We start from the raw sequence: 70,278 nt of genomic DNA, 5'->3' as shown, positions 1-70,278 counted from the left end.
AAGGCACAGGCAGTTTGGGGTGATCAGGCTGATAGGGGAGGACAAGGTAGGGGCAATCAGGCTGGCAGGAGATCAAGGTAGGGGCGAGCAGGCAGGCAGGCAGTGGGGTTAGGGACAATCACGCAGGCAGGCAGGTGAGTGGTTAGGAGCCAGCGGTTCCGGATTGTGAGAGGGATGTCCGACTGCTGGAAGTTGGACATCCCCTGAGGGGTCCCAGATTGAAGAGGGTGCAGATTGGGCTGAGGGGCACCACCCCCCCACCCCCACCCCCAGTGCACGAATTTCGTGCACCGGGCCTCTAGTATGCTAATAATATGCTAAGGCCACTCAACCGCTTGCTGTGACATGCACTGACCACCAGGGGGCAGACAGTTGACCAGTAGACCAGTCACTATGACATGCACTGACCTTCAGAGGGCAGACACTCCAACCAGTAGGTTAGCTTGCTGCTGGGGTCTGGCCGATCAGGACTGAGCGAGACAGGCCGGACATGCCCTGGAGCCCTCCCGTGGTCCCTCCCTAGCTGGCCAACCTCCCGTGTCCCTCCCCGGCCCCAATCGTGCATCAGTGGTGTCCCTTGGTCTGGCCTGTACCCTCTCGCAATCTGGGACCCCTCAGGGGATGTCAGAGAGCCAGTTTTAGCCCAATCCCGCTCAACACAGGAGCTGCCCCGTGGTGGTCAGTGCACTCCCACAAGGGGAGCGCCGCTCAGCCAGAAGTCAGGCTCATGGCTGGCAAGCGCAGCGGCAGTGGCGGGAGCCTCTCTTGCCTCCACAGCAGTACAATAGATGTCCAACTACCGGGCCTAAGCCATCAGTCGGACATCCCCCGAGGGCTCCCAGACTGTGAGGGGGTGCAGGCTGGGCAACATCAAAAACCAAAAGTACATCCCAGATGTTCATGAGGTTTTGTTTGTTTGAATGGGCTGAGGGACCCCCTCCCTGAGTGCACAAATTTTGTGCACTGGGCCTCTAGTATATTAATAATGCATATATTACCAAGCATTACACTCAGAGAAGTAAAACGCCCTTTACTGGTGATTCTGATCAGTGAAAACACCCCTCTTCTGTCTTTTTTTTTTTTTTAATATATTTTATTGATTTTTTACAGAGAGGAAGGGAGAGGGATAGAGAGTTAGAAACATCAATGAGAGAGAAACATTGATCAGCTGCATCCTGCATACCCCCTACTGGAGATGTACCCACAACCAAGGTACATGCCCTTCACTGGAATCAAACCTGGGACCCTTCAGTCCGCAGGCTGATACTCTATCCACTGAGCCAAACTGGTTAGGGCCCCCTTCTGTCTTAATTAGCGAACCTCCTAGGGAAGGGCTTTCTGAAAGGGAAACATTGGTTTTACGTGATTTGTATGGTGATGTTGTTTGTAGCAATGATCTTAGGTGTTTTTAGAACGACAATGCGATGCCACCAGTTACCTCCAGAGCTGCTCCTGCTGAGGCAAACTGGTGTCTAACAACATGTTTCAACTCAAAATAGAGTCTGTTTACTCACAGATGCAGAGAACAAACTGATGGTCACCAGATGGGAGGGGGTGGGGCTGGGTGAAAAGGTGAAGGATTAAGAAACACAAATTGGAAGTTACACAATAGTCATGGGACGTAAAGTACAGCGTAGAAAATACAGTCAATAATGCTGTGATGATTACGTATGGGGCCAGGTGGTGCTGGACTTAGGGGGTCACCTCACCTGATCTTTTGAGATCCCAAATGCAAACAGGGTGAGGCAGAGTCTTCCGAGAATGCTCTCCTGCCCTTTCCCCATCCTCCAGCCACGCTGCTCAGAAAGCTGCTGGTTTCTGTGGCACCCAGACTCCCCTGAGGCCATGTTCTCTGGAGTGGTCTGATGGGCAAAGATAAAGGGCCAGCGTTATAACAAAATCCTAACGTAGCAATTGCCTATGAGAATCAGCAGAGGAAGAGCATTTAAGATAAGCCAACAGGTACCCTCCCCACAAATGAATGGCGTGTCCTTAGAGAGCACCCTACACCTGGACAGCCCTGGAGAGGGGCCCCCCCGGCCACGCCCCCTCTGGCCTCCTGGCCCTGCCAACTCCGAGAATGCAGCCCCAGGCCAGAGGCCACCACTCAGAACCAGAACCAGAACCCTCCTCCACAGGAAGAGGCGCGAGGCCAGCAGTTCCATCCGTGGGACCAGCGTCATGTAACAGGACCGCTGTGTGGACATTTTGTCCTCCATGTGTGCTATTGAATCAATTCCAATTTTTTTTAATCCCCAAACCTGGACCGCGTCTGAAATAAAAGTGACAACTGGGTTTACAGCCCCAGGTGATCATTAAATTGACCTGAGGGGGGAATGGGGAGGACGACTGCTCATGGAGAACAAGGACACAATGGCCGACCTCAGTACCTGTCCTCCATCTCCCTCCTCCCCCACAAGCAGGACCTGCGTGGCGGTGAAGGCAGACGTGTGCCGTGAGCCCGCACCACTCCTGACCCAGCCAGCACCCTGCATATCTGAGACCACCTCCCTTACCCCGTGAACACGACGTGTTGCCTGCCCTTAGCCTCGGAAACGGATGTAACACAGAGTAAACCGCAGAGTGGACTGGCCCCGTGTCCACGTTGGCCAACGTCCCCCTGCTCTTCTCTCTCCTGAGGCCCCAGAGCTGCCCGTGACCCACGTTCCCATTTTGCACAAGAAGAAATGCACGTTCAACAGGAATAAGTGATTTCCCTTTGGTGTAAAATGTGCACTCAGGGGCTTTCCAGGAATTCTCTGGTCCTGTTCACTGAATTTTAGAATACCAGAATATTCGTTGCTCAGGCCCAGTCCATGCGGCTCAGTGGTTGAGCATCGTCCCATAAACCAGGAGGTTGCTGGTTCAATTCCTGGTCAGGGCACGTGCCCAGGATGTGGGCTTAATCCCCAGCAGGGGGTGAGCAGGAGGCAGCTGATGGGTGTCTCTCACATCATGTTTCTATTTCTCTGTCCCTCTCCCCTACTCTCTCTCTAAAATAAATAAAAATTACTTTAAAATAGGTATTTGTTGCTCAGATGGTTGCTAGGAACTGGTGGCTGGTACTGGTGGCCATTTTTATTGCGGACCAGTAGAGGAAAATGAGGTAAAAAGAGCTATTCATGGATTTCAGTGGGTTTCAGAAAACCCATGTTACGTTACAGGAAGCAGGTGATTGGACTGTTGGAATTTGTTCCTCGGTGTCTTTTTCCAGGTGCCACGCCCAGCTGCACCTGTGGGCGCACTGTTCTCTGAGGGAGGGCACTCGGGCAGCCTCTGGCCACTCCTCAGGTCCTCCTGAACTTGGGATAAGGAGCTATTGATGTTTATTCCGAAAGGAAACGGGAAGGAGCTAGAAACCAGCTCCCACAGGGAGGAACTCCATGTCTATCTCTCTCCGCTGAATGTGTCTTCCTCTTGTTCGGGCTGATTCCTCTCAAGCAGGGATTTCTGCTGTTTGCTCATCCCATGCGTCATCCAGTGGTACCCGGTGGGGAAACCCACCCAGAAAAGTAACCCCGGGGTCCTCACCGCCGATGGCACAGTGCAGGGCTCAGTCCACAGAAACCTGCTGGGAGCTGGGGCAGGGTGGGGGGCGGGGGGGTTACGTGGGGAAGTAGCCAAAGGGCAAATGGGCAGTTCACAGGGAAGCAAAGGGCTGGGGGTCTTCAAAGGGCTGGCATTCTGGTTTCTGCAGCAAAGTGGTTCATCTCTCCATGCTATAGGCAGCTCCAAAGCGGGAGGGCGGCTGCACTCCCAGGTGAGCTCCCGGTCCTGAGTGCGGCTCCGGCCAGGCTAGACTGTGCCTTCTTTAATCAGAATAAAGCCACCACGGTTAACAGAGCAGGACTAACATTCCTACAGTTCTAGCTGGTTCCCCAGCATTCGATTTCTGCCCCGTCAACACTTTCTGTTCACCCAGTTCTTCAGTCAAACCAACAGCAGCAGCTAGTGCTTCCCACCAACACCGCTGGCCTGTCGCTAGGGTTGGCTGGCTGCTCCCAGAAGAGACCGAATTTACAAACTTCCGTGGGAATTCCCGAGGCTCAGGGGGGCACAGGAGCCCACCCAACAACCCACACCAGTGTGTCCTTCAGACAAGAGGAGGCGGTGGGAGTGCTGGCAAGTGGGATTTCTGTCTCAATGGAGATGGCCGCTGTCAGCCCCCTGGCCCGCCCCGCAGGATGGACTTGACTCGTTTGCAGCTTTCCGCTGGGAGTTCCTGAGCCGTCTGTCCGCTGTTCGCGCCTGGGAGACCATTCCAGGGCGTCCTAATGAATCCCCCTGCTCCGGGGCAGCAGAGGCTGTGGTGGGGCTGGATGTGCCTCCGGCGGCTGGGACACGGACCCGTGGCCTGCTCTGCTCCCTGTGTCCGCGGCCGGGCGGCCATGGACACATTGCTCTGAAAACGCGTTCTCGGTGTCCGTGTCTGAGGCTCTACCATCAGCTGCCGACGAGAGCGGCTCCTTGCCCTTGGGCTCCGGGGCACGTGCCCACGACCATTATTACGTCTGGTCTGTGGGGAGAGTAAGGCACAGGGACAAGCCCAGGAGTCACTGCTGCGCTTTGCTTTCTTCGTGTTGAAACACGGGCTACCCATTCCAACATGCACTCCACAGGTATTTCTCAAGATCGCTCTGTGCCAAGACCATGTGTGGGGGCCCCTTGGGATTCAGTGGCCCAAATGGAGGAATGTCAGCTCTCCAGAAGCTTCCGTTCTTGGGAGGGACAGATGAACTGACTCGTAAAACAAATGAAAACAAACGATGGCGTCACACATAGGGCCCTCTGAGTCCAGGGGTCTGGAGCTAACGGAGAAATTCAAACTGCACCTGCGGTCTGGGAAGAGGAGCCAGCCGGGGAGACATCAGTCACATACACGGCCTTGCAGGCGAAGGCACAGCCGGGGGAGACGGGAACAGGGTGTGCTCAGGACAGCCTCCCCCGCTGCGGAGCCCCCTCTGACTCCCCGCTGAGGACCCCCCCCTCTGACTCCCCGCTGAGGAGCCCCCTCTGACTCCCCGCTGAGGACCCCCCTCTGACTCCCCGCTGAGGAGCCCCCCCCTCTGACTCCCCGCTGAGGACCCCCCTTCTGACTCCCCGCTGAGGACCCCCCTCTGACTCCCCGCTGAGGAGCCCCCCCTTCTGACTCCCCGCTGAGGACCCCCCTTCTGACTCCCCGCTGAGGACCCCCCTCTGACTCCCCGCTGAGGAGCCCCCCCTTCTGACTCCCCGCTGAGGACCCCCCTCTGACTCCCCGCTGAGGACCCCCCTCTGACTCCCCGCTGAGGAGCCCCCTCTGACTCCCCGCTGAGGAGCCCCCTCTGACTCCCCGCTGAGGACCCCCCTCTGACTCCCCGCTGAGGACCCCCTCTGACTCCCCGCTGAGGACCCCCCCTCTGACTCCCCACTGAGGAGCCCCCCCCTCTGACTCCCCGCTGAGGACCCCCCTCTGACTCCCCGCTGAGGACCCCCCTCTGACTCCCCGCTGAGGACCCCCCTCTGACTCCCCGCTGAGGAGCCCCCCCTTCTGACTCCCCGCTGAGGAGCCCCCCCTTCTGACTCCCCGCTGAGGACCCCCCCTTCTGACTCCCCGCTGAGGACCCCCCTCTGACTCCCCGCTGAGGACCCCCCACTGACTCCCCGCTGAGGAGCCCCTCTGACTCCCCGCTGAGGACCCCCCTCTGACTCCCCGCTGAGGACCCCCCTCTGACTCCCCGCTGAGGAGCCCCCTCTGACTCCCCTCTGAGGACCCCCCTCTGACTCCCCGCTGAGGAGCCCCCTCTGACTCCCCGCTGAGGACCCCCCTCTGACTCCCCGCTGAGGACCCCCCTCTGACTCCCCGCTGAGGAGCCCCCCCCCTCTGACTCCCCGCTGAGGAGCCCCCTCTGACTCCCCACTGAGGAGCCCCCCTCTCTGACTCCCCGCTGAGGACCCCCCACTGACTCCCCGCTGAGGACCCCCCTCTGACTCCCCGCTGAGGACCCCCCTCTGACTCCCCGCTGAGGAGCCCCACTGACTCCCCGCTGAGGACCCCCCCTCTGACTCCCCACTGAGGAGCCCCCCCCTCTGACTCCCCGCTGAGGAGCCCCCTCTGACTCCCCGCTGAGGAGCCCCCTCTGACTCCCCGCTGAGGAGCCCCCTCTGACTCCCCGCTGAGGACCCCCCCCTCTGACTCCCCACTGAGGAGCCCCCCCCTCTGACTCCCCGCTGAGGAGCCCCCTCTGACTCCCCGCTGAGGAGCCCCCCCCTCTGACTCCCCGCTGAGGAGCCCCCTCTGACTCCCCGCTGAGGAGCCCCCTCTGACTCCCCGCTGAGGACCCCCCTCTGACTCCCCGCTGGGGAGCCCCCTCTGACTCCCCGCTGAGGAGCCCCCCCTCTGACTCCCCGCTGAGGACCCTCCTCTGACTCCCCGCTGAGGACCCCCCCTCTGACTCCCCACTGAGGAGCCCCCTCTGACTCCCCGCTGAGGAGACCCCTCTGACTCCCCGCTGAGGAGCCCCCCTCTGACTCCCCGCTGAGGACCCCCCTCTGACTCCCCGCTGAGGAGCCCCCTCTGACTCCCCGCTGAGGACCCCCCTCTGACTCCCCGCTGAGGACCCCCCTCTGACACCCAGCTGAGGAGCCCCCTCTGACTCCCCGCTGAGGAGCCCCCCCTCTGACTCCCCACTGAGGAGCCCCCCCCTCTGACTCCCCGCTGAGGAGCCCCCTCTGACTCCCCGCTGAGGAGCCCCCTCTGACTCCCCGCTGAGGACCCCCCTCTGACTCCCCGCTGAGGACCCCCCTCTGACTCCCCGCTGAGGACCCCCCCTCTGACTCCCCGCTGAGGACCCCCCCTCTGACTCCCCGCTGAGGACCCCCCTCTGACTCCCCGCTGAGGAGCCCCCTCTGACTCCCCGCTGGGGAGCCCCCTCTGACTCCCCGCTGAGGACCCCCCCTCTGACTCCCCGCTGAGGAGCCCCCCCCTCTGACTCCCCGCTGAGGACCCCCCTCTGACTCCCCGCTGAGGACCCCCCCTTCTGACTCCCCGCTGAGGACCCCCCCCTTCTGACTCCCCGCTGAGGACCCCCCTCTGACTCCCCGCTGAGGACCCCCCACTGACTCCCCGCTGAGGAGCCCCTCTGACTCCCCGCTGAGGACCCCCCTCTGACTCCCCGCTGAGGACCCCCCTCTGACTCCCCGCTGAGGAGCCCCCTCTGACTCCCCGCTGAGGAGCCCCCTCTGACTCCCCGCTGAGGACCCCCCTCTGACTCCCCGCTGAGGACCCCCCTCTGACTCCCCGCTGAGGACCCCCCTCTGACTCCCCGCTGAGGAGCCCCCTCTGACTCCCCGCTGAGGAGCCCCCTCTGACTCCCCACTGAGGAGCCCCCTCTGACTCCCCGCTGAAGACCCCCCTCTGACTCCCCGCTGAGGACCCCCCTCTGACTCCCCGCTGAGGAGCCCCCTCTGACTCCCCGCTGAAGATCCCCCTCTGACTCCCCGCTGAGGACCCCCCTCTGACTCCCCGCTGAGGAGCCCCCTCTGACTCCCCGCTGAGACCCCCCTCTGACTCCCCGCTGAGGACCCCCCTCTGACTCCCCGCTGAGGAGCCCCCCTCTGACTCCCCGCTGAGGAGCCCCCCCCTCTGACTCCCCGCTGAGGACCCCCCTCTGACTCCCCGCTGAGGACCCCCCTCTGACTCCCCGCTGAGGACCCCCCTCTGACTCCCCGCTGAGGAGCCCCCTCTGACTCCCCGCTGAGGACCCCCCCTCTGACTCCCCACTGAGGAGCCCCCCCCTCTGACTCCCCGCTGAGGACCCCCCTCTGACTCCCCGCTGAGGAGCCCCCCCTTCTGACTCCCCGCTGAGGAGCCCCCCCTCTGACTCCCCGCTGAGGACCCCCCCTCTGACTCCCCGCTGAGGAGCCCCCCCTTCTGACTCCCCGCTGAGGACCCCCCTCTGACTCCCCGCTGAGGAGCCCCCTCTGACTCCCCGCTGAGGACCCCCCTCTGACTCCCCGCTGAGGACCCCCCTCTGACTCCCCGCTGAGGACCCCCCTCTGACTCCCCGCTGAGGACCCCCCTCTGACTCCCCGCTGAGGACCCCCCTCTGACTCCCCGCTGAGGAGCCCCCTCTGACTCCCCGCTGAGGAGCCCCCCCCTCTGACTCCCCGCTGAGGAGCCCCCCCCTCTGACTCCCCGCTGAGGAGCCCCCCTCTGACTCCCCGCTGAGGACCCCCCTCTGACTCCCCGCTGAGGAGCCCCCTCTGACTCCCCGCTGAGGACCCTCCTCTGACTCCCCGCTGAGGACCCTCCTCTGACTCCCCGCTGAGGAGCCCCCCCTCTGACTCCCCGCTGAGGAGCCCCCCCTCTGACTCCCCGCTGAGGACCCCCTCTGACTCCCCCCTGGGGAGCCCCCTCTGACTCCCCGCTGAGGACCCTCCTCTGACTCCCCGCTGAGGAGCCCCCTCTGACTCCCCGCTGAGGACCCCCCTCTGACTCCCCGCTGAGGAGCCCCCTCTGACTCCCCGCTGAGGAGCCCCCTCTGACTCCCCGCTGAGGAGCCCCCTCTGACTCCCCGCTGAGGAGCCCCCCCTCTGACTCCCCGCTGAGGAGCCCCCCCCTCTGACTCCCCGCTGGGGACCCCCCTCTGACTCCCCGCTGAGGACCCCCCTCTGACTCCCCGCTGAGGACCCCCCTCTGACTCCCCGCTGGGGAGCCCCCACTGACTCCCCGCTGAGGAGCCCCCTCTGACTCCCCGCTGAGGAGCCCCCCCTCTGACTCCCCGCTGAGGAGCCCCCTCTGACTCCCCGCTGGGGAGCCCCCTCTGACTCCCCGCTGGGGAGCCCCCTCTGACTCCCCGCTGAGGAGCCCCCTCTGACTCCCCGCTGAGGAGCCCCCCCTCTGACTCCCCGCTGAGGAGCCCCCTCTGACTCCCCGCTGAGGAGCCCCCCCCTCTGACTCCCCGCTGAGGAGCCCCCTCTGACTCCCCGCTGAGGAGCCCCCTCTGACTCCCCGCGGAGGACCCCCCTCTGACTCCCCGCTGAGGAGCCCCCTCTGACTCCCCGCTGAGGAGCCCCCCCCTCTGACTCCCCGCTGAGGACCCCCCTCTGACTCCCCGCTGAGGACCCCCCTCTGAATCCCCGCTGAGGAGCCCCCTCTGACTCCCCGCTGAGGACCCCCCTCTGACTCCCCGCTGAGGACCCCCCTCTGACTCCCCGCTGAGGACCCCCCTCTGACTCCCCGCTGAGGAGCCCCCTCTGACTCCCCGCTGAGGAGCCCCCCTCTGACTCCCCGCTGAGGACCCCCCTCTGACACCCAGCTGAGGAGCCCCCTCTGACTCCCCGCTGAGGACCCCCCCTCTGACTCCCCACTGAGGAGCCCCCCCCTCTGACTCCCCGCTGAGGAGCCCCCCTCTGACTCCCCGCTGAGGAGCCCCCTCTGACTCCCCGCTGAGGACCCCCCTCTGACTCCCCGCTGAGGACCCCCCTCTGACTCCCCGCTGAGGAGCCCCCCCTCTGACTCCCCGCTGAGGACCCCCCCTCTGACTCCCCGCTGAGGACCCCCCTCTGACTCCCCGCTGAGGAGCCCCCTCTGACTCCCCGCTGGGGAGCCCCCTCGGACTCCCCGCTGAGGACCCCCTCTGACTCCCCGCTGAGGACCCCCCCCTCTGACTCCCCGCTGAGGACCCCCCTCTGACTCCCCGCTGAGGACCCCCCACTGACTCCCCGCTGAGGAGCCCCCTCTGACTCCCCGCTGAGGACCCCCCTCTGACTCCCCGCTGAGGACCCCCCTCTGACTCCCCGCTGAGGAGCCCCCTCTGACTCCCCGCTGAGGAGCCCCCTCTGACTCCCCGCTGAGGACCCCCCTCTGACTCCCCGCTGAGGACCCCCCTCTGACTCCCCGCTGAGGACCCCCCTCTGACTCCCCGCTGAGGAGCCCCCTCTGACTCCCCGCTGAGGAGCCCCCCTCTGACTCCCCGCTGAGGAGCCCCCTCTCACTCCCCGCTGAGGAGCCCCCCTCTGACTCCCCGCTGAGGACCCCCCTCTGACTCCCCGCTGAGGAGCCCCCTCTGACTCCCCGCTGAAGATCCCCCTCTGACTCCCCGCTGAGGACCCCCCTCTGACTCCCCGCTGAGGACCCCCCCTCTGACTCCCCACTGAGGAGCCCCCCCCTCTGACTCCCCGCTGAGGACCCCCCTCTGACTCCCCGCTGAGGACCCCCCTCTGACTCCCCGCTGAGGACCCCCCTCTGACTCCCCGCTGAGGAGCCCCCTCTGACTCCCCGCTGAGGACCCCCCCTCTGACTCCCCACTGAGGAGCCCCCCCCTCTGACTCCCCGCTGAGGACCCCCCTCTGACTCCCCGCTGAGGAGCCCCCCCTCTGACTCCCCGCTGAGGACCCCCCTCTGACTCCCCGCTGAGGACCCCCCTCTGACTCCCCGCTGGGGACCCCCCTCTGACTCCCCGCTGAGGACCCCCCTCTGACTCCCCGCTGGGGACCCCCCTCTGACTCCCCGCTGAGGACACCCCTCTGACTCCCCGCTGAGGAGCCCCCTCTGACTCCCCGCTGAGGAGCCCCCCCCGCTGACTCCCCGCTGAGGAGCCCCCCCCTCTGACTCCCCGCTGAGGAGCCCCCTCTGACTCCCCGCTGAGGACCCCCCTCTGACTCCCCGCTGAGGAGCCCCCTCTGACTCCCCGCTGAGGAGCCCCCTCTGACTCCCCGCTGAGGAGCCCCCCCCTCTGACTCCCCGCTGAGGAGCCCCCTCTGACTCCCCACTGAGGACCCCCCTCTGACTCCCCGCTGAGGAGCCCCCTCTGACTCCCCGCTGAGGACCCCCCTCTGACTCCCCGCTGAGGACCCCCCTCTGACTCCCCGCTGAGGAGCCCCCCCCTCTGACTCCCCGCTGAGGAGCCCCCCCCTCTGACTTCCCGCTGAGGACCCCCCTCTGACTCCCCGCTGAGGAGCCCCCTCTGACTCCCCGCTGAGGAGCCCCCTCTGACTCCCCGCTGAGGACCCCCCTCTGACTCCCCGCTGAGGAGCCCCCTCTGACTCCCCGCTGAGGACCCCCCTCTGACTCCCCGCTGAGGACCCCCCTCTGACTCCCCGCTGAGGAGCCCCCCCCTCTGACTCCCCGCTGAGGAGCCCCCCCCTCTGACTCCCCGCTGAGGAGCCCCCCCCTCTGACTCCCCGCTGAGGACCCCCCTCTGACTCCCCGCTGAGGAGCCCCCCCCTCTGACTCCCCGCTGAGGAGCCCCCCCCTCTGACTCCCCGCTGAGGAGCCCCCTCTGACTCCCCGCTGAGGAGCGCCCCCCTCTGACTCCCCGCTGAGGAGCGCCCCCCTCTGACTCCCCGCTGAGGACCCCCCTCTGACTCCCCGCTGAGGACCCCCCTCTGACTCCCCGCTGAGGAGCCCCCCCCTCTGACTCCCCGCTGAGGAGCCCCCTCTGACTCCCCGCTGAGGACCCCCCTCTGACTCCCCGCTGGGGAGCCCCCTCTGACTCCCCGCTGAGGACCCCCCTCTGACTCCCCGCTGAGGACCCCCCTCTGACTCCCCGCTGCTTCTCCCTGGAATCGGGGATTGGCCGCTGGCGGCCTCTGCCTCCCAGGTCACTTCCTGCCCTCTTCTGGAAATGCCGCCTAAAAGAGTGGGAGCAGGGCCTCCCAGTAGAGCTCTACTCCCAGAGAAATGGCCTAGACGGCGTCTCTTAACCGGCTGGAGGGGCGGTGTTCAGCTTCCCGTTCTGAGCTGGACACCTCCGGCGTGGCCTGCACATCTCCCTGATTCCCTCTCGGTGCGAGGGAGGCAGCCTGGGCGCCGCGACCACGGCGAGGCTGCCACACACTCGGATTCCGCGGGGACTCCCTGACGGAGAGACAGAGGAGCCGGGGCCAGGGCCGGCCACGAGAAGCAAGCTCCCACCGCTGGGCACCATACAGGTGACGAGGCCGGAGTGGGGACCCCCACCGAGCCCCGTGACCAGCACATGCCGTACACACGTGTGGACACTGGAACTCCCGCTGCCCAAACGCTCCCCTCGCTGATGCCGGATTCTCCGTGAGGCCGTCGAGCCACGCGCCCCGGCGCTGCCGGTCCGAGAGCACTGCTTTGTCGAGAAAGGTGGGGACTGGGAAGTTCACAAAATGTCTGAAAAGAAGAAAAGAAAACGTCTTTAGGATGTGCAAAGGAAGTTATCCGTTAGAAACAGCACTTTCACCTAAAAATGTCATCTCAGGCCCTAGCCGGCTTGGCTCAGTGGGTAGAGCGTCGGCCTGTGGACCAAGGGGTCCCGGGTTTGATTCCGGTCAAGGGCGCGTACCTGGGCTGCAGGCTCCTCTCCAGCCAGCGCCCTGGTCGGGGCTCCTGCAGGAGGCAACCCATGGATGTTTCTCTCACATCAATGCTTCTCTCTGTCTTTCCCTCTCTCTTCCACTCTCCCTAAAATCAATGGAAAACTATCCTCTGGTGAGGATGAACAATAAATAAATAAATACATAAATGTCATCTCACACGTTTGTGGTCTAGAAAAGAATGAAGCGTGGGGAGCCGTCTTTGCTCAGGTCAGGAGTTACCTGAGAGCCAGGATTTCCATGTCCAAAAAGGAAGCTGAGAAGCCCGAGGATCAACAGGGGCATTGAATGATGATCGTCAAAGGATACTTTTATTTATTTATTTTTAAATGTTCTTATTGATTTCAGAGAGGAAGGAAAGAGGGAGAGAGAGATAGAAACATCAATGATGAGAGAGAAACATCAATCGGCTGCCTCCTGCACGCCTCCTACTGGGGATCGAGCCTGAAACCCAGGCATGTGCCCTGACCGGGAATTGAACCTTGACTTCCTGGTTCATAGGTCAATGCTCAACCGCGGAGCCACACTGGAAGGGCAGACTTTTGTTTTATTGTGTAGAATGAGTCATTCAACTAAACTCTGGCAATTTTTAGAATGAATCTGCCGTTTTGAATGCTGCTGGATCCGGGACAGCACCGGGTGGGTCTGTGAGTAAACGGAGCATCCAGACATCTTAGGGGACAGAGGAAAAACTTTAAAAAATCAGCAGTGGCACAGGAATACTCCAGGACCTGTCAAATATGAGCCGGCAGACATTTGTAAATGGCCTCGCCACACCCTTCGCTTCCCCGTGAGCCTCTGGGTGAAGGGCAGAGAGCGGGGGCCGGCCCACCATCTCCCGCTAACGCGTCCCCAGCTGTGCTCCTCCATGCCGCCTGGCCTGCATCGAGGGCCTCGCCTGCCTGCGCCCTCCAGCCGTACCCTGGGCCCGCCCTGTCCGGCCTCCACATCTCCTCCTCAGGGAGAGGCGGCGGCGTCCTGATGTCCCCACTTTTATAATGGCCGTGGGAGCCACGACATACTGAACAACCAAGCTTCTTTCGGACAGCAGAGCCTTCCTGGTGAAGCTAGCCAATTCTGTTAGCTCTGGGCGACCCCTGCCTCTCCTAGTCAGAAGTGTTTGATAGTATTTTTAAACATTTGCAATAGAGAAATAACGTGACATGTACTCTATTCACCAGGCATATGTCACATACAGAAACCATGCCAATCATACACATTCGAATACGCCTAGATGTATGTAGACTATATCTTTCTATGTCCTTAGGAGGACAGCAAATATTGAATCAAGAGACCACAGGTTTCTAGTTTTTTAAAAAAGGAACACAGTGAGCAGAAACTCTTGGAAATAAAAAATATTATAATAAAAATATACAACAAAAGGTCTTAAAAGTAATTATCTAATTTTTGAAGCTCCCAAGGGGAGAAAGAAGGCAGGTGAGAGGAACTTGCAGGAGGCGGAAATCGAGGCTATTTCACAAACTGGACTGGGGTAGAGACTGGAGAGCCCACTGAGCACCCAGCGGAGTGAAGAGCAACAGCCCATGGTGGCGGGGAAATCTCAGGGCGCGGCAGCGCAGAGCAGACCCGAGAGTTCCCGAGAGAAAAGTCGGTCATGGGTAGGATCAGGCAGAAGATCAACTCTGTGCCCCTGAGGCAACACCAGAACCTGGGGCGAAGGGGCAACTCACCAAACTCTGTGTGGAAAGGAATCTCAGTTGTGCATTCCATACCCCCTTGCCAGCGACTCCCCGAGAGAAATGTTCGAGAAATGCCTTTCTAGACACCCATGGTGTGTGAAACTTGGCCAAGGTCTGTGAACCTCTAGTGTGGAGTTTCCCCAGGAATCTCTAGAGAATGTTCTCCACCAAAATGAGAGGAAAAGCAAAGAGCAAGGAAGACCTGAGATCCAGGAGGACATGCGGAGACTTAACAGAGAAGTCAAAACGCCAGGCCCCAGCTTTATGGTCGGCCAGGAAAGCCACAGGCCTGGATGGGGAGAGAATACTGGGAAATGCAAAGAAAGGCAGGTGATAGGGTGGGATTTTTTGGGGGGGTGAGGGGAATGGTTTGTTTGTATTTTAATCATCACCCGAGGATTTTTTTCCATCACTTTTTAGAGAGAGTGGAAGGGAGAGGGAGAGACAGAAAGAAACACCAATATGAGAGAGAGACATCGATTGGTTGCCTCCTGCATGGGCCCCGATCGGGGCCAAGAGCCTGCAACTGAGGTACGTGCCCTTGACATTCAGTCCGAAGACCAACGCTCTATCCACTGCGCCAAACTGGCTAGGGTGGTGATTGGTATTTTGATGTGTTTGTTAACAGTCCATTAAGGAACCACTGGGAAACTTAAAAAGAATAAGTGTCTAGAATAAGGTGTACTGGTATAGAAAATTAAGCAAATAAAAAATAAACAATAGTTCAGGGGGAGTCAGAAAGTTACCCAAAAATCTATAATAATAAAAGTGTAATATGCTAATTAGACTGGACATCCTTCCAGACGACCTGCCGGACGAAGCCAGGGCTGCGAGGGAAGCCCGGATCCCGGGTGCCAAAGGGAAGCCGGTGCCAGCAGCCGGGGAAGGAAGGCCTACTCTTGCACGAATTTCATGCATTGGGCCTCCAGTAGAAATATAATCACAATGTATTCCGTGAATCATATTACAGGATCACAATAATGTAATCAGTGAAAATTGATTTAACCGAGTGTCACAGGACGGGAGTCACAAAGAGACCACCCTCGTCTGTGGCACAGGCAGTGGGAGGTATTGCTCGGCCTCAGGCCTTAGGCTCTGGGACCACGGAGAGCTCCTTGGAGAAATGCTGGTTTCCCGTCTTGAGTGAGGGAATGTACAAGACAGGCCTGAGGCTGCAGAGTGGCAGCCCAGTGTTCAGCGTGGCATTTTGTTTGTGCTTGGAATGTTCATTATAGAAACATGAAAAGTGGTTTGGGGAGTAAAACGGGGGTGGGGGGCAGTATAGGGAGCTTTTCTAGTAAGTGAACTTCAGGACTGTTGGACTATCTATAATAATAATAATAGCCTAGGTGGCATCACACCCTCACGTCGTCATAAGATGGCCGTCACAAGATGGCTGCGCACTCAGCGGAGGCCGGTCCCGGCATCTCCGCCACCTCGCGTGGAGGAGGTGGGCCCCAGTGGAGAAGGCGGGTCATGGCAGGGGAAGGCAGTTGTGGGCGATCAGGCCGGCAGGGGAGCAGTTAGGCATCAATCAGGCTGGCAGGGAGAAGTGGTTAGAGGCAACAGGCAGGCAGGCTGGCGAGTGGTTAGGAGCCAGCGGTCCGGATTGTCAGAGTTATGTCCGACTGCTGGATTAGGCCCGGTCCCTGGCAGTCAGATATCTCCCAAGGGGTCCCATATTGGAGAGGGTGCAGGCCGGGCTGAGGGACACCTCCCCCGTGCACAGATTTCGTGCACCAGGCCTCTAATTTTACAAGAAGAACACAAATGTAGTCAATGAATGAATTGCTAAGCGATAATTGAAGAGGCAGAGAGTCGCAAATCTGGGCAGATTAGTGAGTTTCTCTGGGACCCGATTTCCCAGCACATACACACACACTCTGCGGCAGCCACACAACATTGTGTACAGCTTCCTGCGAAGCTGTGTCTGTTAAACAGTGACATGTGCAGCCTGACACCTAGCAGGTCTACTGCAGATATTGTTTGCAGAGCAGCAGGAAAACCCACCTGGGAAGTGACGGGAAAGGGGAGCGTGGCTGCTGTTCGCTGTCTTGCGCATCCGTCTATTAGTTACGCTGCGTGAATTCCAAGCCCTGGAAGAGCAATGGTGTCCGAGGAGTTATTAGAGCAAGAGGCTGCCTGCGGGGTGTGGCGGGGGGCGGGGGCGGCTCTGAGAGCGGCAGCAGGGCCTCCTGGTTAACACGGTTCATGTTCACTCACTCTGCTTCTGGGGGATTTGGGTTTTACAGTGGAAAGGAAAGATGCCCGGAACAGACCAAACTAAGAAATAAGTGATAGGAGAAGAAAATCACTCCTCATCTGTTGTTGGCATTTGCTTATGGGTCTGTCCTTTCACGAAACCGTAAGGTTCTTGACAGCAGGAGCCGTGTCATCTTTACCTTCGTATCTGGGGGTGATGCTGAAAATCTTTAACAAAATGTGGGTGATGCTGACCACACACCCCCAGGGGGCTGGGTTGTGTGCTGGGGAAACACTGCCCGCTCCGTCCCAGGTGCCTGGCACAGTGCCTGGCATAAACGGAGGGATGAGCGAGTGCAAAAACAACCACCAGAGCCCAGCTCCCAGGATGGCCCTGTGTCACTCTAATACCTTCTTGGACTCACAGCCTTGCACAAGGCAGCGGGCGGTGGTACTGCTGAGCCACGTGACGGAGAGCTGTCCGCAATGGATTCAGCTGGCCCAGGGCCCTGTAACAGTCGCCACAGCCTTGAGTATTATCTTCTATCTATATAATCTTATGTAATAAAAGAGTAATATGCAAATTGACCATCACTCCAAGACACAAGATGGCTGCCCCCATGTGGACACAAGATGACTGCCAAAAGATGGTCTGCAGGGGAGGGCAGTTAGGGGTGACCAGACCAGCAGAGGAGGGCAGTTGGGGGAGAACAGGCTGGCAGAGGAGGGCAGTTGGGAGAGACCAGGCCAGCAAGAGAGGGCAGTTGGGGGGGACCCAGGCCTGCAGGGGAGGCAGTTGTGGGTGATCAGGCAAGCAGGGAGGGCAGTTAGGGGTGACCGAGCTGGCAAAGGCAGGCAGTTGGTGGTGGTGGGGGGTCCAGGCCTGCAGGGAAGGGCAGTTGTGGGCAATCAGGCCAGCAGGGAGGGCAGTGAGGGGTGACCGGGCCAGCAGAGGAGGGAATTTGGGGGGGACAAGGCCTGCAGGAGAGGGCTGTTGGGGGGAACCAGGCCTGCAGGAGAGGACAGTTGTGGGGGACCAGGCCAGCAGGGGAGGGCAGTTGAGGGGGCGGGGGAACCAGGACTGCAGGGGAGGACAGTTAGGGGGGACAAGGCCTGCAAGGGAGGGATGTTGGGGGAGACCAGGCCTGCATGGGAGGGCAATTAGGGGCCACGAGACCTGTAGGGGAGGACAGGGGTAACCAGACTGGCAGGGAAGTGTAGTTAGGGGTGACCAGGATGGCAAAGGAGGGTAGTTAAGGGCAATTGGGCTGGCCGGGGAGCAGTTAGGCGTCGATCAGGCTGGCAGGGGAGTTGTTAGGGATGATCAGACTGGCAGGCAGAAGCGGTTAGGGGCAATCAGGCAGAGGCAGGCGAGCAGTTGGGAGCCAGCAGTCCTGGATTGTGAGAGGGATGTCCGACCACCCGTTTAGGCCCGATCCCACTCAAGGGGTCCCAGATTGAATAGGATGCAGGCTGGGCTGAGGGACAACCCCCCATGCACAAATTTCGTGCACTGGGCCTCTAGTAGAGGAATACGCAAATTAGCCGGGATGCCATAATGTCACAACCAAACAGCAGGGACCTGAGGCTGTATGGCGCCTGGCCGGGCCGGGGGACCTCAGGCTGTGCCCCCCACACCACAGGGCTTGACAGGGGACCTCAGGCTGCACCACGCCCCCGCCCAGCAGGGTTTGACGCGGGACCTCAGGCCACACCCCACACCCCAGCACTGGGCCAGGGGACCTCAGGCTGTGCCCCCTGGCAGTGGGGCTTGACAGGACACCTCAGGCCACACCCCTCACCTGGCAGGGCTTGACAGGGACCTCAGGCCATGCCTCCCACCCTGGTGCCAGGCCGGGGGATCTGAGGCTGTGCCCCCTGCCCAGCAGGGCTTGACGGGGGACCTGAGACTGTGCCCTCCTCCCCCAGAGGGGCTTGACGGGGGTGAGGCTGCATTTTCTAAGCATGTGCGGGTAGTGGCGGGGACTTGACTCTGGGTCCCGCAGTGCGCTCCAGACTCTGACAGGAGGAAGATTTTAATATATATTTTACTAATTTCTTCCATCTCTGACACTTCTATTATAGAGAAAGGGCAAATATCAATATTAAAATATTTCCTCTAATTAATTCCCTTTTAATGTGCACGAATTTCATGCACCGGGCCACTAGTTGAGACTATAATCTCAGTAACAGAGAAAGCCCATCCAAGCTAAATGGGCTCCCATCCCCCCCCCCCCACCCCCCCTGTCTGCACCTCCTCCTCCCCCCTCACCCCTCCCCCGCTGCTGCAGCAAAGATGCTTTGACAGCCACCTGCCACCGAAACCCCGCGATTGCCTGTCGCCCCTCTCAGGGCACACCACAACCTTGAGCAGCACGCTGCTGGGCAGAGCCCAGACACACCCCGAGGCCGTCCATGGGCTCTTGGTGGCTGTCGGGCAGTCAGTGATCCACTGGCTTCTCCATGTTTGCTTTGCTCTCTTCTCAGAAGGAAGGGTCAGGAGAAAAAAATGAACCACAGAGAGGGGACACCTCACTATATATTACAATGCGTGAAGACCCCCAGTGCCCTGCGGGACCCCCGGCTGCGAGGCCGTGAGCAGGACGGAGGAGACAGGCAGGGAGAGGTGGGAGCGGCCTGGGCGAAGGGGCGAGGAGACAGGGGAGGAGACAGGGCTGGCTCTCGGGCGGGTGGTGAGTCATTTAACTCTCGGCCGGGAGAAGGCACGGGCTGCACCCACCGGGTCCAGGTGCTGATGGTCTGTTTGCTTGGCGGGCTTGTGGAGATGAGTAGAAAACAACTCACTTACCTCTTCTGGAAGGAAAAGACTATGTGGGGAGAGCTGCAGGCGGCTTTTAATTATTTAAGTCCTGTTTCCATAGAAGATTTGGGCACAGACTGTGCCTTCTCCGCTCACGGTTAGAAGAGGCTGATGGTGTGACGTCACAGCAGGAGCTCAATAATGATCCCCGAGAGATGACAGAGGTTGGACCAGTGGCTGCTGTTGGAGGCATCGCTGGAGAGGTATTCTAAGAGCCCAGTTTTACAATTTACACGGGGAGGAAAGAATGTTCAGTCGCGGGAAGTACGGAGGCACTGGAGAGCTGGAACGAGGGTTTGCTGAGACAGACAGCCCATCCTTGTCCCTGAGGGCTGCGGAGAGGCGAGGGCAAGGGCGATGGCGCGGGTCCAGGTAGGCCAGCACCCGGGGGAGGGGGCGCTGGTCAGGAGTGGTCAGCCAAGTGCTGTCCGGGGTCTCTGACCAGCCTGTGCCCTCATCCCGGGAGGGGCAGTGAGGAGCCACAGGGCTGTCTCCATTCCGGGGCTGTGAAACCCAGGCCAGCTGAGCTGAGCACTGCAACCCCAGGCTCTAGGAAAGTTCCGGATCTGGCAGGGAGCAGCCCTGCAAACCCTGAGGGGGTTAGGAAGCTGTTCTCTCTCCCAGGCCCAGTGCCATGCTTACACCGGCTCGGAGAGCAGACCCAGGCCAGGAGCGGGGATGGCCAGGCCCAGGGCCACAGCTGAGCTGCAGGGCCAAGCCCAGTGCCCGGTTCCGGTGGAACTGTGTTCTCCAGGACCGGCAGTCGGACACGCGGGCGGCTCGGCCATGCCCGGTGCTGTGGACGTGGGACGCCCCGGCCAGGGAAGCACTGCTGTAGCTTCTCTAAGATCCCAGCAGGGCTCGCATCGCGGCCGGTCCGGGTCCGGGGCACAGGAGAGGCGGCGGCTCCAACGCGTGCCCCGCATCAGGCCCCTGCCCCGGCCCGGGGCTGCGTCTGCTCCGAGGAAAGGTAACGACTCTCCTCAAGGCGGCAGCTGCCGGCTCTGGTTCAGGGGAGGCAGCTCCGCGCCCATCCGTTTTGTTCACTGGTTTCTTTATCTATAGCTTTCATAGAGAGTAATTTACATACAGTAAACTACATGCATTTTTAAGTATATTTTTATTTATTTCAGAGAAAGGAAGGGAGAGGGAGAGGGAGAGATAGAAACATTGATGAGGGAGAAACATCGATCGGCTGCCTCTTGCACGTCCCCACTGGGGATCGAGCCAGCAACCCGGGCCTGTGTCCTGACCGAGAATGGAACTGGCTACCACCTGGTGCGTGGGACGACGCCCAAACACCTGAGCCACACGGGCCGGGCAGCTACACATATTTTAAGTGTACATGTTGATGCTTGACAGATGTGTACAACCATGAAACAGTCAACAGTCAGGGGGCTGGGCACACCCATCACCCCCAAAAGTTCCTCAGCCCTTTGCTCTGCCCTTCCCCGCCCCCATCCCTTCCCGTGCCTTGGGTTCCCTGAGCAACTACTGATCTGCAATCCATCACTACAGTGGAACATTCTCTAAAGTTGGTGTAAATCGTATCACCCGGCACACACTCGTTTTTGTCTAACTCCTTTCACTCAGTGTGATTGTTTTGATCCATCCATATCCTTCCATGTATCAAGAGTTCATTCTGTTTATGATTCTATCAAGTTTTCCCATCCAACCTCCTGAAACTTTCACTCCACTGTGAGGCATCCCTTTGAGTCAAGAAAAGCTTTTGACCTTTAACCCGTCACTCTTAAAAACTCAAATCCGCCCCCGAGGTGTCCTCTGACAGCTGTACTGGCGGTTAGGTGGCCGCCTGCTGTGAGTGGGACACGCGGAGCAGACGCCGAGGGGAGGACGGAGGCTCCTCTTCTGGGGCCTGACCGGGTCGGGGTGGGCCGGGGTGGCCCGGAGCGGGCTCCAGGCTCAGTGCAGTCACAATGACATGCATGCGGCACCTGGCGCAGGTGGACTGGTTCCCAGAGAGCCATCGGTGGCGACGAGGAAGGGAGCAGGCTTTTTGTGTGCGTGGGGAGAGCTGCAGGCGGCTTCTGCTGCCGGGCACCTGTGTGCTGCCGGGCACCCGGGTGCTGCCGGGCACCTGCGTGCTGCCGGGCACCTGCGTGCTGCCGGGCACCTGGGTGCTGCCGGGCACCTGCGTGCTGCCGGGCACCTGCGTGCTGCCGGGCACCTGGGTGCTGCCGGGCACCTGCGTGCTGCCGGGCACCTGCGTGCTGCCGGGCACCTGGGTGCTGCCGGGCACCTGCGTGCTGCCGGGCATCCGGGTGCTGCCGGGTACCCGGGTGCTGCCGGGCACCTGGGTGCTGCCGGGCACCTGCGTGCTGCCGGGTACCTGCATGCTGCCGGGTACTTGGGTGCTGCCGGGCACCTGGGTGCTGCCGGGCACCGGGGTGCTGCCGGGTACCTGCATGCTGCCGGGTACTTGGGTGCTGCCGGGTACCTGGGTACTGCCGGGTACCTGGGTGCTGCCGGGCACCTGGGTGCTGCCGGGTACCTGGGTACTGCCGGGTACCTGGGTGCTGCCGGGCACCTGGGTGCTGCCGGGTACCTGGGTGCTGCCGGGTACCGGGGTGCTGCCGGGCACCTGGGTGCTGCCGGGTACCTGGGTGCTGCCGGGCACCTGCGTGCTTCCGGGCACCTGGGTGCTGCCGGGCACCTGCGTGCTTCCGGGCACCTGGGTGCTGCCGGGCACCTGCGTGCTACCAGGCACCTGCGTGCTGCCGGGCACCTGGGTGCTGCCGGGCACCTGCGTGCTTCCGGGCACCTGGGTGCTGCCGGGCACCTGCGTGCTACCAGGCACCTGCGTGCTACCAGGCACCTGCGTGCTGCCGGGCACCTGGGTGCTGCCGGGCACCTGCGTGCTGCCGGGCATCCGGGTGCTGCCGGGTACTTGGGTGCTGCCGGGTACCCGTGTGCTACCGGGCACCTGCGTGCTGCCGGGTACCTGGGTGCTGCCGGGTACCTGGGTACTGCCGGGTACCTGGGTGCTGCCGGGCACCCGGGTGCTGCCGGGCACCTGGGTGCTGCCGGGTACCTGGGTGCTGCCGGGTACCTGGGTGCTGCCGGGCATCCGGGTGCTGCCGGGTACTTGGGTGCTGCCGGGCACCTGGGTGCTGCCGGGCACCTGGGTGCTGCCGGGCACCTGGGTGCTGCCGGGCACCTGCGTGCTGCCGGGCACCTGGGTGCTGCCGGGCACCTGCGTGCTGCCGGGCATCCGGGTGCTGCCGGGTACTTGGGTGCTGCCGGGCACCTGGGTGCTGCCGGGCACCTGGGTGCTGCCAGGCACCTGGGTGCTGCCGGGCACCTGTGTGCTGCCGGGCACCCGGGTGCTGCCGGGCACCTGGGTGCTGCAGGGCACCTGGGTGCTGCCGGGTACCTGGGTGCTGCCGGGCACCTGGGTGCTGCCGGGCACCTGGGTGCTGCCGGGTACCTGGGTGCTGCCGGGTACCCGTGTGCTGCCGGGCACCTGCGTGCTGCCGGGTACCTGGGTGCTGCCGGGTACCCGTGTGCTGCCGGGTACCTGGGTGCTGCCGGGCACCTGCGTGCTGCCGGGCACCTGGGTGCTGCCGGGTACCCGTGTGCTGCCGGGTACCTGGGTGCTGCCGGGCACCTGCGTGCTGCCGGGCACCTGGGTGCTGCCGGGCACCTGGGTGCTGCCGGGCACCTGGGTGCTGCCCGGCACCTGGGTGCTGCCGGTTGTCGTTTCAGGACCTTGCCCTTTGACCTTCTGCTGGCGCCAGACGCCCTTCCTCCTGGGGCTGTGCAAGGGCTGTGGTCTCCCAGTTCCTGTCAGGAATTCCCTCCAGGGGGACATGTTCTGGCCAAGCTTAGGCGTGCCGAATGAGTTTGCCTTTGGCATGTGTTAGGTTTTGTAAGGCTCAAGCCTTGTGTTCTCCAGTCAGCCCCTTCAGGGACCTGCCCGAACAATCTGAGACCGTTTATTCACAAAGGCCCGTGCACCTCTGTGTTCACTGCAGCACTGTTCACAATGGCCAAGGCATGGGAACAAGCCATGTCCCTCAATAGATGGTTAGGTGGAGGAGATGTGGTGCATACATACCACGCGATACTGCTCAGCCATAGGAAAAGCAGGAACGCTGCCATTTGACAACAGGGAGGGCCTGGGGAATGTTAAGCTAAGCAAAGGGAGTCAGACAGAGAAGTTAAGAACCGTATGATCTCACGCATGTGGAATATTAAACTGAAAGCCACAAATGAACAAACAAACACTCACAGTCACAGACAACAGTGTGGCGGTTACCAGAGGGGAGGGGTTGGGGTAGGAAAGGGTAAAGGGGGGCACTATCTGGTGATGGAAGCACTGACTTGGGGGAGGGGCATACAATGCAATATACAGATGGTGTAATTACACACTGGAAACCTATATAGCCTTTTAACCAATGTCACCCACTACGTTCAGTGAAAAATTACTTTTAGAAGGAATCTGAGCACTGCCTGGGCAGCAGGAGGCACCGCGGAGGGACGCTGAGTGACTCCCGCTGGCCGGGCTCGCAGCAGCGCAGCGGAGGGGGCGCTCACCCCTCCACATCCCCTTCCCCTGGGCAGACCGAGGCGCCGCCTCTGCTGCAGGAGCATCGCATGTGCTGGGACCACGGAGTCATCGAAGTCTCCGGTGACGGACAAATGTCCCAACGGTGGCTTCCCTGACAGCTCGCCAGCCTGGTGGGCACGCGGTCCCAGCAGTCTCCTGCCCCCTCCCCCACCCCGACTCCTGCTCCCGACACCCTCCTTCTGAGCCACAGGGAGGGGCGGGCCTGGGGTCCAGCCAGGGTCCCTCCATTTCTTTCCAAATCTATTGTCAGCTCCTAGCACCTGGGTGTTTACCTCGGGCCTTTCTTCCTGAGTGTGATTTGTGTAACTTAAAAAAGAAAGAAAGAAAAGATGGACAAGCTGCTTCTTGACCTCTGTGGCCAGGAAAACAGCCTTACTTCGGAGTTAACGCGGGAGCGAGGTCCTGGGAAGCCAGAGGGGAAGTGAAGCACATTAACCTTTCAAGACATTGTCTTAGTGCCTGTACTTGAATCATTTCTGTGCGCTTGCAACCCCTTCATTTTAATGGGCTCAGAGCCATGGTAAAATGGAATTTAGTAAAATGTCCCGGGTCCGAGCAGAGAGCGCAGAGGGCTCCCTCACTGGGTCTGCTGTTTGACCCGAGAGCCTGCTTGGCTGCGGTTAAACTGAACGAGTACTTTGCGGCCTTTTAGACAAAAATCTGAAATTTAAAAAAATCGATATTGTCATTATCCCAAACCACTGACCAAGAATCGCATCACTGTGCTATTTTGCGCAAGGGCTGAGCCGCGAGGCCCAGGACACGCTCACGCTGCCACGTCCAGCCAGGCGGCCCGACAGGAGAGCGCTGTGCAGAGCAACCAGGACCTTCCCCCGCTGGTTTCCGGTTTCCAAGGGAGTGAACCCAGAGCCTGGTGAGGGTCCCATCCACCCCAGACCCCCAGGTCACGGAGACCACGATGCCCAAGGCCTGCAGGCTCCAGAAACGCATCACAAAAGCCACGCCCGTGACCTTCATCCACAAATGTGCCCTCGCGGCCCATCTGGAAGGTTCAGACTCACTCATCCATCCAGGGCTACGTCCAGGACCAGCTCAGGAGAGGGCACAGGAGAGGGCCTTCCCCTCAGGCACGGACGAGCTCCTTCCTGCCTCAGGAGCCTCAGCCTCACACCCCGTGCGCTCCGACGGCCCTGCGCTTTCACGCCACGTTCCTGAGCTTGCCTGACTCAGCCTCCTCTCATATGGATATGAAGTGTTTTTATTGATTTCGGAGAAAGATGAAGGGAGAGGGAGAGGGATAGAAGCATCAATGAGGAGAGAGATGCATTGATCAGCTGCCTCCTGCAGGCCCCACACCAGGGGTGAGGCCCGCAGCCCGGGCAAGTGCCCTGACTGGGAATCCAGCAGTGACCTCCTGTTCACGCTCAGTGCTGGGCTCAGTGTGCATTGCTGTGCGAGGCTGGTCTGCACCCTGGTGGGGGTCACGGGCCCTGCATTTGTCAGAAGTCCTAGAACTGAAGTTTTCTGGACGTAATTACCAAAGAAAGTGTCCAGGTCCTATTAAAGGGGTTCCTAAAGAAGGAGTTTGGGAAACTAGTTGAAATCACAGGGCTTCCACTCCTGCTTTTCTCGAGACGTCGGGGGAAATCACTTGCTTCTGTGCTGTCACTCAAATCATTCCTGATCTTCTTCCAGCGAGGCCTGCGGTATCACAGCACACGGAGACGCGGGGCGAGCGCCACAGCCAGACCTGTGAGAACACTCCGCGTCTCCCAGCCTCCACCCAGCCTCCACCCAGCCTCCACCCAGCCTCCATCCAGCCTCCATCCAACCTCCATCCAGCCTCTCTGGTGTGGTGTGTGTGTGTGTCCATGTAGTGTATATACACACATATAATCTCCATCCAGCCTCCATCCAACCTCCATCCAGCCTCCCCCTCCTCCTCCAGCCCCTTCCAACCCCGGGCTTTTCGCTCAAGGGTCTATACTTCTTCTTCATCATGCCACACTGAGTGCTGAGCAGGCCGTGCGCCCACCGCCGGGGAGAGGAATAATCTCGTTCACACAGAGTGCTCCCTGGTAGAAGGGGGGGCGGGGGCCAGAAGCAGGTGTGCTCCGCGCCGGGGCCTCCCCGGGGAGACTGCGGACCGCGGCCATCAGCGCACCTGCCTCAGCCCTCGGTGGCGCTCACCTTCCTCCCCTGTCTCAACCCGACCCAGAGTCTTCCATCCCGCACCCCACTACTGGGCCTGCGGTCACCCCACTTTCTACAGCCTCTGTGTGTGTAGGGTGTGTGTGTGGGAGGCGGGTGCGGGGGCATGTGTGTGGTGGTGGTGTGTGTGTGTGATGTGTGTATATGTTGTGGTGGTGTGTGTAGGGGGTGTGTGGTACGTATGTGTGTGTGTGGTGTGCATGTGTGTGTGGTGTGTGTGTGATATGTGTATATGCCATGTGGTATGTGTGTGGTATGTGTTTGGTACGTATGTGTATGTGTGTGTGGTGTGTGTGTGATGTGTGTATATGTTGTGTGGGGGGGTGTAGGGTGTGTGGTGTGGTACATATATGTGTGTGGTGTGTAAGTGGTGTGCATGTGTGTGTGTGGTGTGTGGCGGTGTGTGTGTGATATGTGTATATGTTGTGTGTGGGGGTGTGTTGTAGGGTTTGTGTGGTGTGGTGTGGTATGTGTGTGTGGTGTGTGTGGTGGTATGTGTATGTATGATGTGTGTATATGTGTGTGTGGGGGTGTGTGTGGTACGTATGTGTATGTGTGTGGTATGTGTGGGTATGTGTGTGTGTGGTGTATGTGCTATGTGTGTGTGGCGTGTGTATATGGTATGTGTGTGTACATGTCTGTGTGGTATGTCTGTGTGTCTCTGTGTATGTGTGTGTATGTGTGTGGTGTGTGTATGTGTATGTGTGTGTGTGTGTGATGTGTGTATATGGTGTGGTATGTGTGTGCGTATGTAGGGTGTGTGTGGTATGTGTGTGGTACGTATGTGTGCATGTGGTGTGCATGTGTGTGATGTGTGTATATGTTGTGTGTGGGGGTATAGAAGATGTGGTGTGGTGTGTGTGTATGGCGGTGTGTGCATATGTGTGTGTGTGTGGGGGGGGTGGTATGTGTGGTGTGTAGTGTGTGTGTGTCTGTGTAGTGCATATGTGTGGTGTGTGTATGGTGTGTGTGATGTGTGTATATGTGTGGTGTGTGTATGTGCATGGTGTGTGTGATGTGTGTGGTGTGGTGTGTTGTATGTGTGGTGTGTAGTGTGTGGTGTGTAGTGTGTGGTGTGTGTGTGTGTCCGTGTAGTGTATATGTGTGGTGTGTGTATGTGTATGGTGTGTGATGTGTGTGGTGTGGTGTGTTGTATGTTTGGTGTGTAATGTGTGGTGTGTGGTGTGTGGTGTGTGGTGTGTGTGTTTGTCCATCCGTGTAGTGTATATGTGTGGTGTGTGTGATGTGTGTGGTGTGATGTGTTGTATGTTTGGTGTGTAGTGTGTGGTGTGTGGTGTGTGGTGTGTGTGTTTGTCCGTCCGTGTAGTGTATATGTGTGGTGTGTGTATGTGTATGGTGTGTGTGATGTGTGTGGTGTGGTGTGTTGTATGTGTGGTGTGTAGTGTGTGGGTGTGTGTGTGTGTGTGTGTCCGTGTAGTGTATATGTGTGGTGTGTGTATGGGTATGGTGTGTGTGATGTGTGTATATGTGTGGTGTGTCGTTTGTGTGTGGTGTGTGTATGTGTATGGTGTGTGATGTGTATGGTGTGGTGTGGTGTATGTGTGGTGTGTAGTGTGTGTGGTGTGTGTGTGTGTCCATGTAGTATATATGTGTGGTGTGTGTATGTGCATGGTGTGTGTGATGTGTGTGGTGTGGTGTGTTGTATGTGTGGTGTGTAGTATGGTATGTGTGTGTGTATGGTGTGTGATGTGTGTGGTGTGGTGTGTTGTATGTGTGGTGTGTAGTGTGGTGTGGTGTGTGTGTGTGTGTGTGTATGTGTGGTGTGTGTATGTGCATGGTGTGTGTGATGTGTGTGGTGTGGTGTGTAGTGTGGTGTGTGTATGTGCATGTGTGTGTGTGTGTGTGTGTGTACTCCGTTAGAACAATGAGGAGGGGAGGATCTGGACACTCCTGTAAAAACCTCTGACAGGAGTAAGAGAACTGCGTTTTTCAATGAAGGACGTTCCCAGTTAGCATGTGGAGACAAGTAACATCACCAAGAAGGAGTGAGGGTGCTAGCTCCGCCCACTTACGGGAGCGCTGGCTGCTTACACTGGCTGCTCCGGGGATGTCCCTCAGCTCACGGTCCGTCTGCAGGAACGAAGTCCTGAGGTTCCCCACCGCTCCTCCTCCCAGTCTCTTCTCGCCTCCTGTGGCAGCCATTTCAGAAATAATTCCACGGTGAGGGTTATCAGGGCAGAAATGCATCAGTCGCTTTTCATGTGCTTGAAACCATAGCTTTCCTTGCATCGTCCCTGGAAACTGCGGAGACCCTGTGGGGATGCTTCCAGATCTGGGCTTACATTCAAAGGGAAAACTGGCCGTTAAACAGTAGAATGATTTGGCTTTGGGTTCAGAACTGCAGAAACTTACAAGCTACTGAAGCATCACAAAACACCCGAGAGACTCACTCGAGTTCCACAAATCTATATTCCTTCCCACTTCAGGGCTGGGACTGCATTTCCCTGTGGCCTCGGAGTGCGTCACTGTAGCCCTGACGACAGGGAGCCACTGACTGGAAACAGGGAGGGCCGCCCAGCACCGCGGATGGGGGCGCCCAGGGCCGGGGAACCTCCGTGCTCTCCACACGCAATCTGACCGGAGCTCCTCGTGGTGGACAATTCACATCCCCCCCGGCCGGCAGGTTTTCTCAGGCAGGATCAGCGTGTGCAAACAAACCGCCACAGGATGCGGCAGGTCAGAGGATGCGTGACCAAGCTTCACGGCTCCGTGGCATCTCAGACGGTTTTGGACTGAGGTTATAGTCTCTGGCTGTGAAAGAATATGTCTGACTTCCCACCGTGGGTAATAAAAGGGTGTTTAAGTTTACATAATTAAATAGAAATATGTGTAATAATGACACAGAAAATTGGAAAACAGGCATGATTTCCCACCATGTTTCTGAGTTTCTCCTTTTGGTCTTGCACTAAATTTTTTTCATATTTATGTGTTTCTAGGGTTTGCAGTTCGAAGTCAATAATACCATCTTTTATTCTGAAGTAAATAATAATAATCTTCCCAAAAACACTCTAAAAAGAATTCCCAGCGTGTACAGACATCCTGAGAGCAACTGTGTCGGTATCTGGTCACTGTCCGATTCGTCATCCAGTGTTCAAACACGGCAGCCAGGAGTTGAGCCTGATTCCTCCAGGAGCCATTTTATAAACCGCCGTGGCTACCGTGTTCCCGGCTAATGAGGATCCATGTGACCCCAGTTCTCTCCCATCTCTGGGGGAGCATACACAGAGCGGAAGTCGCTGTGCTGTTGGGCGGGGTCTTCATAGCCTGGCTTCAGAAACCAGGCCAAGACCAGCATCTGACTGTCAGCACGACGCCAGCTGGCTCCTGCAGGGACTCCTGGTTGCCCCGAAAAAGTCCAAATGCTTTGCACCAAGGCCACCCTCACTCTGCCCCGCTTCCTCGGCACGTTCGCTCCCACCCGTGCTTTCCGACATAAAGGCGCCAGATGGCTCCCTCTTGAGAAAGTCAACACTAATTCATGGTTTTAAATTGTCGTGAAGCCCTTGCTAGGCACCAAGCTCTGTTCAGCACTGGAAGTTCATCAGTGCACAAAACAGACAAAAATGCCGGCTACATGGACCTCAGATTCCAATGGAGAGAGAAAGACAGCAAATAAATGATTCGTTCAGAATGTCTCTTTTCCCATCAGCACTCTCACCTATGGCCACCTGTTTGAAATAATTATCAAAAAATAAATCAGCCCTAGCCAGTTGGCTCAGTGGCTAGAGCGTGGGCCAATGAACTAAAGGGTTGTGAACTTGATTCTGGTCAAGTGCACGACCTCAGTTTCACCTTGATCCCTGGCCCGGTCGTGGTGTGTTCGGGAGGCAACCAATCGATGTGTCTCTCTCATATTGATGTTTCTCTCTCTCTCCCCCTCCCTTCCACTCTCTCTAAAAAAAAAAAAAAAAAAAAAAAAAAAAAAAAAAAAAAGGAAAAAATGTCCTTGGGTGAGGATTAACAAAAATATATAAATAAACAAGTAAATTGTAACTTTTATGTTGATATAAAATAAACACATTAAAGATTTTATTCCATTCAATCAGGGGGGTGCCATGTGCATGTTATAACTGATTCAAAAGAGAATCCAAAAAGTAGACCCAAACTTTACAAAAAAGAAAAACACGACGTCGTCTTTGGGAGAAGTCACCAGAGCCGGTGGCTGAGTCTCACTCTCTGAGACATATCAACGACTTCGACTTTGGATAAACGGCAACTTAGCTCTGACTTCATCAAGATCCCAAACAGTTGTTTTTTGTTTGCTGTTTGTTTTAAAAAGGAGATTGCCCTTGCTGAAGTGGTGGCCTCATCCAGGCAGTTGAAGAACAAAATCTGCCATTTCCCAGAGAAGGAATTCTCCCTCAAGGCAGTAGCAGCTAAATCTTGCCTGAGTTTGCAGCCTGCCCGCGGGCCCTGCACACTTCCCTCTAAGACTGCAGTGTGCATCCACTCTTGCCTCCTCTCCTTGGTGACCGAAATTGACCCTGTTCGCCACCCTAGACCTTCACATGAGGGCCTTCACATTACCTGTGCTCAGGAGCCTGCCATCTACTGGTGGAAACAGAGAAATACCCTGGCGGAAGGTTTTCCCTCCAGAAAAATAAAATAAAAATAAAATAAAATATAAAATAAAATAAAATAAAATAAAAACACCACTTGAGAATACAACTCTAGGGTTAATTGTATAATAGTAAACTCATATTTGTCTGAAGTTATGACTACTTTACAAATCACTTTTAAAATAGTGGAGTGAATCATAAGCCAGGAGTCAGAACATCTTCCTTCTATGCCCCAGTTCTGCCATTATTGACTTATGGTTCTGTTACAATTCCTTACCCTTTCTTTCGGAAGTTGGGCTCCCCTCTCTTTAAGGCAATAAGACTGTCTTTGATGTTCCCAAATCTTTGTTATTTTCAATACATTTTATAATTCTAATTCTATATGGCATTTGAAGAACTCTTCCATCAAGAAACTTCCAGAACAAAAAGAAAAATCACTTCAAATATTTTTAAAAGCTGTTTTGTAATAATTTTTAAGAGAAATTTGCAAACCAAATAAAATAAACTTTTTTAAAACCTTGTATCTTGCAGACATAGAACTAATTGATGGGAACTGCATGTGGCACATTTTTCTTCATTAGGAAAGAGGGATTTCAGATATTGGGAGATATCTGGGAATTTAATAATTGGCCTCAAAAAGCGGAGTCCCTCCCTACTTCTGCAGCTGGTGTGACATCATATCAAATGGCCTCTGAGGTCCCTTCCTTTTTCCTTTTATAAGACTGTAAGTTTTGTTAGTGTAAAAGTTTTTCTGGTTACAAATCTTCCTTCTGTGACATTTTATCATACTTATAACATAAAATAACGAATGTCCTATCTATAGTAATTTATTTTCCTTAGTTCATACTTTCGCATAGAAATATAGGGTGTCCCAAAAAATGTACACACACTGTAACAACTGAGAGCTCAATTTTGAAAATGAAATGTATTTTAATAAGCACTTTTTTATAATTATTCCAAGTGTGTGAACACGTTTGGGGGGACATCCTATAGTATTCTCAGCATAATAACGTCATTTATTATTTCTACTGGCGAAGTTTTCATCCTCAGTTCATGCAATCGCCATGCAACAGGTCCTGGGATCTCTGCCATCAACATAGAAAAAAAATTAAAAATAGGAACTGTTTGGAGGGGCGAAGAAAGCACTGTAAAGCTACCGAGTTTTAAAACATGTGAATTCAAAAAGGTGTCATTTCTTCAGGTTGTTGAACGACTGCGGCCGCGGGGTGGGCAGGGGCCGGAGGGCGGCGCTGGCGGACGCGCCTCGCCCTCTCCCGGCCCCGGGCCCGGGCAGTGCTGCTGCCGCGGGGAGCAAACCGGCGCCAACGACCGTCTCCGAGGTCCGGGCGCGGCCACACCTCGGGCTCCGTCCCGGGGCTGCGGAGCGGGAGGCGGACCCCCTGCGCGTGAGGAGCGCGTCTTCCTACCCAGACGAGCTCCGCGCTTCAGCTCCGGCCCCGCGGAAACCCCGTGAGCTCCCGTGCGGGCGCGCGGTGCCGCCGGGGGAGGCGGGACCTGCCCCCCAGCCCCGGGCCGGCGGGCGCCGAGCTCGGAGAGGCCCTCCGCCCCCACCGGCGGGGCTCCGCCCGGGCAGAGAGGACGTTGTTGGGGCCGAACTCTGCCGACTGATCTGAACGCGGTGACCGCCGAAGGGGCCCGGAGGCGCCCGCTCCCAGCGAGGGGGCAGCCGGGAGCAGCGTGGCTGTGCCCGCGGGGCCCGAGGCGCCGGCCTCCGCCGCGTGCTCGCCCGCAGCCCGGCCCTGCGGGGCCCTGGGCCCGGCCCGGAGGAGCCCGTCCCCGCCTGGCGGGCCGAGTGGACGCGCAGGAGCAGGTGACCGGCCCGGAGTGGCCCCGGCCGGACGTCCACCTGTGACCGCGCACGGGTGAGGACCAGCCCGGGAGCCGCGCTGAGCTCAGCATCCGGGACCGCTCACCCGCCCACTGCCCGCACAGCCAGGCCAATCAGCTGCCGGCCGCTGGGCGGGCCGAGCCCGCTGCCGCTGTGATTGGATGCGCGGTCTCAGCCCCTCCCACGAGCTGTGGCTTCCCAGAAGGCGGCCATTCACTGAAGATATCTTACTGAAATGCGCATTTTATTTAATATAAGTATACTTTGGAACAGAAAAAAATGAGTTGGATACTTCTATAATAGTGTGATGCATGAGCTCTGTAACACCCTAAAAAATAATTAGCCAACACCGGTTTGGCTCAGTGGATGGAGCGTCGGCCTGCGGACTGAAGGGTCCCGGGTTCGATTCCGGTCAAGGGCATGTACCTTGGTTGTGGGCACATCCCTGATGGGGGGTGTGCAGGAGGCAGCTGATCGATGTTTCTCTCTCATCGATGTTTCTGACTCTCTGTCCCTCTCCCTTCCTCTCTGTAAAAAATCAATAAAATATATTTAAAAGATAAAAAATAAATAATTAATGTGCCCTAGCCGGTTAGGCTCCGTGTATAGAGCGCCGGCCTGCGGACTGAAGGGTCCGGGTTGAATTCAGGTCAAGGGCACATGCCTGGGTTGCGAGCTAGGTCCCCAGTAGGGGGCGTGCAGGGGACAGCCAATCAGATTTCCCTCTCATCATTGATGTTTCTATTTCTCTCTTCCTGTCCCTTCCTCTCTGAAATCAATAAAAATATATTTTAAAAAGTTTATTTTAAAAATAATAATTAATGTTATAAATCAGAATTTCTCAAATAATGTTCCAAAGAATACCACTTCTTCAGGTTGTCGAGGCCTGAAGTGCCCGAGCAGAGGCAGCCACTGGCCAGTCGGGTGTTTGGAAAACACCGTTTCCAGGTTAGCCAAGGACTTCTCAGAGACTCCACTCGGTGATGCTCACTCTGTGTCCAAGGGGACCTACTTACTACCTATTGCCTCTCCCAAACCTGTTTGTTCACGGGCTTTTCACCCCCACCCGCCCCCTTTCACAGAACACCTCGAGATGTGGTAAGTCTCTGTGAATCAAGGTGGTCGTGAAACCAGGCTGTGAAGTAACAGGTGAAAAGATGAAGTAATTTGCTTGCATTAGTGATGAGACCAACGATGTTTGGAGATGGGGAACAGCAGGGCTCCTGATGTCTTAAAAAGTCTCTGACATAAGCAACTGGAAGCCCCGTTTAAACTCTGATGTGACATTTCCCAAATGAAAAATGTCCAGTTAAGATGAAGCAGACGACAATTGCTGTGATGTTGTGGTGACCTCTTGTGGCCCAAAACCAAAATGACCTTTTGAAAAATGAATGCTGGTACCATGAGCATCAAATATCTTGGAGCTTAAGTATCCTGTTCCATGCTCACCCAAACGGCCATCGGTGTTCTCTCTTCGGGCTGGTGCCAGGGGACTCCTCACCTCATGTATTTCTGTAATGGTTGGATTTTTGCAAAAAGCATGCTTTGCTCAGTTGAGCAGAAAATAAAACAATAAAGACAGAACAAAATATAAAATACAGGAAGAAGTAATCATCTTGCTTGCTCGGGCAATTATTCATTTATCTGCAAGTCAGAATAGAAAATTTGGGTAAAAGTGTTACCGGAAAGGGGACCAGGACGGAGCGGTCGGCCCCGAGCCGCTGGTGGTGTGTGGGTTCTTGAATTTGTATAGAAAAGATTTCACAATATGAGTCCAGGTGACAGTGAGCACACATTTCTTAAAGCTGGGACAGGGAAACAAGGGAGGGTGTGGGACAGAAGACGCAACAGGGGCCTAGGCAGAGCTGCTGTGGCTCAGAAAGGCTAAGGGAGAGAAGTGAGGCAAGGCACGCTGCTGTCAGAATGGTCATGGGAGCCGCTGGCTTTCAGGGTCCTTCTCTGGGAAGTCAGAGAAAGGGCGCCTTGGAGACAGGTCGGGGTTAGCCCGGACCAGCTGCTACTGCCCATTGCTCCCCTTGTTGCAAGTCTCATGGGCCCCTGGAGTTTAGGAGGTGCACGACTCAGGGGGAAGAAAAGGGGAGGAGAAAGGCAGGGGCGTGATCCAGGGTCCTTTGTTTTGAGCGTTTTAAAGGCTGGGAGTTTAGGGGCCTCAGGGGAGACCTCAGTACAATATTCATCAGTGTTCCAGGTGCCCTTTCAAGGCTGCGGTCTCCACTGATGGCCAGCACCAGGGCAGGGTCAGATCATCGCAGCCTGCCCTGGCTTCGCCCACCTGGTTCTGCTGCTTTTCTGGGCCTGGAGCTGAAAGGCACCTGAGGCCTAGATGTTACCTCCAGGGAGGTGACTTTCTGCATCTGCTGGAAATTGCGCCGCCACTCTGGTTCAGCTGTCTGCCTGCTTTCCCCATCCACTTGCCAAGGAATTTTTCTACCTTCTTACCAGGCTGCCTCAAGAATACTAACTAATGACCTCAAGCTTATGAAATAAACAGTCCTCCTAGGATTCTGAACTCTTTACCTGCTCTTTATAGCGATACCTGTGTAAATATTATGAGTGGCGATTGATTCTTTCCTGATAGGATTAAGAACTGTTGCTGTTAGAGCAGGTTTTGTTTCCAGAAATGAAACAGGGTCACTGAAGAACAAGGAGACATGTACTATCCCAGGCCCGAGTATAATTAATAGCATATAAAAGCAAAACTATTATTTTGTTAAAGTACAAAAGGTGAACCATCAGGGCAAACAGCACATGGCCAGTCACTGGCGGCTCAAGTTCACAGCCAGCACCTGAACTGCTCTGCCATCTCTTCAGGAAGAAGAAATTATTAAGGGATCTTTCAGACTGAATTCTCCCAGATCAGCAAGGTGCCGAGTCCCATCCTCACCTCAAACCTCAGCATCCTCCTGCCGAAGGCCCGGAAGCCGCGATTCCCAGCACCATCACAGGCTCCCGGTCTGTGAGAAGCAAGAGAAAGCAGGTGTCCCCCAGCCCCGGTAACGAGAATTGGGGAGGGGAGGCACCCCAGGTTTGCCTGGAGCGCCAGCCTGAGCCACCCCTGCTTTCTGGTTTCCTCACTGAATGCACTCGGATCCGGCTGGTTTCTTAAACATGCACAGGAGTTGGTTCATGTGCTCTGACCAGTTCTCTGGGGAGGGCTTCCCTTGGGCTGGTGTCGGCGGTGTGTTCTGTCTGTCAGAAAAGCTAAGTGCCGGAGAAGGTAAGGAAAGGTGACCTGGGCCTACCACCAAGCCCTGCAGTGCTGAGCGAGACTGCTCCCAGCCCCTGCTGCAGTGTGCCCCACCCTGCCTCCGCCCGTGGGGCTCACCCAGCCCCCCTCACTGCAGATACTGGTCTTGTGGTCAGCAGTTCAGATAAGAGCAGGGCAAAGACACTAAGCCAGGTACAGAAGGTCACCAGGATGGACAAGCCATTGTAGGGGGGACCTCGCCCCCAGGGTGACCTTTCCTCCCCTACCATGTGGCAGGTCATGCAGTTCGGTCCCCTGACCTTCCCTCCCTAGAGATAACACCTAGGCCTCAGTTGTATGTCAGCTCCAGGCCCAGAGAAGCAGCAATACCAGCCACGGCTGACGTCAGGACCGGCCGCATTGGACAGTGACCCCCTGCCCAGGTGCGGCCAACCCATCAGTGGAGACCACACCCTGAAAGGACACACGGGAAAGCTGCTGAGTGTTCTACTGAGGTCTTCCCCGGGACGGTCCCTAACGGTAAACTAAAGCATCAGCATTTTGTTCCCCCAGTGAACCTGCATCGGGGGTGGTCCTCACAGAGCTGACATTAAACACGCCAAAGCGAAGGCGGGACTTACATGCACCCTGGGCAAGGATTCACAACGGATGGGAAGGGTTCTTGGAAAACAATCCAGCATAAAGGGGTCCCGCTTCCAGGTCTAACTACTACCTTATACGAATTAGAGGCGACAGAGCAGTAAGTTAACTGACACCTCAGGATGGAATCAGCACATTCCAAACCGTGGGAAACGGGGGACAATGACCCAGTCACTTCCACAGCAGGCAGCGGGGAGGAGAGGCTCCCATGCAAGGACGCGAAGGGACATAGGAACCCAACCAAGCGTAAAACCAACAAAATTTATGTCGAAAAAGTTTGGACTTTGACGGTATATTTAATATTACAAGGAATAACTTGATTGCAATAGGATTGTGATGACATTGTAGAAGAATCTTTATCTTTTAGGGATACCTACTGAAATGGTTATGGATAAAACTATAGGATATCTTGGTGTTACTTGACAATTATTCAGGGTGGGGAAGAGGAGGGCAAGGTCAAAGGTCAGGGGTTCGAAAACTATGACTCAGAGGACAAGGGTGGCCACCACCTGTTTTTGTAAATAAAGTTTTATTGAAACACAGTCTCGCTCATTCATTTACATGTGGCCGAGTGGACTGGTTGCTACAGAGACTGAGCCTTTCCAGAGAAAGCCTGCTGATGCCGCAAAGCTGACCCAACGTGGCCTGAGCGATGGTTACTGAATCTAGGCAATGGATTTGTGCGGTTAGTCTGGTATTGTTTCCTTTTGTGTACGTCTGAAATGACTCCTAACAAAGAAATTTAAAACAAAAACTAACAAACAGGAAGAACTGGATTAGGATTCTTCAGTCTGCCTGCTCCCAATTCCCCATCAGGGCACATGCCCAGGTTGCAGGCTCAAACCCCAGTGTGGGGAGAGCAGGAGGCAGCCAATCAATGATTCTCTCTCATCATTGATGTTTCTGCCTCCCCCTTCCTCTATCTAAAATCAATAAAAGCATACTTAAAAATTAAAAAGCAGCCCTCTCTGCCCTGGCGGGGTGGCTCAGAGGTGAGAGTGCCAGCCTTGTCCCGGTTCCATTCAAGGGGTCAAGGGCACATACCTGGGTTGCAGGTTCCATTCCTTTCCCGACCCCCGGCTGGGGCAGGTGTGGAAGGCAACCAATTGTGTCTCTCTCAAATAGATGTTTCTCTCCCCCACCTCCCACTCGATAAAAATCAATGGGAAAAATAAATATCCTCACTCTTTGGGTGAGGATTTTTTTTTTAAAAAAGGCCCTCGCCTGGCCGGTGTTGCTCAGTGGTTGGGTGTCGACCTATGAAGCAGGAGGTCACAGTTCAATTCCCATCAGGCACATGACCAGGTTGTGGGCTCGATCCCCAGGGGGGTGGGGGGTGCAGGAGGCAGCCCATCAATGATTCTCTCTCATCACTGATGTTTCTATCTTGCCCTTTCTCTCTAAAATCAATTTTCCAAAAGGCCCTCTCTTTCTTCACATTGCTAGTCCTGAAGAAATTGAGGACAAAGCTCCGCTGGGGGAGGGATGTTTACAAAACATTCCGGTGTTTTCCCTTTCCTGGAACAGCTGGGGCCCGCCCCGCCCCTCACCCCACCCCCTCCGGGGGGCCTCCTGGGCTGATGGGTCATCAGCTTATTCACTGTTGCCATCAACACCACTGGCCTCTGCCCAAAGGCACTGACACCGGAGAAAACTAGTCACAAAGACCCCGCTGTCCGGGCAGGCGCTTCCCGGTGACTCCTGTGCCGCCAGCGCGTTCCCAGACCGCGAGGCTCCGTGGCTCCCAGACGCTGCTCCCCGGAACCCTCTGACCCGACCCTCGGACCGTCCCCATGCTGGGAAGCGCCGAGCTGAGCTTCAATGTGGACCACGGCTACCTGGAGGGGCTGGTGCGAGGCTGCAAGGCCGGCCTCCTGACCCAGCAGGACTACCTCAACCTGGTCCAGTGCGAGACCCTGGAGGGTGAGCTGATCCCGCCGGGAGGGGTGAGGGAAGGGATGCGGGAAGGGCTGCCGCGGGCCACCGGGGAGGGCGGGTCCCAGCCCCAGCCCAGAGCAGGTCTTCCTCCAGGGCCCGGACCTCAGGGCCCTGAGCTGGGACCAGGAGGCAGTTCTTCTCCGCGTTCAGGATCCTCGGCGTGAAGTTTGCCTTCCTTTCACGATGCGCGCAGGCACTTTCACCAGTGGGAAGGCAGTGTGTTCAGACGCTGGCGCAGGCCTGGTGTTTGAGATACCACGGTGCTCCCTGTTCAAACCCGGAGGGTCTGCCCCCTTCAGCCAGCTACCCACTGCCTGGCACAATGTCGCACGTCTTCAGGCACCTTGCTAACTGTACTTTGGAATCCTACCTGCTTTTAGTCCGGGCATCTATAGATGTTATCTGGATAAAGACATCCCCAACTTGCCCAGGGATCTATGGCAAACAACAAACAACAAAAAAGCTAAGAGCCTCAGCCTGGAGAACTGCACTCTCTCCCCAGTTTCCCAGCTTGTACTGAGGGAGAGTGTCTCTGACGCTTACAAATAGCCAGCGGCCTGCGGTGAGCCGGCGGGCGGGCCTGCAGGTGCCGGGGAGACCTGGGGCTCTCCTTTAGAAAGTGCGATGGCCACGCCACTGGGTCCAGTTGTTTGGAGAAATAAATGAGGTGTATGTGGGAGAATGTTGTCAGAACCTGGAAACTCTCTGCAAATGGAAATTATCTGTTTTGAAACCAGGGGATTGAGGTCTGGTCGACATAAAAAGCTGTACATGTTTATTGTAGACAACTCAGTGAGTTCAGAGATAAGTGTGCACCTGTGAAACCACCACCACCTCTGCCACAACCCGCCCCTCACCCCACACCCCCCCCCCCATCATCAGCATCATTAGTATCGCTATTATTGTTGGGGCTAACTACAGGCTCTGTGCTGTGCTGTAGATCCCCACGACCTGCTCCTCTTGTGAAACCGAAACTTTCTGCCCTTTGACACCTCCCAGTCCCCCCTCTCCGGAGACTATCTCTAAGCTACAATATCTTCAAAACCGTATCAAATAAATCTCATGGTGCAGTATTTTTATTCTTAAAAACAGCTACTCACTCATTTTGAAACATGCTTATAAAATCAGTACTGGATGTGTCCATAAGAAGGTGCTTTAAAACTTCCAGATCATTCTAGAAAAAGCAAGAAATCTGTAAGGATCCAGACTGCAAAGCGGAAGAAGGTGAAGGTGACTTTGCAGGCAACTCGCGGGGGGTGGGGGGGGGAGAGGGGGGCTGAGGGGCCTGAGGTCGGTCACTGTGGGTGGTCTGACCAGTCGGGCGGTGGAGGCCCAGCCGCCCATAAGCGATGCACCATCTCCTTTCATGGCGATGGACACAGCCAGGAGAAGCTCCCAGATGCTAACTAATGCTGTTGGCTACAAAAATAAACATGATCCCAACTCCTAGTCACGTCAGCATGTTATATGAGGAGGTGGGGGACTGAGGAGTCTCGTATCAAAAATCTGCATAAATTGAGGTAGAAAAAAATTAATGGACCTGACAGAATGAGAGCTTCTGAGATAAGTCATTTGAATAAATTCTATTTAGTTTTCAGTCAAACTTTCAAATGGGCTAAGAAATGCAAATTTAAACTCAAATACAGAAATGTCTTCAGGTCTATGGCCATACCACCCTGAACGCGCCAGATCTCGTCTGATCTCGGAAGCTAAGCAGGGTCGGGCCTGGTTAGTACTTGGATGGGAGAAATGTCTTCAGGGTACACAACTAGGCATTGGCAGCTCACCAAGGAATGCCAAGAGGAACCGCCCGCGGCTCCAGCTGGGGGAGAAGGGAAGGCTGCACACGGCAGACCTGAAGAGTGACCTTCTGAGTGAAGTGCACACGGCTGCACACGGCTGCACACGCAGAACGCCCATTGGTGGCGGGAAGGACCCGAAGTGATCCCGTAGAGCCGCACGTGCGGGCCTCTACGTCCTCCGCGGCTGCTTGTCTTAGCACCTCATGGGTCTCTCTTTCCTTCCCCCGAATAGTATATTTCCAACCGTTTTTGCACAACTATGTTTGAATCCATGCCAATCGACTCTTTGCGGCACCCAGGAATATCAATGTGACACGAAACTGGGTCGTGAGTGCTGAGAAGGTCAGTCTAAACACGATAAGGGGTTCACGTCCTGGGCTCGGAGCCGAGGACCAGAGGCCGTGACTAACCTGCCCCTCCTGCCGTCCTCAGGATGGAGGACAGGAGGGCTGCGTGCATAGTTCACTAGCATGTCTGCTCTGAGCTGAGTTAGGATCCAAGACCAGGGCCCGCTTGCTCACAGCTCCATTGGACATAGCAACTGCCTGCCCGCCTCGCCTGGCTGTGTCTCGCGCTGTGGGTTGTAAGTAACGTGAATGGCAGTGCACCTGTTGCATCTGAGAGAACGCAGCCGCCTGCCCAGCCTCCCTATCGGATAGACGTTAAGGACTTTGGGATTTGTTTGCTTTTGCACACAACATGCACATAAAATGATGGATAAACAGGAGTGGGGGTGCAGCATCACAAGAGTACTGTGTGCCGAAGCAGACACTTTCTAGAAGAGAAAAGCTAACTTGGCAAAGATAAGTCCTCTCATCTTTAAAAAAGGAAGTGTCTGATATATGCATATTGTTGTTTTTTATTGATTTCAGAGGAAGGGAGAGGGAGAGAGAGAGAAACATCAGTGATGTGAGAGAAACATCAATTGGCTGCCTCCTGCACGCCCCCTATTGGGGATGGAGCCCACAACCCGGGCATATGCCCTGACTGAGAATCGCACCTTGAGCTCCTGGTTCATGGGTCCACGCTCAACCACTGAGCCACAGTGGCCAGGCCTCAGCATATTGTTTTCAAACCACTTGCAAGAAGCACATACGGTTTCCGGTGGCTCGGCAGAGAGGAAAGGAAGGTTGTCAGACAAGCCTTGGAGTCCTGGTGTTCATGTTTGTGCAGAACTGTGTGCGTGTGGTCAGAGCACTCATCTGTTCCAGGCTGCCCTGAGGGACGGAGCGGAGCCGCCTCGGGGCCTCTGACTCAGCCCCTGCAGGGGCAGGAGAGGGAAGCTGGGCCGGGTCTGCTTGGAGGCTGCGTTCTTTACCAGAGACTTGAACCAACTAGTAACGGCGAAGGGGCGTGAATGACCGATCCCCTTGTCCTGTTGGACCTCACTCTTCGCAGCCCGGGCCCTCCGCGCCTCCGCTGGCTCCACGGCGCTCCCGGAGGTCAGGGGCCTGGCCTGCCCTCCAAGGCCGGTGCCCGCGGCGGCTCCTCGGACTAAGCTGCGCAGGAGCCCCTCACGGCTTTTCAGGCCGCGCTGCTGTTTTCATCCGACTGATTTTTAAATTATACGTAAGACTTGCAAACATCCTTTCCTCTTCAAAGAAGACAAGGTGGCACAATGAATGCTGCAGAGCTCTAGGATTTAGTAATAAGTCTTTTCTAAAACAAACAGGCGTGGTGAGAGGAGGCGACCAGCCGTCACAGGACGCGGTCCTGTCCTGTTTGGAAGGGACTGAGAGGGGCAGGTTAAATCTCACTAACAGTGACGTCCCTCGAAGCGGCACGACCTTCATTCCTTCTCAGCGGTGCCTTCACGTGGCAGTTAGTCAACAACCCCTGCCTAGTAAGCTCTTTCTCCTGCAGCCAAGGACGTGCAGACAGAAAAGGAATGGTCCCTGCCCTGGTGGGGTTGTTCGGTGAGAGCGTCCTCAGATAGGCCAAGGTTGTGGGTTCGATCCCTGGTCAGGGCACATACAAGAATCAACCAATGAATGCATAAACAAGTGAAACAACAAACCTCTCTCTCTCTCTCTCTCTCTCTCTCTCTCTCTCTCTCTCTCTCTCTCTATCAAATAGATAAATTAAAAAAAAATTAAAAAGGTATAGTCCATGCCCTAAAAGGGCTTTCATGCTAGAGAAGAAAATAAAACCCCGGAAATGCCGTCTCCCTGGCCTACGTCCGGTTTCCAGGGCGATCACAGATTTCTGAGGATGTTTTGTAGATTGAATCGTAAGAGTTCCCGGGGCTCCCCGAGGAACCTGACAGCGCATCTACAACAAGAATTACTCTCTGCTAGACTCTTGAATTCCTGAAATAATTCTCCCATTTCATGGTTATGGTTAGTGGTGTTTGAGATATGATTCCAAACGTGGGCGACAGTAGGTTGGAGAATGCCCATGCGCGGTGGGTGGGGCGGGGAGTTGAGCTGGGGAGATGTTCTGGGCCGCAGGAAAGTCACTGGATTACTGATAAGGAGAAATAAAGCGTGTGGGGGATGGAGCCAGCGGCTCCGAGACTGGAATGCCTGGAGATAAGGCTGGAATTTAGGCCGGAGAAGGTGGAGGGGCCTTGAGGGTCTGATTGCGGGGCTTTGAGATGCTGAAGGAGCGTCAAACACTTGCTGTGACACCAGGAGCGGGTTATTTCTCTGGCCTCCGCGTTTCCGCTCTGAGATGGGTTATTGTTAAGGTTAAGAGACAATGTCTGTTAAAACCGTCCGGTCTGTGAAGAGTCCGTTAGGAGGTGGCCACAGTGCCGGGCGGCCGGGGTTCTGAACCACAGGTGGGAGGCTGGGACCCAGGCATCACGGAAACGCAGGCGATGCGGGGCGGGCGGTGAGACGCCAAAGAGGGCGACACTTCATCGCTGTAAGAGGACGGTAAAAGAGCGAACACGGGAAGACGTGGCTTTTATAGACAATGATATACATTTTAAAATCAGAGTAATTGTAAGACATGATGGTCAATTCCAATATTTTGGTTGGAAAAAATTCTGGTTTAGAGAGTAAAAACCACAGTTCTTAGCCAACTGAGTCACATCACTTTGGTGTAGAGGCCACAAGTGAGAAGAAAAAGGAACTAATATTACGGTGGCTTCTACACACTGGCTCCTCTCCGCCATCTGGTGTAATCCTCACCGCACCCCCAAAGCCTGGGTCCCACACCCACTTGTAGAGGAAGACACTGCCGAGGGTCGGGGACCCAGGGCCTGCGCAGAGGGCACCCCGAACAGGTGCCCTGGAGGGGCTGCCTTGACCTCGCCCACCTGGCGAGCGGGTCTGCGTGCTTAGTGAGGCCCAGACAGGAAGCTGCCAGAAGACAGACAACAAACTCCGTTTCCTGAAACTGATCTGCCCAGGGAATTAATAGATGACCACGCAGCCCTGGTCCTTGTCCTGTCTCAGTTGTGATCAGGCAATTCCTGACCCAGGGACTGAGCCCAGAGACCCATTTTCCACTGTGACCCGTAACCTGCATGCCCCTGCACACGCCTGCACACATGTGTGCACACCACACACCTCTGCACACCTGTAAGCCCCTGCACATGCCTGCATGCACACGCACACACACACGCACACGCGCACACATCTCTGTGTCCCATGCTCTGGTATTTGTTATGGAGCCTAATCGAGGCCTTTTTTCTATTGCTATAATCCGATTTAATTGACAGTGATCCCACAGGTTGGACATTTTTCATGTCCTCATTTGTATAAAAAAGAAAAACCCCGCCACTTGTTGCGCAGCTTCTCTGGGTGAAGAAGCCGTGAATTTCCAAGTGCGCTGTGCGTCCCTGGGCGCCGTCCTCGGGCCGGGGGCTCTGGGGGCCATCACCAGATTCACTGGCAGAGGCTTTCACGCCTGCAGTTAAGAAGCCTGTTTATTTAAAAAAAAAAAAAAGAGTTCCCTGAAAGAGAAGAATCCACACAGCAAAATAGGAAACTGAATCACAGGAAAATCTGAGAAAGAACAATATACATTGACCTGAGACAGTTACTGATCAAGTTACTATGATTCAAGACTAAAGAAGGAATTCTTTAGACATTCGGGCAAAAGTAAGTCATTTTCAGGAGAGACGGAAGAAAACTGCCCTAACCCTTGGCCATGTACCAGCAGGTGCCAGGGGAATGTCCAGCGTCCTGAGGAAAGGAAGTGTCCCCGGGCATGGCCAAGTCATATTTACAATAGTGAGATCAGTAGCTATTCCAGTCTCCGGAGCTCAGGGCCCTTCCTGGAAGAATCTCTTGGCCATGAGATAGAGCCAGCCCAGGCCTCAGCACGGAAGAAGCTCCTGTGAGGACTGCAATGAAGACACCCAACCCGCCTGAGGGTGAGAGCAGTGGCTGGAAAGCTGTGAGCGCTGGGCAGGCAGAAGTAAGAGCTGACGGAATCGGAAACTGGGACGAGGAGAGGAAGAGAGCGCACTGTGCTGACTGCCTCTTCTCGTGGTACGTGAGCAAGGAGTGCTTTCTAAAATTAAAATGTACAGAAAGATTAAAAAAGAAGCCTGTTACTCCAAATCATGTCTCCACAGCGTCTGATTCCTCACGTACCTACTCGATGAGCACTTGGGGAAAGACGGAGCGGACCCATCGTGAACACTGTAAATCTGCGTGGAGGCATTGCGGTTATTGGTGGCCCATCGTGGCCCGGGCCGCCTGGGAGTCCTGCGATGCTCTTAGCGTCTGCGTGCAAGTGTGCCTGGGCCGGCGTGGCGCCCTCGAGCTCCGCGAGGCATTTAGTTTCAGGGTCTCCCTGGTGGCCCGAAGGTTTGCGAGTTGTTTTGCTTAAAAGAAACGTGTCACATGAGCAAATGTCACGGTTTCTGCAGAAATGCCCTGTGTCCCTTCCTTGGCCAACAGTCCTCACACGGAGCATGCAGACTGTCAAATGATAGGAAGATCTGAAATAAAAGACAAACGAGACATGGCCCCCCAAAAAGTGTATTTTTAAATTAATTAAATAGGTAATTGAGCAAGTAAATTCTGCAGCCAGACAAACAGCATTTCCGACGCATAACCTCCTCCAGATCCCGAGGAGGGGCCCTGGCCACTGAACAGAATCGCTTGTTTAAGCGTCACTGCTGCCTCCCACTGGCCACCCCCACCAGCCACCCCCACCAGCCACCCCCACCAGCCGCGCCCCCCATGGCTTCTGTGTCCTCAGGAGAGAGGTGCCTGCCAGCCCTGCTTGGAACACCCCTGCTCGCTCTCTGGCTCGTTTCTCACTCCCCTTCTCCCTGAAGCTCTGGCGACAGGGGCTGCGGTGGCCCGGCCGCCTGCACTGGCTCACGGCGCCCTTCCTCTCGCTCCTGCGGGCACCGAGGCGCCGGGGCGTGGCGGCCTCCCTGGCACGTTCCTCAGCCAGGGTCCTGGTGTTAGTCGCTGAACCCTGATGGGCCCTCTGTTTGTGGTGCCTCGTCCCCATCAGACTGCGTTTCCTGGGGGACGAGGAGTCCGTGTGGAGCGCACAGGAGCTATTTCATCAGCGCCGCGTGCCGTCCCCTGCGCCCCAGGATGCGACAGAAGCCCGGCTGCGGGCCAGACGGTGCCAAAGACGGTCTGGTCTTCAGACCCTAATAACACGTAAATCCGGGTGCGAGGCTGCGCCAGGGTAGCGGCTGTGGGTTAACCGCTTAAGCCTGAAGCGCCTTGGGACAGGGGCTGTGCTAGAAGTGTCCTCAGGGAACTGGAAATTCAGACGAGTGAGAGCAAGTGATTCTGCCGAGAATTCCGGCCGCGCAGGACAATGGACAACCTGATTGAACGGGTTGGCAATAAAATACAGATTCTAAGCGGCTCTGGAGTCAGATGAGCCTGGTTTAGAATTCGTTTATCACCTTGATCTTGAGTCAATTATTAACCTCTCTGAGCATCAGCCTTATCTGCAAACATCATTCCTACCTCCTAGGCTCGCCATTAAGTGAGCTAATACACGCCTAGTACATACTAAGCCCTCAGTCACCGGTAGCTACTGTGTCAATGTTGAAGGATCCGTTATAATGGGCAAATCTGGGGGAAGCTGGGGGCTCCTGGAGAGGGTGGGGTCAGCATTAGCCAAAGTAAGGAGGCTGGGGAACGCCTTATGAGGAGGAAGCACAGTAAGTGGAATTGAATTCAATAACCTGCCGGCCAAGAGCATTGATCAAAGGCTGCTGGCCTGGGCCTGGGGAAACGATTGATTTCAGGGTCAGGAGACCCTGGTTCGAGCTATGCCCCTCCTCCCCCCACCCCCATCTAACTGTGCCCGTTAGCCCCAAGCTCGGGGTCCTCATCTGTAACGAGGGTGCCTCCCGCACCGCTGGCCCCTGTCACTGAGGAATGTCTCTTTTCCACCATGTTGGGCTGGACCCCCAGTTCCTTCTCAACAGTTTGCCGAGCTATTTCCGGCTCCAGGAAGCTCCTCGCCATCTCTCACCGGGTGGTCGTTAGTGTTCTCCGGCCGCGCTAAAAATCCTGGACTCCTAGGTCATAGAACATGTGGCTGTACCAGAATACCCATATCGATATTGAATTGTTGGTTGCTTTAGAGAAATCCACTTGTCTAAATCATACATAGACCTCAGGCTGGGGTCTGTAAGGTAATAATAATTAACGTGCATCAGCGTAAAGCTTGCGTGAATTCAGTGACGGTTGTAAAGCCTGTTCATGTGTGTTCAAACGCTAACCCGCTCTGGGGTTTCGTTGGATTTCAGATCTGAAAGTTCACCTGCAGACCACTGATTACGGCAACTTCTTGGCTAATGAAACGAATCCTCTCACTGTTTCCAAAATCGACACGGAGATGAGGAAGAAGCTGTGCAGGGAGTTTGAGTATTTCCGGAATCACTCCCTGGAGCCGCTGAGCACGTTCTTCACCTACATGACGTGAGTGGCGGCGGGAGCCCTGCGGGCCCTGGCGCACGGCGGGGGTTCTAGGCCTTTCCTGTGGCTCTCACGTGCGAATGCATGCCAGCCTCAGCCACTGAGGAGCTCAGGGGCCGCACCCACTGTGAGAAAACAGACCTCACGTATTAACCTTGTGATTGCGGGGGGTGGCCTCCGGATACAGCGTGCTTTCCGTTTTCTCTTTTCAAACCCCCAGTGGAGCTGGTGGTGAAAGTGTCTGTGCTGTGGGGACTGGCGGTGACACCATGTGACATTTGTGAGCCACTTGTGGTGGCGCTGAAACATCACAGATTGTTCTTCAGGCCACAGCTGGCCGTCCAGGTCCCCTCACAATGGATAAGGCGCCCCAGCGCAGTCAGGAGTGTCTGTGTTTACCCTTCTCTGTCACCAGTGGTCCCAGTCTTTCAATGCAGAGGCCCTTCACTCTAAAAAATGCTGAGCCCGGTCGGTGTGGCTCGGTGGTTGAGCATCAACCTATGAACCAGGTCACAGTTGGATTCCCGGTCAGGGCACATGCCCAGATTTCAGGCTCAATTCCCAGTAGGGAGTGTGCAGGAGGCAGCTGATCAATGATTCTCTCTCATCATTGATGTTTCTCTCTCTCCCTCTCCCCTCCTCTCTGAAATCAATAAAAATATATTTTAAACAAAAATATATATATATATATATACTGGAGGCCCGGTGCACGAAATTTGTGCAGGGGAGGGGGGCCCTCAGCCCGGACTGCACCCTTTCCAATCCAGGACCCCTCAGGGGATGTCCAACTGCCGGTTTCAGCCCAATGCCTGTGGGATCGGGCCTAAACCAGCAATTGTGGGATCGGGCCTAAACCGGCAGCCGGACATCCCTCTTGCAATCTGGGACCACTGGCTCCTAACCGCTCACCTGCCTGCCTACCTGATAGCCCCTAACCGTCTCTGCCTCGGCCCCCACACCCAGGACCCAGGCTTCCCTCCCTCTGGCTGGCCGCAGACACTGGGACGTGGGGGGGGGGGGCCCTCAGCCCGGCCTGCCCCCCCTCACAGTCCAGGAGCCCTCAGGGGATGTCCTACTGATGGCCTCGGGGAGCGGGCCTAAGCCACAGTCTGGCCTCCCTCTGTGGGAGATGACCAGGCTGATCAGGGGAAGGTGCACCCCCATCACCCCAGCCACTGCTGCTGCCTCTGACCTCCCTCTGGAGGAGGCACCGCCCCCATCACCCCTCTGCTGCTGCCACTGCTGGCCTCCTTGGTGGCCTGCCCTTGGCCCTTGCAGCCGTCATGGCTGCCTGCCTTTGGCCCTCACAGCCACTGTGGCTTTGTCCAGACGGACATCTGGAAGACGTCTGGTCTAATTAGCATATTACCCTTTTATTTAAATACTAGAGACCCGGTGCACGAAATTCGTGCACAGCAGGGAGGGGGGCATGGGAAGGTGTTGTCCCTCAGCCCAGCCTGCAGTCTCTCCAATCTGGGACCCCTCAAGGGACCTTCATTTTTTCCTTCAAGAGTGTGGTAGAAAAACCCTAGATCACCTTCTTGGATTCTTATAACCCAAATTACCAAGAACACTGCAAGTGGTGGCCTACAGGGAGCTTAGCCAATGAGTTGTCAGAAAAGGTATTTACTCTCAAAATGGTTTGGCTCAGTGGATAGACCGGGGGCCTGCAGACTGAAGGGTCCCAGGTTTGATTCCTGTTAAGGGCATGTACCTTGGTTGGAGGCATATCCCCAGTAAGGAGTGTGCAGGAGGCAGCTAATGGATGTTTCTCTCTCATTGATGTTTCCGACTGTCTATCCCTCTCCCCTCTTCTCTGTAAAAAAAAAATCAATAAAATATATATATTTTTAAAAAGGTGCATCCTCTGCAGCTCATGCAGCCCCTGGGTTGTGTCCACTGGGCTAGGGGCGTGTCCCTGCCACCCGGTGGTGGCTGCCGGGGTCTCCGCACACCCCAGAGGCCAGCAGCCATCCCCCTGTGGAGGCCGCTGGGCTGGGGGCGTGGAAACGAACTGCCACTTGGTGCTGGAGCTTGGAAAGCCTCTGGGGTGGGGCGGGAACATCCCCATCTCCAAATGCCCCGAGGCCAGCAGCCAGCCCCACCATGGGCCCCAGGCTCGAAGCTTGCAGGGACCCTGGGCAGCACACAGCAATGGCCTCCAGGGTCTCGGCACACCCCAGAGGCCAGCAGCCAGCCCCCGGTCCTGGGCGCCTGGCTGGGGGCGTGACCCCAAACTGCTGCTTCGTGCAGGAGCCTTTGCAAGCGGCTGGGGGCGGGGTGGGAACATCCCCGTGTCGCTATAGCGACGTGGGGATGTTCCCGTCCCGCCCAGTGGCTTGGCGCCTACACCCATAGGCTCTGAGTGGCCAGGGGGCGTTCTGGGGCCCCTGCCGCTCAGGACCTAAGCGCAGGCCTACAGGCTAGGAGTGGCCTGGGTCCGGAGGATGTTTCCGGGACCCAGGCCGCTCAGCGCCCGCATATGCAAATTAACCACCATCTTGTTCGCTCTGATTGGCTGTGGGCATAGCGAAGGTGCGGTCAATTTGCATGTTTCTCTTTTATAAGGTAGGATATACATATATATTAGCCCTAGCCAGTTTGGCTCGGTGGATAAAGGGTCGGCCTGCAGTCAAGGCCACATGCCTGGGTTGCAGGCTCCATCCGCAGTGGGGGGTGTGCAGGAGGCAGTGGATTAAAGATTCTCTCTCATCACTGATGTTTCTATCTCTCTCTCCCTTTCCCTACCTCTTTGAAATCAATAAAAATATGTTAAAATTTAAAAAATTAAAATCAAAAAATATATTTTTTTTAAATAAATAAAATTTTAAAAAATGTTGAGCTTGTACACAATAGTAAATGGTGCTTTTATTAATCCAGTTAATAAATTATATCCAGTACTCAAAACTTTGGTCCCCTCCAGCAGGCAAGCTGGGCACAAGGGTCGGCAGAAGCTGGTCTGTGTTGCATATTGCAATGTAGACGCCCTTACAATGTTATGAATACGAGGCCAGGCCCTAGACTGGCTCAGAAAGGCATAAAATGAAAATGTCCCTCTATTCCTCCTGTCCCCCTTCCCCACTCAGCTCCTCCCGCCAAGAGTGACCACTTCTCATTTTCTTAAGCACTTTTCCAGGAAAACATTTACATTTGTATATTTATACTGACACACACTCAGCCCGCCCGCCCCCGCATTCCAAACCCATGCAGTGCAATCAGATGCCTCTGCAATTCCCCCACCTAATGTTCCTCACAACGATCCTTGCAGTAACTGCACAGGATTCCGTGTTTGGTGTGTATCATGACTCAACTGACCAGTCATCTATTCACAAACAGTTTATTACTGTGTCCTTGAATTCGTTTCCAAGCCAAATTTCTGCCAGTGGAAGTAGTGAATCAAAGGAATGGCTTTTTTTTGTTTAAATTTGCTAAATTGTACTCAACAAAAGCAGCCTCCATTGGTGCTCCCTACGCAGTGCATGGGGAAGCCTGTCACTCACACTGTTACCAACACTGGACATTGTCTTTTTTTTTAAGATCTTTTTATTGATTTTTAGAGAGAGGGAAAAGGAGAGAGAGAGAGCAACATCGCTATGAGAAGCACAACATCGCTATGAGATGCACAACATCCATCAGCTGCCTCCTGCACGCCCCTCCCGGGGATCAAGCCCAAAACCTGGGCTCATGCCCTGACCCAGAATCCAACTGGGAACCTTCTGGTGCACAGGACGATGCCCAGCCGGCTGAGCCACACCAGCCAGGACTCGCACATTCTCAATTAATTGCCCATCTAATCGGTTTAAAAATTGTATCTCTTTGCTTTAATTTATATCTCTTAGCAAAACTGAGCATCATTTCAATTTATTAGTTATCTGTATTTGCTACCTGACCATTTTTTGTGGGAATATTCAGCATTTTGGGGTTGACATGTAAGAGGTCCTTGTAAGTGAAGAAAGTTAACCCTTCATCATATATGTTCCAAAGTTATTTCCTCCGTTTGATAGAATTTAACTTTTACACCTTTTTGCTGTAGAAAATTGAATATTTTTAATGAGCTATAACCATCATTCTTTTCATCTCTTGACTCCTGATTATTGTATCCTGCACAGGAAGGCCTTCCCCACTCTAAATCCATTAATCCACGTGTCTCTTCTTCCACTCACGTATTGTTGATGCTTCATTCTTTACGTCTAAGACTTTGGCTCATCTGGAATGTGCTTTGGTGGAAAGAACGAGACCTGGGCTGCAGTTACGTTCCCCCCAGAAGCTCTGCAGCTGTCTGCTGTTTCTGTGAATAAGTGAGAAGACATGACCGCAGTCCGAGGAGGCAGCAGGGGCAGGCGTGTCCCACATGGTCTGGGCCGGGCCCCTGGTCTGTGACATGGGCCCTCCCGTCAGCACTGGGCCAGGACGTGACTCACGGGAGACACAGCCGCCGGCCTTTCACAGGAATCCACAAACAGACAGTGATTGGGGATAAAGACTAGGTATGAGGTGGGTCTGACTCGGGTCTTTAGAGGACGCCGCAGGTGGACAGAGCTGGGGACCAGAGAAGGCTGAGCGTCTGGGCTGAAGCCTCGAGTGCGATGAGTGATGGGTCCGTCTGGCTGCAAAAAGGGAGGGAGACACGGCGAAGGGAGGCTGGAGACGCAAATGCAGGCCAGCTTAAGGACAGCCTCCAACGCCGGCGAAGGCAGTTGGGCTGTATCACATCAGAGGGTGTCTTCATGCGTGTGTGTCTGGGTGTTGGTATCTGCCAGACCTTCCTTACATGTGACAGTCTAAGCAGAAACCCACCTGTAAAGGGGCGAAAGCAGAGGCCAGGGGTGCTCTCAGGACTCCCCCTGCCGTGCCGGTGAGCGGATAGTGCTGGACTCCGTCAGACCCGACTCCCTGGCCATCACCACGTCGCCTGCAGTGCCTCCAGCACAGACATCGTCATGGGTCCTTATGGAGATGTTGAAAGTCCCACGCAGTGTGACAAGATGGCCCTGGCCACGTGGGAGGAGAAATGATGAAGTCCCGGCATTGCCTGGATATGACTATGCCGAGCCCTGCGTGTGCTCTACCCAGAATCTTGCTAAAACCTCCTGACCAGGCTTTCTTGGTTCTTATTGCCTTTTTAAGGATGAAGAAACTAAAACCTTGCGGTAACTTGCTGGGGCCACAGATCGAACAAGCGGAGGCGTCCTGGTCTGAAATAACTGTTAACAGTGGGCTTTGTAAAACCAGTTTGCTTAGACGTTGGATGAATTCCGAAAATCTGACCTGAGGTCTAATTTTAACCAAGTCAGGAAGCCGCCACGTTTTGTACGTTTTGAGTTGAGGGACAGGTCTCACATGACAGAAATTTGCCCCAGCCTGGCCAGTGTGGCTCAGTGGTTGAGTGTCCACCTGTGAACCAGGTCACAGTTCGATTCCCAGTCAGGGCACATGCCCAGGTTGCAGGCTTGATCCCAGTAGGGAACGTGCAGGAGGCAGCTGATCGATGATTATCTCTCATCATTGATGTTTTTATCTCTCTCTCCCTCTCTCTGAAATAAATTTTTTTTAAAAAGATGCATTACAAGTCCAAGAATTAAAGAATACGAATAAGAGAAAAATAAGAATAAGGAGAAGAAGAGGAAGAAGGAGAAGGAGGAGGAGGAGGAGAAAGAGGAAGAGAAGGAGAAAAGGAGGAGGAGGAGGAGGAGGAGGAGGAGGAGGAGGAGGAGAAGAAGAAAGAAGAGGAGGAGGGGGAGGAGGAGCAAGAACAAGAAGAAATTTGCCCCAAATATTTGGGGAAATGCTGTCCCTGGAATGGCAGGTTGCTCCATCGATGGTGATGATCGCATGACTCATTGTTTCCTAATTTTAGAACCTCAAACATGGAAGGAGCCTTGGTGTTGAATAAGCGAGCATCATCATTTCACAACAAACCCCCATGTTGAGCTAGTTAAAATACACAGTTTTAAAAAAATTACTTACATTTCCAAATATTTCCAGCTGTAAGTGATATTTTAAAACTGTCCATAAGAGCACAGGTGGTCCCAACCCTGGGTAGAGGTCACTGCCAAACTGGACGTGGGCGGGTGGTTTGGGCAGGGTTAGCATCCCGCTGGTGCTGTGGGCAATGGACGGGCTTTAATGTGGGAATCCCATTCCTTCTGACAGCCGAGGGGACGGGAGAGAGCAAGTCTGAAGAGCCATCTCCCTCGCCCCACCTGGGCGCTCTCTCTCTCTGTCCCGGTCCGGAATCAGGCGGCAGTACGGCCACCGGGCATTTGTGGAATCCATGTTCACTCCTGTAATCAGCAGCATGTTACAGAGCTAGGAACACCCCCCGTCCCCCCTCAGACAACTCAGAATTTCATGTTCTATGCGGCCCTGGTGTGCTGGCGATTTCTTAGCCAATACGTTAGGGGTAAAACCAGAGGCCAGTCCCGCAGAGAGTGTGCTGTTGTGTCGGACGGTTTAGGAGTTGGTTGATGTCGTGGGTATGGAAGAGTGCAGGTTGCCGTCTCTACAGCAGTTCCCTGGGTGGGTTACAAGATCTTTCCTTTGCTCGTTGTCACCTTTCTGGTTAGGCGTCAATCGACCACCAGGGGGCATGACTGGTCACAGTAACCCCTTCTCCAAAGGACTGCACTCCCTCAACTGTCCCGGGGGAGATTGGAGGCCTCCCGGACTCTGCTGCTGAGCCAGATAACCCCTCATCTTATCTTATATGGCTTTATCTTTTTCATTTATTTTTTTAAATATATTTTTTTATTGATTTCAGAGAGGAAGGGAGAGGAACAGAGAGGTAAACATCAATGATGAGAGAGAATCACTGATCAGCTGCCTCCCGCACACCCCACACGGGATCGAGCCCACAACCCAGGCATGTGCCCTGACGGGGAATCGAACTGAGACCTCCTTGTTCATAGGTCAACACTCAACCCCTGAGCCATGCCGGCCGGGCTGTTGGCTTTATCTTTCTAATGGAAAAGAAGAACATGCACTTTTTAAGAGTTTTTTTAATGTATTGGGGTGACATTGGTTAATAAAATTACATAGCGTGCAGGTGTACAATTCTATAACACATCATCTGCATGTTGTATTGTGTGTTCACCACCCCAGTCAGGTCTCCTTCCATCGCCATTTATCCCCCTTTTATCTTCTTCTACTGCCCCCCACGCCCCTTCCCCCTGGTGATCACCATGCTGTTGTCTGTGTCTATGTTTTGTTTTAACTTATGTAGTGCTCATTGATTTTTAGAGAGAGTGGAAGGGAGGGAGAAGTGTGGAGAGAGAGAGAAACATTGATGTGAGAGAGATATCATGAATGCACCCTGAATGCACCTGACCAGGGCTGGGGATTGAACCTGCAACTCTGCGGTGCGAGAGCCAACGCTCTAACCACAGAGCCACACCGGCCAGCGCTATTAAATTTATTTATTTTTATTTTTAAATATATTTTTATTGACTTCAGAGAGGAAGGGAGAGAGAGAGAGATAGAAACATCAATGATGGAGAGAATTATTGATTGGGTGCCTCCTGCACGCCCCCATGGGGGATCGAGCCCGAAACCAGGGTGTGTGCCCTGACCCAGAATCCAACTGTGACCTCCTGGTTCATAGTTCGATGCTCAACTGTTTAGCCACGCTGGTCAGGCTATTAAATTTATTTGATGTCCACAACAGCACAACAGCCCTACCAGGTGGCACTGATATTACTGGCATTTTAGAAATAAGGAAACAGATAAGGACTGCACTTCAGTACCCGTTTCCCAAAGACCAGAGACCAGAGGTTAGGGTTAGAGTTAGGCACTCATAAGTTTGTTGCATATCTTTCCAATTTTTTTGTAAAAAATAGAAATATGTGTGTGTAAACAAACAAATACAAATATGTGTGTATATACAATTATACGTACACTAGGGGCCCAGTGCACGGATTCATGCACCTTGGAAGGAACTGTGGGCCGCGAGGCTGCGGTGGGCACAGGGGTGGGTCTCGGTCCATCCTCCGTGCCCCCGCCCGGCACCTCCCGCCCAGGCCCCCAGGCCCCTGTCTGCCGGCAGCCCTGCTCCTGTGCCGCCGCTCCCATGTACCCGTGGTGCCGGCCCCACTCGCACCTGCTGACGCTCGGACAGATTGGGGCTGGTGCTGGCAGCCGGGGCAAGCGGCGGGCTCCAGTGCCGGCAGCGGGTGCGAGTGGCGGGCTCCAATGCCGGCAGCGGGTGTGAGTAGGGCCAGTGCCGGCAGCAGGTGCGAGCACCAGGCGGGACTGCGGCACGTGGGAGCAAAGAATTTTCAGTCACCACCAGAGGCTCACCCCGATGACAGCGACCAGCGCCCCGCCTTGGTCTGGCGCCCCCGCTCACCTGCTCCACCATCCCACCTCGGCTGACGCCTGCCATATTCCGCACATGCCCCCTGGTGGTCAGCGCACGTCATAGCGACCGGTTGTTCAGTTGTTTTGCCGTTCGGTGTATTTGCATATCAGGGTTTTACATTTACAGATAGTAGGTTTCATTGTTTGTTTTAGAACAGGGAGACCATATTATATGTATTACATAATTCAGTTTGTCTTTTTCATGTAATCTATGAAGAATTTTCTACGTAAATTATACAGAGCTATCTTATGCAAGGCATATATTGTGTTCCACTGTGTGCGTGTGCCATCACGTGTTTAACCGTTCTGCCTTTGCCCAGCCAGGTGGTTTCACTTCTTTGCTGTTTCATGTAATGCTGCAACAGACTTCATTGTACATATATGGGGCTTTCTCATATATGTACATCAGAGTTGCCAGAACTTCTTTGGGGTGGGTTCCCAGAAGTGAAATTGCTTTGTCGACGGATATGCGATTTTTGACTTTGATAGATGCCTGCACGTTGCTCTCCATTCTTGTCTCTCTCCTGTCCGCTCGGCTGCTTGTTCTCTCCGGGCCGTAAGACATGCGGTTCTCTCAAACCTGTCACGATTGGTGTCTTGAGTGGGGCAGGGGAGAGCTGTCCCCTCTGCTCTCGACGGGCTGCAGAGCAGGTGACGGTCAGCACTCCACGCTGACCCCTCTGACTGGCACAGAGAATCGCTTGTTGGTGTTTCCTATGAGTCACCTAACGCTCACAAACGTGGCCAGGAAAGGGCCACCTTGGAGCAGTCTCCTCGATGGAAACGGGTAGAAAAGGCAAGGATGAGGCAGCGATGACCCGGAAAGGGGCCGGGGCAGGTGCCAGGTAGCAGTCAGCTCCTTCACTTCTCTTGCCCAGCGGGCATCAGAGTGGACCTGACAGTGTGACCGATTGAAAAGCACCATCGCGCTCGTGTGCAGGCCTCTGGGAGGCCACAAACAGGGACTGGACAAAGGCCCGTCTTCAAGGAGATTAGAGCTAGTGCGGGCGGTAGGCGTTCGCTCCAAAGGACGGTATTTGAGGTGCTGTGTGAAGTGACGTGCCCAGAAGCACGGCTGCACAGCCGTGGATCAGTGCTTGCCTCCTCAGATATGTAATTGTGAGTGGGCGAGCTAACTGGTCCTCTTGTTCACCATTGTCAATGCCAATATATACCGAAGATTAATCTCACCCTCGGATAAATAGAAATGGAAAGTGCAGGGAGAGAAAAGGCACTTCTAGCTGGAGACACTTTGAAAGCTTAATGAGAAATGTGGCTCCTGAGTGTGGTCTGGGAGGCGGGGAGGGTCCGCGTCTCGCGTGGGGGAAGGGGAGCCAGCGTCTCCTGAGAAAGCAGGGCAGAGGCTGGTGCAGGAAAGGGCGGGCTTGGAGGCACGTTTCACCTGAACGCCGCTGGGAGCAGGGCTGCAGGGAGTCTGAGGTGCGAGGGGAAGGTTCCCTAGCCGTTTCACAGCCACCAGGATTGGGGGGGGTGCTCCCAGGATTGGGGGGAGTGCTCCTAGGAGTTTGGGGGAATGCTCCCAGGAGTTTGGGGGGTGCTCCCAGGAGATTGGGGTGAATGATGCTCAGCACTCTTGTTCTAAATATGCTGTTACTTCTGAGGAATTTTTCAATGTTTTCTTTTGCTAGAAGACAAAAAAATGAGTGAGAGCAAAATGAATGGCTTTCTACTATTGTTTTAATTTTCACTTTTCTCTCTTTAAAAAGGGAAAGTTCAGGGAAGTAAGAAATGTTACCCAAAATGTCAAATTTCAGGAGGGAGCAGAATATTTCTGAGGAGATTCTTTTTTTTTCTTTTTTAAGATTTTTTAAAATTGATTTTTAAAGATAGAGAGGAAGTGAGAAGGAGAAACATCAATGTGAGTGCGAATCATTGATCTGCTGCCTCCTGCACGTTCCCTACCAGGGACAGAGCCCACAACCTGGCCACATGCCCTGACTGGGCATCGAACCTGCAACCTTGCGGTGCACGGTCGACATCCAACCAACTGAGCCACGCCAGCCAGGGCTGTGGGGAGACCCAGCGCTCATAGTTAGCACGCCTGACCCAAAGGCGGCCTGTCCCGGGCGAGCTGTGGACCTGGCGTTGGATTGAACGAACTGGGACAAAAAGACACGTTTGCAATGTCGTCGAAGCAAGCTCGGCCCTCTTGTCCGGGTCCCGAGGAGGACCTGTGGGGCCTGTTGCAGGTAGATTGGCACGTTTTATAGGAGAAGTTCACTGGTAATGAATTACTTAACGCAGACCAAACGTACTTCACACACCCAGTCCTTCCCATGAAAGATGGCTCCTGATTCTGCATGTATGTCCCTGTCCCTGTATGTACTTCCCACATGGACAAGTGTGCCCTGGCAGATGGCACATTGTCCTGGTCACCTGGCACCGAATTTTCGCCGAGAACACAGTTGCGTGTTGCAGAGCCAGCCTCTCAGGTGGCGGGAACCCTATAGCTCAGTTCTTGGGGGTGGGGGGGGCGGGGGGGGACGCAGTGGGGAGACACGGGTGCCTTACGGGATGGTCTGCTATGGCCACGGAGTTTGCCAGCTGCTGGCTGTCCAGTCCCCTGCTAAGGGACGCCCAGCCCGTGCTGAGGCCTCCGGGTGACACAGGGGCAGGCCTTTCAGATGTAAAAGCAAGTGTCATGGATGACGACTAGCTAACCAGCAGTGTTTCAAGTTTAATGAATACATTCCCCAAAAGATAACACAAAGCCTCCTGGGGTTCACAAATCTTAAAGGGAACATCCTATAAAATAACGACCACACGAGGGTAACTCTAGGGCTACAAGATGCAAAGCAGGATGGCGACAGATTCGTAAAATGGGCACAAGTCAGACTTTGAGCGAATGTTGCAACAGGTAACATGGTTTTAGTCTGTGGGCGTTCCAGTCTTCACGCCACTGCTGATCGATAACTCTCATCTGCGAAGAGCAGCAGGTGAATTTAGAAAGGGTTCCACTGACTATACTCAGGGCAGAACTGCAGAGACGCAGAGATCTTGGGCTCAGCGGAGGGCATCACCGGGCAGGTTCTCCCAGGAGCGACGGCGTGGCTGGTCGTCTCTGCTCCTTCCCCACAGTCCCCTTCACGGGAGACGTCTTGCTGTGGGACTGCGGGACCCTCCTTAGCCAAAGCCACTCCCCAGGGCTTTCCCGTGTGTGTGTGTGTGTGTGTGTGTGCACGCATGCATGCGTGTGTGTGTGTGCGTGTGTGTGCGTGTGTGTGTCCCGTGCCCTCCCAGGTGCGGAGACGCCCCTCCGGATGAGAGGCCGCTGGCCTGTCCTGTCTCAGGGCCCGGCTCCGCCGCAGGACAGCTCGGGGCCACGCACCTTCCCCAGGAAGCACGGCCGGCGTCTCCGCCCTGGGCGCGTCTGGCTGGGGGCGTGTTCCTCGACGGCCGTGCCTTCCTCCAGGTGCGGCTACATGATCGACAACGTGATTCTGCTGCTGAGCGGCGCGCTGCAGAAGAAGTCCGTGCGGGACCTGCTGGGGCGGTGCCACCCGCTGGGCCGCTTCTCGGAGATGGAGGCCGTCAACATCGCGGAGACGCCCTCCGACCTCTTCCACGCCGTCCTGGTGGAGACGCCCTTAGGTACGAGCGTGGGTGCGGCGCCCGCTGCCGTGTGCGGCGCTGCCTTTGGGAGCGTGCCCCACGTCCCCGCGCTCCGTGAGCACAGCGGGTGGAGAGGTGCTCGGAGTGGAGGGGCCGAGGAGGCCCAGCCCAGCCCGCCTGCCTCGGCTCAGACAGGGAGCGCCTGCGGGCACCTGGGGCGTCGGCACCGGGAGGGAGCGCTCGTCTCCACCGCCCCCGCTCTGTGCCGGACCCAGCAAAGGCATGACAGACCTCGCCCCTTGTCAAAACACCCCTTCCCAGGGTGCAGTTAGAATCGGCGCCTTCCCTTCCCTTTCACCCTCGGTCCGCACAGGCTCCGGAGGGAGCGGGTGTCGGGCGCCCAGGGGTGTCCGCCGGTCCTGACGGCACGGAGATGCCACGGGGCCGCTGCGCACGCGTGCTTGTGAGGAAGTCTGCACAGTAGCAGTGCCCTTTGATCATCTGTCAAAATACTCGCCATTTTGGACACAAGTTTTAGAGAAAAATAAATGTGTCGTCAAGTGCCCAGTGCTATGGGGCAGGTCCCAGGAGGGCAGGGGGTCTGGCACCGACGCCGTGAGCGTGACGCGGGCTCAGCCTGTCCACCAGGCACGTGGGCAGTTCGGTTCCCCTCCGTCCCCCACGTAGAGTTTTTAAAACGAAATAAGACATAAATAAGCACAACTCCGTGCTCCGCAAAAGTAAGGGCATGAAAGGTAAGTATTACCATTGGGTGGCAGGAGACTGCGGACGTGAGTCTGGACGCGGGCGCTGCCCACGCCGGGCACTGGCGAGGTCAGGGAGCCGCGTGCCGCGCAGGCGCCGCCGTAAATGCTTAAGGACGGGCCTCGGTCGGTGCCCCGTGGCGGTCGGCGTGACGCGCCCGCGGATTGAAACCCGTGTCCTCGTGAGCCCAGGCGGTGCGTGCAGGAGACACTGTCCGCGTGCAGTCCTGCGTGTCACTAACTCATCCTCTGATGACTTCTGTTCCCAGCTCCATTCTTCCAAGACTGCATGTCTGAAAACACACTCGATGAGCTGAACATCGAAGTTCTGCGCAATAAGCTGTACAAGGTAACTGCGGGCTCTATCGCACAGTCCATCCTGACCAGGGCTCCTTGTCAGACGCGGTGCCCCGGCCCCCGTGCACGGCCAGGCGAGGCCTGTGTGGAGCGTGCGTGTCGGCTTCCCGGGCAGGAGGTGGCTGAGGGGAGGTCGCAGCCCCCGCCCTGCGTCCCCAGGCTGGCCTGGAGCGTAAAGTGGCGATGGGCAGGCGGCCCAGGGGTCACCCCGCATTTACCGGCGCCTCTGTCAGGCGGAGCTCGCTCTGTCCTCCCTTCTGTGCGAGGCCTGCTGCCCGCCGCCTGTCCCCACGATTGTAATCCACTGGCCGTGGGCAGCGCGCCGAGATGACCGGCTGGCGTGGGACGGCCTAGGTGCCCTCGCGTCCTCTGGCCGCTGACTGGACGGTGCCGCCCTCCAGGTCTCTCTGTGTAACAGGCGCTGAGTAAACTGTCCCGGCACTTGGACCACCAAGGCGCCTTCGGACATTCGCCCAGAGCAGCTGGATGAACGTAGGCGCCACCCTCTGGGCACTCGCCCTGCTGCGGCGCTGGGTCCCCCCAAAGCGTTGTGTCAGGCATCGTCCTGGTTATGAATATGGGCTACAGGGGCACCCCGATGCAGCCAGCGGGAGGCGCTGTCCAAGCAATGCGGAGGCGCTAACCCACTCTACCCAGCCAGACGACGAGGCCGGTGGCGTGCAGTGCCCTAGTGAGTGCAGCGGGGCCTCGGCCAGGCGGCTGACTGCAGCCAGGCCTGCCTACCCCCTGCCCCCGTGCTCAGAGCCACCGTGCGCCTCCCGAGAGGGGATGTCAGCACAGGACCAAAGCGGGGTCTCTATGGGGCTTGTGAAAGGGCTTGGCACGCTCGGTAGAGGAGCCAGAACAGCCGAGTGAGGCCACCGAGACGCATGCGGAAGAGCGGAGGTACGTGGTGACGAGGCGAGATGAGTGCCGCTGTGTGCTTCCTGCAGTTCTTCCTCAGACTGCGCCACGGGCGTTAGTGTGAGCACCTCCTCCCGGGTACTCATTCCCTCCCCGGCGAGAAGGGACTCAGCCTCCACGAAACGCTGAGTAAGCCATGAAAGGCAGATCTAGACATTTCCACAAGGAGCGATCGTCACCCTGCTGTTTGATGGTCTCTTCTTTTCCAGTCGTACCTGGAGGCGTTCTATAACTTCTGTAAGAACCATGGTGACGTCACAGCAGAAATCATGTGCCCCATTCTCGAGGTGAGAAAGCGTGCTTGAAGCGTTCACGCCAAATGTGTGTTTCCATGTGTTTCATTTCTGTCGTCGGCCTGATGCTGCTTCATCGCAGAAGCTCCTTTATCTGAAGTGAAACGAGCGATGTGTTTTACTCTCTGTATGCCATCGATGTCTTCCGTTAACAGGGGTGTTTTCTGGCCCTGGCTGGTGGCTACATAGGTTGTGGGTTCGATTCCGGGTCAGGGCACATACCTAGATCGAGGGTTCTATCCCTGCTCGGGGCATGTAAGGAAGGCAATAGATTGATGTTTCTCTCTCTCTCTCTCTCCCTCCCCACCCCTCTGAAATCAGTAAAAACATATCCTTGGGTGAGGATTCAAAAAAAAGAGTGATTTTCCAAGTTTCCTACATTGAAAAGTTGTTTTAGACTTAGGAAAGAATAACACTTATAAAAATGTGATCATGCTTGCTGTATAATATGAAGAAAGATCATAATTAGTGAAAAATTTAGTAAGCTATGGCAATTACACGCTACAGGAATCAGAAGGACCCCAGATTCCCTCCAGGGAGGGGACACAGGCCGCTGGGACCCACAGGGCATCGTCCCTGTGAAACCCTCACTAAAGCCGCTCGTGCACCCCGCGCTGGGTGGAGAGACTCTGCTGAATCTAACTACCAGCGGCACTCGAAGCAGCCACTTTCCAGGGCCCAGAACATGGCGTCCACACTCCCAATCCCGTGGTTTAGAAATGGTTCTTCACTTCACGCCAACAAAAGCAGGATGGGGGTTACGTTGAAACCAAAGGTATACAGCAGCTCAGGCACTAGCCAGCACTTGGTATGTGCAGGTATGTCCTAAACTTCACATGCATGGATTCACTTGGACTTCAAAACAGCACAGAGATGAGAGTTTAGCGTCTATTTTTCAAAAGGGCAACTGAGGCACAGAGAAGGCCTGATGTCACAGTTAGCGGGAGGCAGGCTGGGAACTGGGCATCCTGGCCCCTGGCTCCAACTCCGACATTGAGCTCACAGCGCTCACCCACAGGAAGGCTGCGCTATAGGCACGTCACGTCGCGTGGGCTGCACGACCCCAGAACGCCACGAGCGTGGTCTCTGTGGCAGGACCGCGTAGGTTTGTCACCGGGCCGGCAGGACCGGCTGCTGAGTCCCCGGTTCCCACAGCCGTTTCCTGTCCCTTAACCTACCACGTTAGGTTAGGTTTCCCTCAGGCTGCGATAAAAACAAAAATCCATTTAACCGTCTTCATACATTTATGTAGAAACATCAGTTACATGTGGCATGCGATTATTATGTTTTTTAAAATATATTTTTATTGATTTCAGAGAGGAAGGGAGAGGGACAGAAAGATAGAAACATCAGTGATGAGAGAGAATCATTGATCGGCTGCCTCCTGCAGGCCCCACACTGGGGCTCCAGCCCCCAACTCAGGCCTGTGCCCTGACCCGTAATCGAACCGTGACCTCCTGGTTCCTGGGTCGACACTCATCCCCTGAGCGATGTGGCCTACACCGCATGGACTCCACTCAGAACTCAACTTGTTGAAATCCTCCCTGCTTCCGAGGGCCCCACAGACCCGCCTTTTCATGGAAAGCCCTTCTATTTCCTCCCCCGTGATGATTTCCTCGGACCCCTTTGTTCTGGTAACGCCCTTTGTTCTGCCCGGTTCCCTACCACCTGGGCTCCGTGAGGAGATGTCATGGGGACGGTAAGAGGCTGACGGTCTGTGGGTGCGATGTGACCAGATTTGTCAGGTTGATAGCAGCATCAGATCATGTAACCTCCCTTTTATTTGTGTCATTTATGAAGTCCTCACGCATGTGGTCTCGTGCTCTCCCGTGTGACAGGACACAGGCTCACAGGCGGGGCGTGTTACCCGGGCTTGCGTGAGAACATTTGACTGGATTTCAAGACTGTGACTTCCTATGGAAAGTCAGCTTGTGTTCAGGGCAGCCCTGCTTCTGTGCGGCTCAGGCCACAGGACCAAGAGCCCAGAACATGCTGTCTGGTCTCCTGGTCAGCACGCAGCTGACAAGCCCGGCCTGCTTCCAGCTCCCGTCGCTGTCCTCCACGGCCCCCGGCCCACCCCTGCTCCCTGTGGCTCTCCTCCACGGCCCCCGGCCCACCCCTGCTCCCTGTAGCTCTCCTCCATGGCCCCCGGCCCACCCCTGCTCCCTGTAGCTCTCCTCCATGGCCCCCGTTCCACCCCTGCTCCCTGTAGCTCTCCTCCATGGCCCCCGTTCCACCCCTGCTCCCTGCGGCTCTCCTCCATGGCCCCCGGCCCACCCCTGCTCCCTGTAGCTCTCCTCCATGGCCCCCGTTCCACCCCTGCTCCCTGCGGCTCTCCTCCATGGCCCCCCCACCCCTGGTCCCTGCCACTGTCCCCCACCCCTGCTCCCCCCCGCCCACCCCTGCTCCCCGCCGCTGTCCCCCACCCCTGCTCCCTGCGGCTCTCCTCCATGGCCCCCGGCCCACCCCTGCTCCCCACCGCTGTCCTCCACAGCCCCCCGCCCACCCCTGCTCCCTCCAGATGTGAACAGGCAAGAACGGGTGGCCTGACAGCCCAGCTCTACCGGGTGCAGCTGACAGTGACTTGGAAGAAGTCCAAGAGTACAGTGACCTTCTGCAGCAACAGAAAGGCTGTGGCTTCAGAATGAGTGAGAGTTTGTAAGGAGCGTGAGGGGAAGGACAGGGTTCTGACATACCTGCGCCCACAGCCGCTGCCCGGGCCCTCCAGCCAGGGTGTCGGATTGTGGCCTGGGGATGGGCGCGGAGGGTCAGCCTCTTACCGTCCCCATGACATCTCCTCACGGAGCCCCGGCGGTAGGGAACCGGGCAGAACAAAGGGCGTTACCAGAACAAAGGGGTCCGAGGAAATCATCACGGGGGAGGAAATAAAAGAGCTTTCCATGAAAAGGCGGGTCTGTGGGACCCTCCAAAGCAGGGAAAATTTCAACAAGTTGAGTTCTGAGTGGAGTCCATGCAGTGTAGGCCACGGAGACGTGTTCTCAAGGGGAGAACGCAGGCGTGGCTGCTCAGTAGGCTGTCTGCGGTGTGGCCCTCTCCTGCACAGCCTCAGCCGCCCTGCTCCGGGCCCTCCTCCGTCCCTCCGCGTCCTGCACTCCCCGGCCTGGAGCTGTGGCCGTTGCCCTCCCCCCCCGGACCCCCCCGCCGGTTCCTTAAATCCCCCTCCCCCTGACCCTGAGGAGGCGCAGAGGACCTGCCCGTCAGCCCACTCCCGCCCGGGCTCCATGCCAAGGTCCCTTTGCCGTGGACCACCCTCTGGCCCATCCTCTCACCCCTGCGAGGTCTGAGAGTGCGACGGGCCGGTGCTGTCCAGGACCCGAGGCAGCGGCCTTTGGCTCCAGATAAGGCGGCCGGGCCTCTGGCCGGGAGGATGGGAGGACTGGCCGCCTCGCTCCTCGCCTGGCTCCTCGGAGCACTGTGCTCACAGAAGGCTCCGGCAAACCTGCGGCTCTGGGTTTGGGAGGGGCCGTGAGCAGAAGCTGCCCCAGGATCTCTGACGTGGCAGAATCGCAGGCCCTTCTGGCGGGCCCCCCGACACCTGCCACCTGCCACCTGCCACGGGTCGGGCGCTGGATGTTCCGAATGCACGGTGAACAGGAAAGGCATGGCCCCCAGAGGGTCTGGTCTTGAGGGGAGAGAAACCCAGGCAGATTTTTGAATGACGGGTCACGTGCTGGGTGGGAGCTCGGGTACCAAGAAGGGTTCCCAGAACCGGCAACCGGGGAGCAGCCGGGTGTGGGCTGGGGTGGGGTCGGAGGAGGAGGACCGGGAGGAGGAGGCCACGGAGGCCCCGGGAGAGAAGGACAGGGTGGGTGCGGGTGACCTGGAGGCCCCGCGGGCCGTCTGCCCGGTGCTTCGCTCAGCGGAGAAGACAGGCGAGCACACTCGACCTACCGACCTTCACGTGGCCACACCCACCACCCTACAAATGAGGAAACTGAGGCCAGAGAACGAGATCACTTGCTCCGAATCGTATAATTCTTAGCTACAGAGTTAGATTTGTTGCTATTTAACTTAAAAAAACAACCCCGACCCAGCCGGTTTGGCTCAGTGGATAGAGCATTGGCCTGTGGACAGAAGGGTCCCAGGTTCGATTCCAGTCAAGGGCACGTACCTTGGTTGCAGGCTCCTCCCGGGCCTGGGCCTTGGTCGGGGCTCATGCAGGAGGCAACCAATAGATGTGTTTCTCTCACATGGATGTTTCTCTCTGTCTTTCCCCCTTTCTTCCGCTTTCCCTAAAAATCAATGGAAAAATATCCTCAGGAGAGGATTAACAAAAAAAAAAAAAAGCAAAAAAATAAAAAAAAACAAGCAAAACAAAAGAATAACCCCACCCAAACCACGGGTAGCACGGACTTTCCTCGTGTGACGAAGCCTGACCCACATCCAGGGGCTTGGCGGGCTCGGCACTTTCTCTCCCGCCGGCCTCCGCCGGGCACGTCTGCTCTGCCCCGGGGCACCCACCGCGCCACGCAGGCCTCACTCCCGCTGCCAGGAGGAGGCGCTGCGGGCTGCTGGCCCATGGCACACCCACCACGTGGGGTGTGGAGCAGGGCCGTGGCCCTGGGGCGGCCTGGTGGCAGCTGCTCGGTGGGGAGCAGGTTCATAAGCCTCGCCTGTGCCGCCGTCAGATGCAGAGCCCGAAGGGGAACTGGTCGCTGGGAAACGCGGCCGCCCCGGGGCTCTGTCTGCAGCCTGAGCGGGGCGGCTCCCACCGCTTTCTCTCCTGCAAATGCAGTTTGAGGCCGACAGGCGAGCGTTCATCATCACCCTCAACTCCTTCGGCACCGAACTGAGCAGAGACGCCCGGGAGGCCCTGTACCCGACCTGCGGCCGGCTCTGCCCCGAGGGCCTGCGCCTGCTGGCCCAAGCGGAGGACTTCGAGCAGATGAAGAGGGTCGCGGACCACTACGAGGTACGTACATGACCCGGTTCCCGCGCTGTCACGGGGGCCTGGACGTCGCACCCTCCCTGCCGGGGCTCCCTCCTGGGGGCGGTGAGGAGCACAGCGATGTCTCTGTGGCCTCGGGAAGCACGGTTCTCAGGGGCGGAGGCGGTGATTCCCCAGGGCGGGCGTCCGGGAACCTGGGCTCACGTCAGAGCAGGTGGAAGAGCCGACCCGGAGGCCCTTCGACGCGGCCGGGGGTAAGCAGGTGAGGGGCCCAATGGCCACTGCAGTAACAGCAGGTGGCCCCGGCTGTGCGCCCAGCTCGGGGGGCAGGATGGAGAGGCCCCCCACGCCTCTGCAGCTCAGGGCCTCCTCCTCCCAGCCGCTCCTCGCTCCTCTAACTCAGCCCTGCAGGCGGCTTTCCGGAGCTGAGAGACCTGCCCACCCCTCTCTGGGCTCCCTGGAGGCCTCTGGGGACCGCGGAAGGCGAGGCTGTGCCCAGACCCCTGCTACACCTCCTGTCCCCCGGGGCTCTGTGACCCCCCCACCCCCGCACTGGCAGTCCCACGGGGATTTATCCGCTGTCGTCTCTAAGGTGGCGCATGCACTGCACCCCTGGGGGAGAGCTGAGCGTGGACGAGCTCCTATGCCTCGGCCGGTGGGTCTGCGCTCGCCGCGGGCTCAGCTGTGCTGCCCTCCCACCGCTGTCATCGTGGGAAATTGGACATTTCCTCAGGGGGCCCGAGAGTTACGTGAACATGTCCTCTGGGGATAAGCTTTTTAAACAGATGCAGTTTCTGTTTTGCTAGGAACCATACACATTTATAAGAAACTAGAGGCCCGGTGCACGAAATTCATGCACGGAGGGGGGTTCTCCCTCAGCCCAGCCTGTACCCTCTCCAATATGAGACCCCTCAAGGGATGTCCGACTGCCCGTTTAGGCCCGATCCCAGTGGGACATCCCTCTCACAATGCAGGACTGCTGGCTCCCAACTGCTTGCCTGCCTGCCTTCCTGATTGGCCCTAACCACTTCTGCCTGCCAGCCTGATCACCCCTAACCACTCCGCTGCCAGCCTGATTGATGCCTAACAGCTCCCCTGGCAGCCTGTTTGCCCCCAACTTCCCTCCTCTGCCGGCCTGGTTATCCCTAACTGCCCTCTCCTGGAGGGTTGATCACCTCCAACTGCCCTTTCTTGCAGGCCTGGTCCCTCTCAACTGCCCTCCCTTGCAGGCCAGGTGCCTCCCAACTGCCCTCTCCTGCTGTCCATCTTGTGTCCACATGGGGGCAGCTATATTGTGTGTTGCAGTGATGATCAATCTGCATATTATTCTTTTATTAGATAGGATAGAGGCCTGGTACAGGGGTGGGGGCCAGCTGGTTTGCCCTGAAGGGCGTCCCAGATCAGGTGGGGTTTCTCTTGGGGTGTGGGGCGGCCTGAGCGAGGGGCCTGTGGTGGTTTGCAGGCCGGCCACGCCCCCTGGTAACCCAAGCAGAGGTCCTGGTATCTGGAATTTATTTTCCTTCTACAATTGAAACTTTGTAGCCTGGAGTGGAGCCAAGCCAAGCCTGGGGCTCCCTCCGAGGCCCGCAGCCATTCATTTGTGTTGGGGTTATAATTGAAACTTTGTTGCCTTAAGCGGGTGGGCCCGGCCAGGGTGTGCGGAAAGCTTTGCTTCCCCTGTTGCCGGCAGCAACCCTGGCCTGTTCTCTAAAGCTCCATTCTGCCGCCATTTGTTTGAATTTGTTTACCTTCTATAATTGAAACTTTGTAGCTTGAGTGGAGGCTTAGGCCTGGCCAGGGCAGGCAGAAAGCTTGGCTTCCTCTGTTACCTAGGAAACCTTGCTCTCTAGCCATCTTGGTTTGGGTTAATTTGCATACTCGCTCTGATTGGATGATGGGTGTGGCTTGTGGGCATGGCTTGTGGGTGTGTCGGAGGTATGGTCAATTTGCATATTTGTCTATTATTAGATTAGATGAGGATTTGTTACCGAATAGTCTCTTCTCTACCCCTAAGGTTTACAAGCCGCTGTTCGAGGCTGTGGGTGACGGCAGCGCGGGGAAGTCGCTGGAGGACGTGTTCTACGAGCACGAGGTAGGACCCGCTCCTTCTCCCGCTCTGGGTCTTAAGCGTCTTCTCAGTGGTTCTCAGCGGGCAGCCCGGTGGGCGCCACCCTCCCGGTGCCTCCCCCGGGTTGTCCAGGGTGAGCACGCAGCTCGGGCACAGCTGTAACGCTTGGGAACTGTTCCTGCGGAATTGCACCGAGGGTCCGCGTCACGGTTCCCTGAAAAGGCAGAAAGGCCCCACTTCATCTGTCTGGGTACTGAGCTGCCCAACAGAGGACTTGTTTCGTTTTGTGTTAGACCTTTTATACCGCAGTGTCCCCTAATCTCAGACATCTTCCTAGTGTGGCCTATGCACTCCTCCAAGCCGCTGGCCCTTCCGCCGCCATTGATGGGAAGCCACCGGGGAGCCTGGGATGGACCCCGAGAGCCTGTGGGCTGCACAGGCCGCAGCAGGCGGAGCGGGTTCCTGACGGTCCTGCTCTGAGGGCTCTCGGGGCCCGAGGGGCGTCATGACCCCTTGGCGCGGTGGCAGCAGCTCCGGCGCCTCCAGCTGGCAAGGAGCCTGCCAGGCACCGGTGGGCAGGGAAGGAGCCAGGCCTGGTGACTGCGTGGTGTCCAGAGCTGCCGGGGGCCCTCAGCCCCCTCTCCTTCCCTCCACAGGGACAGAATACGGAACTGTCCCATTTCCGACTGCCCCAGTTCAAAGTATTTTCTTGAAAAATTTATTTTATCTCCCTTCTACAGAGAAAAACACAAACAATTGCCCTATAAGTCAGGTTGTACAGAGCGTTCTAGAAAAGCTCATCAGAGCTGAGTCTGGACACCAGGGGCTGGGATGCTGCCCTGGGGGGAGTCAGGCAGCTAAAACCTTCCCAAGCCTTTAAAGGCTGTGGCCAAGGAAAAATGCTTTCCCTAAATGAGACAAGCTGGACGCCAAGTAAATATGGCTCCAACATCACACACAGACACCCAGATACACACACACACACACACACACACACACACACACATAGACACGCACACACAAAGACATAAACACACACAGACACGCACTACACAGACACACACATAGATATACACATGGATATACACAGAGACACATACATGGACACACATAGACATACACACAGACATACACATGGACACACAGAGATACACATAGACATACACACAGACACACAAAGACACACACATGGACACACACAGACATACACACAGACATACACATGGACACACAGAGACACACATAGACAGACACACAGACACACAGACATACACATGGACACACACATAGACACACATGGACAACTACATAGACATGCACACAGGCACACAGACATACACATGGACACACACATAGACAGGCACACAGACACACACATAGACACAGGCACACAGACGCACGCGCACACACACACACACAGTCCTAAGGTCTGCTCAGAGTGATGCTGAGATGGGGAGAGTGCCCTGGGGCCCACACGCCTGCTCTGGACTGTGGCGTCTGCACTTCCTGCTCACGCACAGCCGTCGGCCGCCGCCTCCTTGGTGACCGTGCGCTGCGGGCGAGCTGACGGTGCGTGCTCTGCGCCCTTGCTCAGGTGAAGATGCACGTGCTGGCGTTCAGCAGGCAGTTCCACTGCGGCGTCTTCTATGCCTACACGAAGCTGAGGGAGCAAGAGATGAGGAACGTCGTGTGGATCGCCGAGTGCATCTCGCAAAGGCATCGCACCAAGATCAACAGCTACATCCCGATTCTGTAACCGCCCGGCCGAGGGGCAGAGATCACAAGTGGGAAGCCGATGCTATTGAACAAAACAAAAGGAGTCGGGTTAGATGATCGGGGCTACACAGACGGAGGCCGCGCGGCCCTGCCTGGATTGCAGACCTACCTTGTTCCCCCATTCACGTCTCTTCACCGGGCCTTGGGCATGCGTTTTCACTAACCCTTGGGGACTTTCCCTACTCTGAGGTGGTTGTGTTAAAACCAAATCTAATAAAAGTGTTTGACTCCTGCTCCTCATACTTCTCCACGGGCCCAAATACGGGGTGTCCGTTTCACTGTTTTCCCCCCCACCTGAGGATATGTTTTACAGAGATTCTAGAGAGGAAGAGAGAAGGAAAAACATGGACTCTTGCCTCCTGCATGCACCCCAAATGGGGAATCAAACCCCCAACCTGGGTATGTGCCCGACCTGGAATCGACCCTTTGGTGCACAGGACAATGCTCTAACCACTGAGCAGCCACCCAGGGCCTGTTTTACTCTTTAACTGTCCGTTCCTTCCATCGTCCGCAAACCCCGGAGCTGTGCGCCGCCCACGTGGCCACGTG

General features: G+C 56.5%; 1 protein-coding gene across 1 annotated transcript; it reads left to right on the top strand.

The window, feature by feature from the left end:
- Positions 1–37,903: 37,903 nt before the first annotated feature.
- Positions 37,904–69,927, top strand: ATP6V0D2 (ATPase H+ transporting V0 subunit d2). Its single transcript, XM_008160367.3, has 8 exons — positions 37,904–38,033; positions 46,542–46,713; positions 58,499–58,677; positions 59,672–59,751; positions 60,893–60,970; positions 65,733–65,909; positions 67,900–67,977; positions 69,548–69,927. Exons 1-8 carry the CDS (start codon positions 37,904–37,906, stop codon positions 69,707–69,709), a joined length of 1,056 nt encoding a protein of 351 aa, XP_008158589.2. The 3' UTR covers positions 69,710–69,927.
- Positions 69,928–70,278: the final 351 nt, after the last annotated feature.

Source organism: Eptesicus fuscus, chromosome 19, assembly GCF_027574615.1.
Source record: "Eptesicus fuscus isolate TK198812 chromosome 19, DD_ASM_mEF_20220401, whole genome shotgun sequence".
Taxonomy (NCBI): domain Eukaryota; kingdom Metazoa; phylum Chordata; class Mammalia; order Chiroptera; family Vespertilionidae; genus Eptesicus; species Eptesicus fuscus.
Note: the sequence above shows the minus strand (reverse complement) of the source record. Positions and strands in the feature narration are given on the sequence as shown.

What these genes read in the sequence shown, in the direction of transcription:
- ATP6V0D2 (XM_008160367.3), top strand. Translation starts at nt 37,904, where the DNA reads ATGCTGGGAAGCGCCGAGCTGAGCTTCAATGTGGACCACGGCTACCTG. An exon ending in ACGTTCTTCACCTACATGAC is followed by an intron (nt 46,714 to 58,498) that starts GTGAGTGGCGGC and finishes GCCTTCCTCCAG; the next exon opens with GTGCGGCTACATGATCGACA. An exon ending in TGCGCAATAAGCTGTACAAG is followed by an intron (nt 59,752 to 60,892) that starts GTAACTGCGGGC and finishes CTTCTTTTCCAG; the next exon opens with TCGTACCTGGAGGCGTTCTA.